General features: G+C 50.6%; 3 protein-coding genes across 3 annotated transcripts; all 3 read right to left on the bottom strand.

Annotated features, from left to right (window-relative positions):
* Positions 1-27,068: 27,068 nt before the first annotated feature.
* Positions 27,069-29,784, bottom strand: LOC136551492 (tubulin-folding cofactor C-like). Its single transcript, XM_066543039.1, has 2 exons — positions 28,558-29,784; positions 27,069-27,428 (listed from the first exon to the last, which is right to left on the bottom strand). The coding sequence occupies exon 1, from the start codon at positions 29,634-29,636 to the stop codon at positions 28,593-28,595; it is 1,044 nt and encodes a 347-aa protein (XP_066399136.1). The 5' UTR covers positions 29,637-29,784; the 3' UTR covers positions 27,069-27,428; positions 28,558-28,592.
* Positions 29,785-32,272: 2,488 nt separating this feature from the next.
* On the bottom strand, positions 32,273-35,197 carry LOC136551493 (tubulin-folding cofactor C-like). The gene is made up of 2 exons (XM_066543040.1): positions 33,927-35,197; positions 32,273-32,797 (listed from the first exon to the last, which is right to left on the bottom strand). The coding sequence occupies exon 1, from the start codon at positions 35,003-35,005 to the stop codon at positions 33,962-33,964; it is 1,044 nt and encodes a 347-aa protein (XP_066399137.1). The 5' UTR covers positions 35,006-35,197; the 3' UTR covers positions 32,273-32,797; positions 33,927-33,961.
* A 2,023-nt stretch (positions 35,198-37,220) lies between these two features.
* Positions 37,221-47,496, bottom strand: LOC136548498 (uncharacterized). The gene is made up of 2 exons (XM_066540001.1): positions 47,374-47,496; positions 37,221-38,198 (listed from the first exon to the last, which is right to left on the bottom strand). The coding sequence occupies exons 1-2, from the start codon at positions 47,494-47,496 to the stop codon at positions 37,221-37,223; spliced, it is 1,101 nt and encodes a 366-aa protein (XP_066396098.1).
* Positions 47,497-71,383: the final 23,887 nt, after the last annotated feature.

Below are 71,383 nucleotides of genomic sequence, written 5' to 3' on the forward strand. Positions count from 1 at the left end.
AAGTTTGCAAGCTTTAAGATGAAGGAGGATGAGAGTGTGCCAGAGATGTTTCATAGGCTTCAAGTGCTTATCAATGATCTCAAAGCAGTTGGAGAAGAGGTGAAGGACAACGACTTCTCCCACAAGTTCTTGAGATGCTTACCTTCAAGATTTGGCACATTGGTCACTATTCTAGTAAGGAGTGGTTTGGACACCATGACACCAAACCAAGTGTTGGGTGACATCATGACCGATGACACATATAGAGATGAAGATGAGAAGGAAGAAAAGAAGGAGAAGAAAGATGAGAAGAAGGATGAGAAGAAGAAGAGTGTGGCATTCAAGGCCATATCATCCAAGGGCAAAGCTAAGCAAGAAACATCTAGTGAAGAAGATGATTCATGGGATGATGATGATGATGAGAAGATGGCTCTCTTTGTCAAGAGATTTGGCAAGTTCATGGTGAAGAAGGGCTACCATGCTAGAAGAAAGAAGTCTTCATCCAAGAACAAAGAAGAGTCAAGAAGGTGCTTAAGTGTGGAAGCAAAGATCATCTTGTTGCTCAATGTCCATACAATAGCGACAATGATGATGACAAGAAGAAGAACAAGAAGAAGGACAAGAAGGAAAAGAAAGAGAAGGACAAGATGACCTTCAAGAAGAAGGGTGGTTCATATGTGGTCACTTGGGATAGTGATGCTTCCTCAAGTGATGATGATGATAGTGATGATGATAAGACCACCAAGAAGAAGGTTCTTGCAAGCATTGCTATAAATGAGAAGCCTTCTCTCTTTGAATCTTCATCATGCTTCATGGCTAAGGCCACTAAGGTACAAACTTGTGATGATGAAAGTGATGAAGAACATGATGATGATAATGAAAATGAAAATGAAAATGATAGTGATAGTGATGACGATGAACCTACTAAGGATGAATTATTTGACATGCTAGAAGATGCTAGAGAACACTTTGATATTAAGAGAAGGGAATGCAAAAGCTTGCGTAAGGAACTAAAAGCCCTTAAGCAAGCCTTTGATGAGCTCAATGCATCTCATGAGAGGCTAGAGGAAGCCAATGAGAAGCTTGGCAAAGCTCACAAAAAGCTTGAAAAGGGTCATTCCTCTTTGCTTGATGAGCAAAATAAAAAGAAGCATGTTGAAACTTGCAATATAGGTTTAACTTGTGATATAATTAATGAATCATTATCTATGCCTATCATTGTTCCTCCCACTAACCCTTCTTGTAGTACTTCTACCTCTACCTCATCTAGTAGTGATGGTTTCACTTGTGATGCCTCACTAATGGTTGAGAATGAGAATCTCAAGAAGGAGGTCAACAAGCTCACTCACACTTTGGCTAAGGCCTATGGTGGTGAGGACCGCTTGCTTATGTGCTTGGGTAGCCAAAGAGCTTCTGTCTACAAAGAGGGATTGGGCTATACCCCCAAGAAAGGCAAGGCGGCCTTTGCTCCTCACAAGACTAGTTTTGTGAAGAACAATGGTTGGTTTTACACTAGTTGGAAGCAAGTTGGTCATAAAGAGCAAGAGTGCAAAAATAAGAGCAAAAATGCTAATGTATCCTCCCTTAAGCTTGATTCATGCTATATGCTTACTAAGGGTATAAATGGTGTGAAAGCTAAGTTCATTGGTAAACCATGGATAGGCTCAAAGAAGAAAGTAATTTGGGTACCAAAGAGCTTAGTGACTAACCTTCAAGGACCCAAGCAAGTTTGGGTACCTAAAAAGAATTGATCTTATTTTGTAGGTTAATTACAAAGCCAAAGGAAGGCATTGGGTTCTTGATAGTGGGTGCACTCAACACATGACCGGTGATGCAAGAATGTTCAACTCAATCAATACCAATGGCAATGATGGTTATGATAGTATCACATTTGATGACAATGGCAAAGGCAAGGTCAAAGGGCTTGGTAAGATTGCAATATCCAATGATATGAGAATATCCAATGTATTGCTAGTAGAGAGCTTGAACTTCAATTTGCTATCCGTGGCTCAATTGTGTGATCTTGGATTCAAATGCATATTTGAGGTAGATGATGTAGAGATCCTAAGTGTAGATGGCTCTAACTTGATCTTCAATGGCTTTAGATATGAGAATCTATACTTGGTTGATTTCAATGCTAGTGAAGCTAAATTATCGACATGCTTGTTCACTAAGTCTAGCATGGGTTGGTTATGGCATAGAAGGCTTGGTCATGTTGGAATAAAACAATTGAATAGATTGGTTAAGCATGACTTAGTTAAAGGCTTGAAAGATGTTGTGTTTGAGAAGGATAAACTTTGTAGCTCTTGTCAAGCCGGTAAACAAGTTGGAAACACCCATCCTAAGAAAAGCATGGTGAGCACTAGTAAGGAATTTGAGTTATTGCATATGGACTTGTTTGGGCCAACACAATACACTAGCATCGGTGGTAACAAATATAGCTTTGTGATAGTGGATGACTACACTAGATACACATGGGTATTCTTTCTAGTGGACAAAAGTGATGTATTTGCAACATTCAAATTATTTGTCAAGGGCATTCACAATGAGTTTGAAACAACCATCAAGAGAGTTAGAAGTGACAATGGTAGTGAGTTCAAGAACACTAGAATTGATGAGTTGTGTGATGAATTTGGAATTAGACATCAATTCTCGGTCAAGTACACTCCACAATCAAATGGCCTTGTTGAGAGAAAGAATAGAACACTCATTGATATGGCAAGGTCTATGCTTAGTGAGTACAATGTGAGTCAATCTTTTTGGGTCAAAGCTATCAACACGGCTTGCTATTGTAGCAACCATCTCTGTTGTCACCCATTGAAAGAGAAGACACCATATGAGCTCTTGAATGGTAGAAAGCCCAACATTGCATATTTTTGGGTCTTTGGTTGCAAATGCTATATCTTGAAGAAAGGCACTAGATTGGGCAAGTTTGACAAGAAATATGATGAAGGATTCCTACTTGGTTATTCCACTACAAGCAAAGCATATAGAGTTTGGAATTTGGTTAGTGGTACTCTTGAGGAAGTTCATGATGTTGAATTTGAGGTAACCAATAGTTCACAAGTAGAGAATGAGAACTTGGAAGATGTTAGAGGCATTCAACTTTCAAATGCCATGAAGAACATGGATGTTGGTGAATTGAGGCCTAGGCAAGTGAATGATGATAAAGATGATCAAGTGCAAGTGCCCTCCAACTCAAATGTGCAAGATGATACAAATCAAGCTAGTGCAAGTGGCTCTCATGATAATGAACAAGATCAAGTGGCTAGTACATCATCTCAACCTAATGATCAAGCAAGTGCAAGCAATCAAGTTCTAATACTCCAACCCACAAATGTTGCAAGGGATCATCCATTGGACACTATCATTGGTGATATTTCTAAAGGTGTACAAACAAGATCAAGATTGATATCATTTTGTGAGCATTTCTCATTTGTGTCATCCATTGAACCAAAGAAGATAGATGAAGCTTTGAAGGATGTTGATTGGGTGAATGCTATGCATGAAGAATTGAATAACTTCACAAGAAATCAAGTATGAGAATTAGTAGAGAAACCAAAGGGACACAATGTGATTGGAACCAAATGGGTCTTTAGAAACAAGCAAGATCAAGATGGGATAGTAGTAAGGAACAAAGCAAGATTGGTAGCAAAAGGCTATACACAAGTTGAAGGTCTTGACTTTGGAGAAACATATGCCCCGGTTGCTAGATTGGAAGCAATTAGAATCTTACTAGCCTATGCTTATGCCCACAACATCAAGCTCTATCAAATGGATGTTAAGAGTGCATTTCTCAATGGTTACATCAATGAAGAAGTATATGTTGAGTAACCTCCCGGTTTTGAAGATGATAAGAAGCCCGACCATGTGTACAAGTTAAAGAAGGCATTATATGGATTGAAACAAGCACCTAGAGCATAGTATGAGAGATTGAGGGACTTCCTCCTCTCTAAAGGGTTCATGATGGGCAAGGTTGACACCACTCTTTTCATCAAGAAGATTGGAAAAGATCTATTTGTATTGCAAATCTATGTTGATGACATCATATTTGGATCAACCAATCAAGACTTTTGTGATGAGTTTGGAAAGATGATGGCTAATGAGTTTGAAATGTCCATGATTAGAGAGTTAAGTTACTTCCTTGGTCTTCAAATCAAGCAATTAAAGAGTGGTACATTTGTTAGTCAAGGCAAGTATATCAAGGACATGATCAAGAAGTTTGGCATAAGTAATAGCAAAGTCATTAGCACACCAATGGGAACAAATGGCAACGTGGATAGTGATGCAAGTGGAAATATGGTGGATCAAAAATTATATCGGTCTATGATTGGAAGCCTACTCTATGTGACCGCATCAAGGCCGAATGTCATGTTTAGTGTATGCATGTGTGCAAGATTTCAATCCTCACCAAGAGAAAGTCATTTGAAGGCTACAAAGAGAATATTGAGGTACTTGAAGCATACATCAAATGTTGGTTTGTGGTATCCCAAAGGAGCAAAGTTTGAGTTAGTTGGTTACTCCGACTTAGATTATGCGAGATGTAAGGTTGAAAGGAAGAGCACCTCAGGCACAAGTCAATTGTTGGGAAGATCACTGGTTTTATGGTCATCAAAGAAGCAAAATAGTGTTGCATTATCAACCGCCGAAACCGAATACATATCCGCCGATAGTTGTTGTGCACAAATACTTTGGATGAAGGCCACTTTAAGTGATTTTGGAATCAAGTTCAAGAAAGTGCCATTGCTATGTGACAATGAGTGCAATCAAGTTGACCAACAATCCGGTTCAACATGCAAGAACAAAGCACATAGATGTCCGCCACCATTTTATAAGAGATCACCAACAAAAAGGGGACATTTGCATTGAGAGTGTAGGCACCGAAGATCAACTTGCCGATATATTCACCAAGCCATTGGATGAGAAAAGGTTTTGCAAGCTAAGGAATGAGTTAAACATATTGGATTTCTCATATATGTGTTGATGCACTCCCCACTTATATGACATGCCTCTCCTTCAAGCAATCTAAGGTAAAAGTTGATTGGCATGGCATACATCCTTGCTAAGGACATGTTTAGTGCATCTAGTAATCTCTCCATTGTATTAGGCTCATTCATGAAAATCAAATAAATTTGATGATTGTATGGTACCACTTTTGCTTCCATGCTTATTTTGATCTAGTGGTAGCATATGACATGTTTGTGGGCTTGTAAACCTAGTGTTTAATCTAGAAAATGAGCTCTAAGTGTTTAACTCAACATGGTACAAGATAACCCTTATTTGGAGGTGTGAAGAAGCTTGTCCTTGGATCAAACCGAGTTAAATATCTTTGGCAAATGATCTAGATTGGACCAAATTTGAAAAAATGATCCTCACCCCATTGATTGACATTGATAATCCTAACCTATCTACATTTTGAACCTTTGTGGTCATTGATGACAAAGGGGGAGAAAAACAAAGATATTAGTGTAAAAACAAAGATATTAGTGTTATGGGGAGAAAAACAAAGATAGTAAAAATATTAGAGTTATGGGGAGAAAAATAAAGATAGTAAAAAGACTTTGACATAGGGGGAGAGATATGACCAAGGAAAGGGATCAATTAAAACTTTTAAGCACACAAGTTGGGGGAGCAAGCTTATGAACTTGTATGGTGCATTTGAATGTGCATTTCATATGTTTGCTTGCATGGCACAAGTTTTAAAATTTCAATATCCATGCTTGTGTGGTGTATGCTAGTTGTTGATTGAATGATGAAATGAAAAATTAGCATGCATAGGTTATATAGTGATTTCATTTTCAAAGTGTTGTTTCCAAGTGGTATCAAGCTAACCATGATGCTAAGGATGGTATAATGGTGCACTCCAATTGGTATCACTCTTCAAAGGTCCATCTTTTATACCTTAGCATCATTTGGTAGACATTGTCTCCTATATTTCCTATCCAAGCATATGTGCAAGCTACAATCCAAACTCTTAGCACATATGTAGGGGGAGCAATTGCTACCATTTGGGGTTCATGAAACTTGTCCACATCCTTTTACACATGGTAAATATGCTTGGGCAAGCAACATGGATTCAATTAAATTTCAATTCATATCTTTGTGAAAGGGTTGTCATCAATTACCAAAAAGGGGATATTGAAAGCTCTAGTTTGGTTTTGGTGAATTGATAAAACCCTAAGTGCTAACCTAGTTTATCAAGTGATCATGAGATAGGTAGCACACTCCAAGTGCTAAAGCAAATGAAGATCATAGCATGACGATGATGATACCATGATGATGATCAAGTGCTTGGACTTGGAAAGAAGAAAGAGAAAAATAAAAAGCTCAAGGCAAAGGTATAAACCATAGGAGCTATTTTGTTTTGGTGATCAAGACACTTAGAGAGTGTGATCACATTTAGGATTGATAACCGTACTATTAAGAGGGGTGAAACTCGTAACGGAATGCGGTTATCAAAGTGCCACTAGATGCTCTAACTCATTGCATATGCATTTAGGATCTAGTGGAATGCTAACACCCTTGAAAATGTTTGTGAAAATATGCTAACGCATATGCACAAGGTGATACACTTGGTGGTTGGCATATTTGAGCAAGGGTGAAGAAGTTAGAAGTGAAAAGGAGTTAGTCTCGCTGGTCACAAGGTGACCGGACGCTGGTCTCTGAGGAACCGACGCATCCGGTCAGTTGTAACAGCGAAGACGCTGGCGTCGGTCAAACGACCGGACGCTGGATCGCTCAATGACCGAACACTAGCAGGGTGTGTCCGGTCCTATTGTCGGGCAGCGCAAAGAAAAGTCACTGAGTGACCGGACGCTCGCAGGGTCCGATCAAGCATGACCGGACGCATCCGGTCGAAGAAAATCGTTTTTGGAACCTTACTGGAAATGACCTGACGCTGGAGGCTGAGCGTCCGGTCAGTTTGTGCGCTGTGTCCGGTCAACAGATGACCATTGAAATCTGACAAACAGTATTTGAAGCAGGGGACACGTGGCATGAATCATGTGATCAGACGCTGAGGGCCAGCATCCGGTCGATCGGACCGGAGCGTCCGGTCACCCCGCGTTGTGCCCAGTGAAGGGGTACAACGGCTCTATTTCATGGGGGCTTCTATTTAAGCCCATGGCCGGTTAAAGCTCATACCTTTGGTCATTTGCATTGACATAGCAACCTTGTGAGCTTAGCCAAAGCCCTCCCACTCATCTCCATCAGTGATTCATCATCTTTGTGAGATTGGGAGAGAATCCAAGTGCATTGCTTGAGTGATTGCATCTAGAGGACACTTAGTGTTCGTGTTTCGCTGTGGGATTCACTTGTTACTCTTGGTGGTTGCCGCCACCTAGACAGCTTAGAGCAGCGAGGATCGTCGAGCAGAGAGCGGTGATTGTCTCTGACTCCGATCGTGGTGATTGTGAGGGGTTCTTGACCTTTCCCCGGCGAAGCACCAAAAGGTACTCTAGTGGATTGCTCATGGCTTGTGTGATCCTCATCTTGTGTTGGTTGTGTAGCACCCTATTGAGGGTTTGGCATGTGAAGCCAATTAGCGCGTGAACCTCCAAGTGAGTGAATCGCCACAACGAGGACTAGCTTGCCGGCAAGCAAGTGAACCTCGGTAAAAAATCATTGTGTTCATCATTGATTCCAAGGTGAATGGTTTTCATTGTTATTCATCCTTGTGATTGATTGGTTCCTCCATCTACACGACGGTATAACCTTCTTGATCACTCTCTTTACATTACCGCAAACTAGTTGTCAAGCTCTTTAGTGTAGCTAGTTGTGAGAGCTTGCTTGCTAGGTTGGTGTGGCTCTTTAGTTAGCCTTTGAGAGCACACTAACATACTATAGTGTCATAGCTATTGTGTGAATAGATACTATCTAAACTAGAATTGTAGTAGGTGGCTTGCATTTTGAGTAGGCTAGCGTAACACTTGCTTTGCCTCATAATTGTCTAACCATTTTGTTAAGTGTTGTTGTAGAAATTTTTATTATTCTATTCACCCCCCTCTAGCCATTAGGACCTTTTAGGTGCCTCCTCGTCGCGCCACCGCGCCTAGCGCGATAGCCTTGTCACGCCATCGACACCGGTGTGACAGGCTTGTCATGCTAGTCAGCCTTGCACGGCAGTCCTAGAAATAACATGCCATTCTAGCCTCCTCAGCCGTGCTACACTCTCTCGTCCTGCATCCACACAGGTCATAGGCCACACACATGTACACACTCTCTCTCCTTTCAAAATCTTTGAGGTAGTAGTAAACTTTTTCTTTGCAAAGAGATGAGATAAGTAGAGTGCATCAAGCATACTGTAGGAGTAGTGCATAGCCAGCAGCAACAGCCAACAAACACCGTGGCACGCTCTCTCTCTCTCTACGTCATTGTTCATGTTTTTTTTGAAACATGTGCACCAAATTATGTGACCCACTCTGACAAGAACAAGTGGTACATAGTGCTTTGCAAAGTTAAACATTGTTCAGATAGCATTACACACCATAAGGAGTCAGACCATAATGAGTTCGAAGCATTACACACGATAAGGAGTTCAAAGCATTGTTCGTACAACTCAAGGACATCATTATCATCATCACTTACATAAGTGTTACATCTAGCATATACAACCACTACTACTAACACTAGTTGTCCATCTACCATGAAGAAGTACTACCAAATGGCAACCCATGGCCATTTGCAAAATATGTACGGATCTTGCTGCCTTTGCACAAAAGAAGCAGCGCTATCGTACCAGTCTTCCATCTACCATATACAAGACCTACATAATGCCAAACCTATTGGCATTTGCAAAATATGTACTGCACCTTGTAGGCATCAGTAGAGAGGAAACACTACTCATCATCCTCATCATCGTCATGGTCATGGTCTTCGTCATCGTCCTCCTCCATGGGTGCGGGGATATGGCCGTCATTCGGTGCATCATCGGGGACTACAAGAACCAAACAATGTCTCATTGCCAACAATTGTAAGAAGATGCACAAGTCAAAACAAATTTCAAAATCAATTACTCACATAAGCGATGGATATGCCTGTGGAAAAAGGCCATCTCCCTCGCATCCTTGGCCTCCTTAAAGTCGTAGGCCTCCTTGTTTTGTCGCCAAAAGCTCATCAACTTGGCCACGTTGTTGTAAAAAGTCAGCTATCGATCGATCACTCGAGGGATGTCCTCTAAAATCTTGTTACGGGTTTTCCATGATGGCATCTCTACCCCGTACCTCGTCCTCACCTCTATCTGCTTCTCCCGCATCCAACGCTTCCTATCTTTTTCGAGAGGCAAATGTATCTTCAGCCTCTCTACTAACTCTCCATGACCAGGGAAGTCCTCACAATCGCATGTCCTCCCCACCTAAGCAAACACAAAGCAATGAGCAAACAAACCGGTGGCCTATGTTCATGTAGTAACTTCACCGGTTCAGTCAACTCACCCATAACTCAGATGGCCCTCCATAAGCATTGCCATAGTAGTATCCGTATCCTAGCTCAGACGGAACAACTCCTTCACGAGCCTTGATGCCACACTTGCACTTATGCTCCGGCATCTTTGTGCATGGCCATGGCTTAATGCCTGCTTCAAACTCTGCAAATTCATAGTCAGAAGGCCAGTGCGATTTGGGTCCATAGTTGTACTCCTCAAAGTCACAAGATGGGAACCCTCTCTGCAAAAAACAAATGTTCCAAGTGTAACATTGTATGTGCAAAACGCATACAAGCTTAGAGATAGATTGCTTTCATGACAACTTACATAATCTGACGATCCACAGTGATAGAAGGTGGTGAATGCTCCACATTGGTTGGGAGTAGTTAGTGTCGGTGTTTCGGACCGGGGGGTCCTCAACCAACCAGTGAATTTGTTCTGCGTGCTCCCAATCCTGGATGGTGATGCAAAGAGACACAAGGTTTATACTGGTTCAGGCAATCGATGCCCTATGTCTAGTCTGAGAGATCGATCTTGTATTCCTTGCACCAAAGTGCTTGTAGTAGGGGGTTACAAGCTAGGTGAGAGAGGGAGCTAGTCCTAGGTCTCGGCAAGGCATCGTGTGGGCCGCTTGAGACGTTGCTCTTAGGCGGCTGGGATGTGTGCGTGTGTTACAATGTGTTACCGGGTCTCTCCCCCACAAAATGGCCCAAGTCCTTGCCTTTTATAGCCTGAAGGGAGGACAAGGATGGTACATGAGCTAACTATACGGTGTCGTGTGAATAGAAGCGGCGTGTCCGGGCCCTGTAGCCTGTTCCTGTGGCGGCAGTGGTCGTCGGAGTGGTCCGTCCTTGGAGCACTAGGGCGGCGTGGTCGTCCCATCCGATCCTATGCATCGCGGGAGCCCCGGGACTGCCTCGGAGTGGGTGCGGCGGTGAACGTGCAAGCCACTATGGACGAACTATGTGTGAGGCCGAGACTTGGTCGGTGCCGAGGCTGCACCGTAGTGGAGGGGTCTTGGCAGGCACGAACCCCAAGATAGCCGAGACCTTGGTGTACAGTGCCAAGACCTCGAGTGGGTGGCTGATCGTGGGCACAGTGTTAGGACATAGTGGCCGGTAATCCCCGCCGTGCCCTATCCCAGTCGGTATGGCGCTGATGCGACCTCGGGTCCCGTCGGCCATTCTATGGCGTTGAGCCATCGTTCGGCTAAGATTGCGGGAGTGGTTGAAGCATTAATGAGACATGACGCGCTGTCTGGAGGGTCAGTCGAGGCAGGGGGCGACGGGCTGCGGATGAGCCGGGCTTGAGCGACACGGAGAATGAGACCTCACGCGAGATGGAGAATGAGGCCTCGCGCGAGACGGAGATCGGACTCCTTACCGAGGCATGCCACGAGAGGCCTCGCACGATACGGAGAATGCGCCCCCTGCCGAGGCCTTCCATGGAGAGCCTCGCACGAGGCGGAGTTCATGTCAGGATGCCAAGACCTCCTGCACGAGGCTCGAGGCGAGGAGGAGGGCCCAGTGGGCTCAGTTGTGGCGAGTGAGGGGCCCACGGCTTACCTTCTAGCTTTATTTTTTGATGGGACTTTAGCGACCCTTTTGATTGTTCGCTCGGGGTACCCCGTTCTAAGGTACCCGACAGTAGCCCCCGAGCCTCCGGGGGAGTGCGTGCACTCTCCCTGAGGGTTTACCTAGGCTTAGTTCATACCCGCTCCCATAGGAATTGGGTTTTGTATCTTGGGGTTCCGGTGGGTGCACGCGAGCAGCACCCGCCGGGTGTAGCCCCCGAGGCCCTGGAGGAGTGGAGTTACTCCTCCAGGGGCTTTTTTTATTTTCGTGTTGAACGAGTAGTTCTTATAGCATTTGCCGAGCCCCTAAGCGCAAGTTCGGGTTGCGGGGGTCTCGACGAGGCTGTAGGAAAAAGCCCTCTAGCCTCCGCACGGAGCGAGAGGTTCGTTAGGGGGCCCCCTGACTTTGGGTATGACCCTCACGCTTCCTTTCGCTCGGAAGGAGGGGTGGAATGTGCCGGGCTACCCTCGATGGGCATGAGCGTGGACACTTCTGGTGAGCTGTTATCGGGTAGTCCGAGTGGAGGCCCGAGCCCCGTTCGCTAGGGGATGGCTAGCGGTCCAGAGACGTACTCCAAGAGTACCAGAGGGTTTCTCTAGTGGGTGCCGAGGCCGTTCGCTGGGCCTCGGTGGCTCGGTGCCTCCCTATGGATGGGATCCCATTCGGATACTTCCCTGCCGATCTCGGACATGACTTAGGACGCCCTGAGCGACTTGTTTGCTCGGGCCTGGGCCATTCGTAGGCTCGCTCTGAAGTCGTCCTTGACTCTGTTGCCCTAGGGCGGCTATCGAAACCTCTTGGAGGCCCAGCCTTCGAACCCCTGGACCGTAACGGGCTCGGTGCCCTTTATCGTGTTTTGTAATGAAACCTCTAGCGTGGGCTTGGACCGTTTGTCTTGGTCTTCGGGTGCAAGAGGAGCCCCCGAGCCTCCGCCTAGAGCAAGAGGGTGGTCGGGGGTCCCCTGACTTTTTCATCCAACCCTCACATGTCCTTTTCGCTCGGACAGGAGGGTTTGTTTGCCAAGCCTATTTTGGTCTCAGCAAGGTTACAGGAAGAGCCCCTAGCCTCTGCGCGGAGCGAGAGGGCCATCAGGAGTTCCCCTGACTTTTTATACGCCCCTCGCGCGTGGGGGTTTGTTTGCCGAGGCCCCTTTTGGGCGCGAGCCCGAGAGTTGGGGTCTCGGCGTATTTGCAGGAAGAGCCCCCTAGCCTCTGCACAGGGTGAGAGGGCCTGTCAGGAGCTCCCCTATCTTTTTGTACAACCCTCACGCTTCCTTTTCGCTCGGAAGGAGGGTTTGTTTTGCCGAGCCCCTTTGAGTGCGAGCTGGGGTCGCTGGGTCTCGGCAAGGTTGCAGGAAGAGCCCCCTAGCCTCTGCATAAAAAGAGAAGGCCGTCGGGGGTTCCCTGACTTTTTGTGTGACCCTCACGCTTCCTTTTCGCTCGGAAGGAGGGGTGGAATGTGCCTCGCTACCCTCGGTGGGCATAAGCGGTGGCACCTCCAGTGAGCTATTATCGGGTAGTCCGAGTGGAGGCCCGAACCCCGTTCACTAGGGGACGGCTAGTGGTCTAGAGACACACTCCAAGAGTACCAGAGGATGTCTCTAGTGGGTGTCGAGGCCGTTCGCTAGGCCTTGGTGGCTCGGTGCCTCCCTACGGTGGGATCCCATTCGAAGACTTTCCTCCGGTCTCGGACACAACTTTGGGCGTCCCAAGCGTTTCGCTTGCTTGGGCCTCAGCCCCATATGGGCTCGCCCACGGTCGTCCCTGACTCTGTTATCCTAGGGTGGCTGTCGAAACCCTTTGGGGCCCAGCCTTCGAACCCCTGGATCGTAATAGGTTTAGAGCCCGGTTCCTTCATACGAAAGGAATAGGCCGCAGGGAATATCTTCCCTATTGGCTCGGCACGAGCGGCACGCCTTTTGAGGCGGTTTCATGGGGAGTCGAAACGACGCCTGCTGCCTGTAGTGGCCGAGCGTGGCGTGGTGGATGGGACGTAATTGTCCTCGCATTTAATGTGGGAGACATGGGCGCGTGGGCCGGCGGAAATCGGCTCGTGGTTAACCACGCCGGATCGAGGGGAAAACCTCCCCGATTTCGTCGCCTGTTCGTTTTGCCTCCTCCCTGCATAAATACCCGAAGAGTCTTGCCCCTCCTCGTCTTACCTTGCCTGCATTAGCACCGCCCCCGTTGAGCCGTCGCTAGAGCAGCGGGTGTCGGGAAGAAGAGGAGAGAAGAGCGAGCCTAGGGAAAAAGCGAGAAAAAAGTGAGAGCGTGGGAGAGAGAAAAAACTCACCGCTGCACCTGATTCCTCCATCGCACCCATGGCCGGCGACATCGTCGTTGTCGAGGCGGACCCCTGGGACCCGTCGGACGTCACCGAGGAGACGCTTCAGTCGCTCGTCGACGGTGGACTCCTTCGCCCGGCGACAGACCCCGCTAGGCCAGAGTGGATTGCTCCGTACGGCGAGCCAGAGCTGAGGCCTCAGCGACTGGCTACGTCGTGAGCTTCGTCTCCTTCCACGAGTGCGGCCTCGGCAGTCCCGGCGGACCGGTTGCGGGCGCTCCCGCACTACTATGGCGTGGAACTCCATAACTTCAATCCCAACTCCATCGCTCAGGAGGCTATCTTTGTTGTCGTCTGCGAGGGGTATTTGGGGATTGCTCCCCATTGGGAGTTGTGGCTCCACCTATTCCGGGCGGGGCACACTACCAAGCCGACGGGTACGTCGGGTAAGAGGAAGGCGACGAGGGCCAGCGGCTGCACTCTCCAAGTGCACCAGGACCGCCAGCACCTCTACATCCCGGCCCAGCTCGCGTCCTCCAACCGATGGTGGTACACGAGCTGGTTCTACCTTCGTAATGATGACGGAGGACTTCCCCCTTACACTAGGCGGATTGTGGGGAGCTGCCCGGAGAGATGGAAGTGGGGCGTCCCGAAGGACTGACCAGCCCAAGCTGGAGCCGCTCCTGGAGGGGGCTAGCGAGGCTGCAGGGGCCATGGCCTCACCGTGGCTGTGGTCGTGGCCGCCTTCCACCGCCGGAGGGTGCTTCCGCTGATGGCTCAGCGGCGAATGGCTGTTTGAGATGAGGCCGGGTGAACCCATGGAGGGCATCCGGATGTCCTCCTCTACCCTCTCCGACGAGGAAAATTCTTCGTCGGGTGGGGGAGACGCTAGAGGCGAAGTTGAAGGGCGACAACTTGACCCCCTTCGCGATGCGACCGTCACAGGGGTTCCTATCGCTGGTAAGTTGTGTGCCTGCTGTAGCCTCTGAACCTCCTCAGTCTCCCCTTACCCCTTGTTCCCTTATGCGCGTTTGTCGTTCCTTCAGGGGATGAGGGACGTGCGCTCCTCTCCGCCGCCCGTTCCCTGAGGACGTGGGGCGGCGGGACGATCAACCACGCTCACGCCGATGCGCAGAAGAGGCGAAAGGATGCCAAGGTGGCGAAGCGCATGAAGCACATCCTCATGCGCGAGGAGCTGGATAAGCGCCGCCGTCAACAATGGAAGGATGGTCTCCTGTTGGAGGAATCCCCGTCGACGTCGTTGTCGACGGAGGCCTCGGACGGGAACGACAAGGGCGAGGGAGGGCGAGGTCCCCTGGACCACCTTTCTAACATCTTGGAGGTGGTGCCCGGGGCGTCGGCAAGCAGTCGGCACCCCCGGGAGGGGGAGGAGAAGCGGACCCAAGGCCGGCGGTTGCCCGCTCCGGGGCCGAGGCCGACATGCCCGAGGCGTGGGCGTTAGGCAAACGCAGTCGTCAGCTCGGTGGGCTCGGCGGCCGTGGTGGAGCAGGTGGCGGTGGAGGCGACGCCACCGCCCCCGCAGAGGACCGAAGGGGCGCCGGGGTCCGCTGAGGATCGACCGGCGCCGATGGATACGGAGGCGACGCCTCTGCCGCCGCCTCCACCGTTGCGGATGAGGTTTGCCATGGCAAAGCGGTTGCCGCCCCGTTCGAAGTAAGTGTATTTTTGGCAGGGCCATAGTGCCTTCCGCTCGCTTTTTTGGTCTCGCGTTGACCCTGTAGGTTAATTTTCCTTAGTCAGAAGTGGCCTGCGGACGACCTTCCCTTGGCACCCCTTAAGGCGCTTAAGGCGAGCCCCGGCTCCTCCGCCCACTAGGTGGTGGAGGCACAAGCCGCCATCCACCGCGGCACGGCGTCGGCGAGGGTCGACCTGAAAGAACCGGTCACCCAAGGAGGGGCTGCCGAGGCGGCCCCTACACCGACGAGAGAGGGAGCGCTCCCGTCCCGTGGGGGCGAGGCTCACGAGTCAGATAGGGGCCAGCGTGCCCTTGGTTGCCAAGGCCCCCAGGGTCTCCGAGGCTGAGGCGACTGGAGGATAGGGCGCCCAAGACCGCCGAGACCGTAGTGGCCACGGCCAGTGTTTCTACATCCTCCGAGGCCACGATGGCGGAGGCTGGAGCCCCCGAGGCCGTCGGGGCCATAATTGCGGAAGGCCGGAGCCCCCGAGATCACCAAGGCCATCGTAATGGCGGCGGGGCCGTCCGTCCAGGAGGCGGAGATGAAGGCGGCGGAGGCCTCGGTGGCGCCCTTGGCCCAGGAGCCGCTGTTGTTGCGAGAGAGCGCCCGAGAGGCGGAGGTCTATCCAATCTCTTCCGATGATACCTCCCAGGCGCGGGAGGTGGTCGACGCCGAGGATGCCGGTGCCGTGGAATAGCCGGCGCTGATCTTGGACGAGGGAAGTTCAGGCCCTCGTGCGGGCGCGACCCAAGCCTTGTGGGTTGGACCACCCACGGGTACTGTGGCAGAGCCGAGACTGACCCTGAGGGGGAGCCTCTGTTCGCCCTCGAGGACGCAGCCGAGGGCGGGCGCTAGGGCACCTTCGAGCAATACCACCAGCTGGCGGAGCGGTCGCTACGGACGGACCCTGTCCGTGGTGGCCGACGAACTGCCTAGAGTCGCCCAGGTTCACGTTTTCCTTTCTCGCGTGACGTCGTTCTTTTCTTGGTTTTGTCGCAATCCACGACCTCTGTTCTGCTTCCTTAGGAGCTCGAGACCCGGTCCCTCGGGAAGTCGGTCTTTCTTCGGTGGGAGAGGGGCATCTAGGACCAGCTTCAGCGGCAGAAGGGCCTTCTTGCCGACGCTAACGAGCTTCTGTCGGCGTGAAGCACGGAGGTGGAGGACCTCCACCTTCGCTGTGCCGATGCGAAGGTCGAGGCAGCCATGGCCCAGACGCAGCTCACCCCTTTGGCGGCGTGGGTCAAGGAGCTAGAGGAGGAGCTTACCCGCGCGGTCAGCGATCGAGATGCCTTCAGGTCCCGAGCCGAAAGAAGCGACGGCCTCGGGCAAGGCCCTCGCCGGGCAGCTGGGGGCAAGAGGAGAGTGCGCACCAGCTAACAAAAGGTGCTCTAAATGAGGCCCTTGCTGCAGTTGAGGCCTCAGCAGATCGAGGCTATGGTTTTGAAGGGGACGGTCGAGGGTGAGTTCCAGTCCCCTTGTTTTGTTTCCTTTTCCTTATGTTCGCTCCCTGACTTCCTTGTATGACGCAGAGCTAGGAAGTGAAGCTTCCAGGGCGGCCGAGGCCTCTCGGGTCGAGGCCCAGCGGTTGAAGGAGAAGGCCGAGGCCTGTCAGGCCGAGACCCGACGCTGGGAGCAGAAGGCCAAGGGTGAGTTCCGTGGGCTTCCGTCCCTAACTTAGGTTGTTCTTTCTCTCGCTCGACCTCATTCCATTTTCCATCAGTGCAGAGTCAGAGGCGGAGATCATTCGGGCCGCCGAGGCTTCCAGCGCGGTGTAGATGGTGCTCAAGACCGAGATCGGGGAGCACGAGGCGCTAAAACGTGCTGCCCTTTCCGCCTGTGAGGCCTTGGAGGTCGAGGGGGTTCAGTCAGGCAGCTCCCTTGGGAGCCGCTTGATTGCGCTGAGCAGCCAGATGCGCGAGCGGCTCCGAGGGGCGCTGCACACGGGTGTCAAGCGGGCGTTGGCCGTCATCTCCTCTCACTACCTTGGCGTCGACCTCCCGGCCATCAGTGATGGATATGTTCTGCCTGATGATGACGAGGAGGCCGATGCGGCGGTCACGAAGCTGATGGAGGCGGCGGAAGGTCCTGGCACGATGCTGGCGATGCTCTTCGAAGAGGAGGTGGTTCCTCCCCTACCATCTGCCGGTGCTGAAGGCCCTGAGCCTTGATCTGGGCCCCGGGGGCTATGTAAAAATAGAATAGGGGTTATTTTTTGTATCGTAACGCTTGTGGCCGTCGAGGCCTTTATTTTTGAAGTATTTGTGTTTCTTAGTTGTTTTTCTTATGTTTCTGAGCCTCTGCCCTCTGTTGCTCCTGATCGGATTTCGTTTGCAAAACACCCCCTTGGGGCCTAAGCCGTCCCTTGAGCGAGAGGTAGTGAGGGAGTGCCATAGCCCGGGGGCGTAGGCCGTCTCACGACTCTACCGGCCTCTTGCTTAGGAAACAGACCTTGGTACGAGGAGTTTTTATAGCTGATTCGTCAGAGCCTGCTAGGGACTTGGCGTAGGAATTTTTGCGAAAAACAACTGAAGAATGATGCGTGGGACCTAGGGGACACCTAGGGGGGTCCCCTATCTAGCCCTCGAGGGAGGCTTGGTTCTGCCAAGGCAGAACCGAGTCTCCCTTGCTATGTTACTGTATTGCCGAGGCCTACGATGGGCTCGGGGGGTTTCTCGAAAAAATTAGACCAACTAAAGAACGCTTTTTAATTGTATTTCGAGAAACGACATATACAATGCTTGGAAATTTAGGGATAAAAGCGACGTAGCTGTTCTATGTTCCAAGCGTTGGTGAAGACTTCGCCCTTCTCATTGGCTAGCTTGTAGGTCCTGGGCTTCAGCACTTGGGCGATGATGTACGGTCCTTCCCATGGCGGGGTCAGCTTGTGGCGACCCTTGTTGCTCTGTGCTAGCCTCAACACCAGGTCGCCTACCTTCAAGTCTCGGCCTCGGACGCGTTGGGCCTGATAGCGCCGTAGGCTCTGCTGGTATTTGGCCGAGTGTAGTAGCGCGACGTCTTGGGCTTCCTCCAGTTGATCAAGGGCGTCCTCTCGGGTGGTGCGGTTACTTTGTTCGTTATAGGCTTGCAGCCTTGGAGAACCATATTCCAAGTCGGTGGGGAGGATGGCCTCGGCCCCATAGACTAGGAAGAAAGGCGTGAATCCCGTGGCTCGGCTTGGAGTGTTCCTCAGGCTCCAGATGACCGACGGGAGTTCGGTGAGCCATTTCTTGCCAAACTTTTTCAACCGGTTGTGAATCCTTGGCTTGAGGCCTTGTAGGATCATGCCGTTGGCACGCTCTACTTGGCCGTTGGTCCTTGGGTGTCCTACGGCCGACCAGGCCACACGGATGTGGTGGTCGTCGTAAAACGTCAGGAACTTTTTGCCGGTGAACTGTGTCCTGTTGTCGGTGATGATGGTGTTGGGGACCCCAAACCTGTGGATAATGTCAGTGAAGAACAACACCGCCTGCTTGGATTTTATTCGATTGATCGGACAAGCCTCAATCCATTTGGAGAACTTATCGATTGATACCAGTAGATGGGTGTAGCCCCCGGGGGCCTTTTGTAGAGGCCCGACCATGTCGAGCCCCCACACGGCGAACGGCCATGTGATGGGGATGGTTTGCAGGGCCAGGGCCGGGAGATGTGTCTGCCGAGCATAGTACTAGCATTCTTCGCAGGAGAGTACTAGCTTGGTAGCGTCGGCGACCACCGTCGGCCAGTAGAACCCTTGGCGGAAAGCGTTCCCTACGAGCGCCTGAGGCGCCGCATGGTGCCCAAAGGCGCCTACGTGTAAGTCCCAAAGCAGGGCTTGGCCCGCCTCGGCACTGATACACCATTGGAGGACACCTGAGGGACTTCGCCTGTACAATTCGTCATTGTAGAGGGCGTAGGTCTTGGCTTGGCGTGCAAGCCATCGCGCTTCGGTTCTAGTCGTCAGGAAGCTCCCCCCGATCAAGCCAATCGAGGAACGGGATTCGCCAATCCACGTCCTGATCAGTCTGCGGAGGCTAGGCGTTGACTTCCATGACCTCAGGGCTCGGTCGAGGGGGCCTCGGCAGTAGAGGGGGCGTCGAGCTTTGCCGTGGGTTCCACAGGTGGGCCCTCCTCTGTTGCCGAGGTGTAGCCAATGGAAGGTTTGTGGAGGTCTCTGGTGAAGATGTTCGGGGGGACCAGGGCCCGTGCCGAGGCCATCTTTGCCAGCTCGTCGGCGGCCTCGTTGTACTTCCGCGCTGACGTGATTTAGTTCGAGACCGTTGAACTTGTCTTCTAGGCGTCGTACCAACTTGCAGTAAGCCTCCATTTTGGGGTCGAGGTAGTTTGACTCCATCACTTGATCTATGACGAGCCGCGAGTCGCCTCGGACGTCGAGGCGCCGTGCCCCAAGTTCGATGGTGACTTGTAGGCCGTTGATGAGGGCCTCGTATTCGGCCACGTTGTTGGAGGCGGCGAAGTGGAGCCGTACCATGTAGCGCATGTGTACTCCGAGGGACGAAATGAAGAGCAGACCCGCGCCTGCCCCAGTCTTCATCAGGGATCCGTCGAAGTACAGGGTCCAGCACTCCGTCTGAATTTGAGCAGGTGGCAGTTGGGTATCTGTCCATTCAGCCACGAAATCGGCTAAGACCTAAGACTTGATCGCCTTTCGAGGCGCAAAGGTCAGGGTTTCCCCCATAAGCTCGAATAGCCCACTTGGCTATCCTGCCCGAGGCCTCCCGGCTATGAACTATCTCGCCTAGGGGGAAAGATGATACCACAGTCACTAGGTGTGACTCGAAGTAGTGACGCAGTTTGTGCCGGGCCAGGACCACGACGTAGACCAGCTTCTAGATGTGGGGGTAGCGTGCTTTGGTCTCGAAGAGCACCTCGCTGATGAAATAAACAGGTCGTTGGGTGGGCAGAGTATGTCCCTCCTCTTGCCTCTCTACCACTACGGCAGCGCTGACCACTTGGGTCGTTGCGGCAACGTAGAGTAAGAGGGCCTCGTCCATGGCTGGGGGTATCAGGACGGGAGGATTCGTGAGCAGTGCTTTGAGTCTGTCGAGGGCTTCTTCGGCCTCGGGAGTCCAAGAAAAACGCTCGGATTTTCTCAAGAGTCGGTACAGAGGCAATTCTTTTTCGCCGAGGCGCGAGATGAAGCGGCTCAGGGCCGCAAGGCATCCCATGACCCTCTGTACTCCCTTGAGGTCTCTGATTAGTCCCATGCCGGTTATGGCTGAGACCTTCTCTGGGTTGGCTTCAATGCCGCGTTCCAAGACTATGAATCCCAAGAGCATGCCTCGGGGGACCCCGAACACACACTTCTCGGGATTGAGCTTGATGCCCTTCTCTCTAAGGCATTTGAAGGTTATCCTCAAGTCATCGACGAGACCCTCAGCCTTTCTGGTCTTGACCACGATGTCGTCTACGTAGGCTTCGACGGTCTGCCCAATGTTGTCGCCAAAGACCTAGGTCATGCACCGCTGGTACGTGGCACCTGCGTTTCTGAGGCCGAAGGGCATCATCACGTAGCAGTACATGCCGAATGGTGCGACGAAAGAAGTCGCGAGCTGGTCGGACTCTTTCATCTTGATTTGGTGGTAACCAGAATATGCATCAAGGAAGGACAGGGTCTCGCACCCTGCAGTGGAATCAATGATTTGATCGATTCAGGGCAATGGAAAGGGGACTTTTGGACAGGCTTTGTTCAAACCGGTGTAGTCTACGCATATCCTCCATTTCCCGTTTTTCTTCTTGACTAACACGGGGTTAGCCAACCACTCTGGGTGGGACACTTCTTTGATGAATCCTGGCCGCCAAGAGTTTCTGTACCTCCTCTCCAATGGCCCTGCGCTTTTCCTCGTCAAAGCGGCGCAGGCGTTGCCTCACCGGTCTAGATCCGGCCCGGATGTCCAGGGCGTGCTCGGCGACCTCCCTCGGTATGCCGGCATGTCCGAGGGACTCCATGCAAATATGTCGGCGTTCGCACGGAGAAAGTCGACGAGCACGGCTTCCTATTTGATGTCGAGGGTGGCGCTGATCCTTAGTGCTCGATCGTCGGGGTAGGCAGGGTCGACAGGGATGAGTTTGATGGCCTCGTCGGGCTCGAACGCCCCACGTGCGACGCTTGGAGTCAGGCGCCTCGCCACTGAGTTGGTCGAGGTGGGCGATGAGGGTCTCGGCCTCCGCAAGAGCCTCGGCGTACTCGATGCACTCAACGTCGCAGTCGTATGCATGTTCGTATGTGGACTCAATCGTGATGATACCGCTGGGGCCTGGCATCTTGAGCTTGAGGTAGGTATAGTTGGGGACTGCCATGAACTTGGCATAGCATGGCTGCCCCAGAATGGCATGGTAGGCTCCCCCGAACCTGACTACCTCAAAGGTAAGGACTTCCTTGAGGTAGTTGGAGGGGGTGCCGAAGCAGACGGAAAGGTCGATGCGCCCGAGGGGTCGCGTGTGCTTCCCTAGCACGACGCCGTGGAAAGGTGCGATGTCGCCTCGGAGCCGCGACCGGTCGATCTCCAAGAGCTCCAGGGTGTTGGCGTAGAGGATGTTGAGGCCGCTGCCTCCGTCCATCAACACCTTAGAGAGTCAGGTGTTGCCGATGATCGGGTCGACAACCAGTGGGTACTGCCCTGGGATTCGGAACATGGTCAGGGTGGTCATCTTGATCGAAGGTGATCGCCTCTCAAGACCAGTCGAGGTACTGGGGGTGGCCACCTTGATCGAGAAGACTTCTCGGCATTCCCTCTTGCGCTGCCGTGCCGTAAGGCATGCTGAGGGCCCACCGAAGATCATGAAGGCGTTGCGTACCTTGGGGAACCCATCGTCCTTGTCTTCGTCCCGGCCGCCGACGCCCTTCTGCTTAGCGTCAGTCGTCGGGGAGCCCAAGCCTGGCATAGTAACGCCACAGCATGGTGCAATCCTCGAGAGCGTGCTTGACTGGGCCCTGGTGGTAAGGGCAGGGTTTCTTGAGCATGTTGTCGAAGGGCCTAGGGCCTTTGAAGCCTCAGGGGTTCTTGCGTTCTGCGGCCGTGACCAGATCAGCCTCCAGGACCTCCTGCTTCCCCAGGCGCCCCTTTTTCTTTCTCTTGGGGAGGTGGGAGGCTGAGGCCTCGGGGGCCTCGTCCCTCCGCTTACCCTTGGTGTCGATGTCAGGGAAGATGGCTCCAACAGCCTCTTCACCCGAGGCAAAGCTGGTGGCGATGTCGAGGAGCGCGGCAACAGAGCGCGGCACGTTCCGACCTAACTCTCGAACCAAGTCCTAACAAGAGGTGCCGGAGAGGAAAGCCTGGACGATCTCCGAGTCGCCGACGCTGGGCAACTCGGTGCACTGTTTGGAGAAGCACCAGATGAAGTCTCGGAGAGACTCGTCCGGCTTCTGGCGACAGCTCTTAAGATCCCAGGAGTTCCTAGGGCGCACGTTTGTGCCCTAGAAGTTCCCGACGAAGATCCTAACCAAGTCACGCCAGTCGTGGATTTGCGAGGGAGGAAGGTGCTCGAGCCAGGCTCGCGCTGAGTCTGATAAGAGCAAGGGGAGGTTGCGGATGATGAGCAGGTCATCGTCCACGCCACCTAGCTAGGCAAGCTAGGCGGTAATCGGCAAGCCAGAGTTCAGGGTTGGTCTCGCCGTTATACTTCGAGAGATTGGCTGGTCGCCGAAACCGGGCGGGGAAAAGAGCAGCGCGGATGGCCCTGCTGAAGACCCGGGGGCCTGGCGGTTCAGGGGAAGGACTGCGGTCCTCCCCGCTGTCGTAGCGACCACCTCGGTGTGGGTGGTAGCCCCGAGCAGGCCCCTCGTTGTCGTGGCGTCGTCGCTTGCTGACCACCTCATGGTCTCTTCTGTACCTCGTGTCGATTGCCGAGGCGGTCCAGAAGCACGGGGACCTTGTGGGCTATCGGCGCTCGGTCGGGCTCGGGACGAGCCTGGGCTTCCCTGTCCTGCCGAGGCGGTGCCGTGGGCAGGTTCGAGGCGCCCCCGTGTCGTCGGGAGGTGGAACTCTCGGCCTGCTAAACCACGGCGGTCTCTAGGAGATCCCGGAGCTCGCCGCGGACCCGCCGCCCCTCTGTGGTAGAAGGCTCAGGCATTGCGCGGACCAGCATTGCCGCAGCCGCAATGTTCTGGCTAGCGCGATTGAAGACTGGGGGTTGCTCACTCCCTTCGTCGTCATGGATGCGGTGATGCACATCAGTGGGCCCTCCGTCGGGCTCCCCCGCCTTCAGCCGCGACCTCGCTGTTCCTGTTCGAGAGTCTCGAAGCTGCTACAGAAGGAGTTGGTCTTGTTCGACCTTGGCCTGGAGCTCACGGAGCTATTCTAGGTCTAGGCACTGGGGTCGCGCAAGAGCGACGTTCTCATTTCGTGCGGCCGGCAGGACGGCGCATGGAAGTGTGGCGGTGCCCGCACCTGGGCGAAGCGGGGAACGGCTACCTGCCCCCTCGTCCTCTTCGCCCACCCTCGGCATCCCGAGCCCGACGTGAAAACACTCACGAGTGGGGTCGTAGGTGCCTTCATCGTCGGAGTCGGAGTAGCCGAAGCAGTAGTCGCTTGTAGCCAAGAACTGGCGTAAAGCCCCAGGGTCGTGGAGTCCGGAGAAATCCACTTCGGGCCATGCCTCGTCCTCATCCGAGGAGTCAGCGTGGGTGCTCAGGTCGAAAGCGAAGCGCTGGCGGCGTTCCGAGGGATCCTTGTGAGCGGCAGTGTAAGCGTAGGCGTAAGAGGCGGCGGCATTTCTCAACCCAAAGGGGTATGGGGATGGTGCCGTCGCTAGATTCTGCTCCGCTGGGGTCGGTTCTTCAGGGAGTGGTGGAGCGGAGCTTGACGACTGGACATCGCCGCGTGCCACCGGCGATTTTCCTTTAGTCCAAGCTTAGGCTAGACAGGTCCCCAGCCAGGGACCCTGTGCCAACAGCTGGTCGTAGGATATCAGCGGGGAGTGGCGTGCCGCCCTAGATTCGCGTAGCGTCGGGGTGGTCTTGCTCGCGTCATGCCTGGCTGAGCGCGGCGAGAGCGGCCGCCCGAGCGCCGCTTGCGCCTAGGCTGCCGGTGCGTAACTTCATCGTCGGACGGTGGGGCTCGAGGAGTGAGGAGTACCATGTCGTACTCATGCCCTAGAGACATGAACTCTAGGCTCCCGAACTAAACCACGGTGCCGAGACACAATGGTCGTGCGGGGTCTGCCATCCGGAACCTACTGGGATGACGAAACTAACACGCAGAGGCCCCTACCTGGCGCGCCAACTGTCGGTGTTTCGAACCGAGGGGTCCTCAACCAACCAGTGAATTTGTTCTGCGTGTTCCCAATCCCAGATGGTGATACAAAGAGACACAAGGTTTATACTGGTTCAGGCAATCGATGCCCTACGTCCAGTCTGAGAGATCGATCGTGTATTCCTTGCACCGAAGTGCTCGTAGTAGGGGGTTACAAGCTAGGTGAGAGAGGAAGCTAGTCCCAGGTCTCGGCAAGGCGTCGTGTGGGCCGCTTGAGACGTTGTTCTCAGGCGGCTGGGATGTGTGCGTGTGTTACAATGTGTTACCGGGTCTCTCTCCCACAAAATGGCCCAAGTCCTCTCCTTTTATAGCCTGAAGGGAGGACAAGGACAGTACATGAGCTAACTATACGGTGTCGTGTGAATAGAGGCGGCGTGTCCGGGCCCTGTAGCCTATTCCTATGGCGGCCTGGTCGTCGGAGTGGTCCGTCCTTGGAGCATTAGGGCGGCGTGGTCGTCCCATCCGATCCTGTGCATCGCGGGAGCCCCGGGACTGCCTCGGAGTGGGTGCAGCGGTGAACGTGCAAGCCACTGTGGATGGACTGTGTGCGAGGCCGAGACTTGGTCGGTGCCGAGGATGCACCGCAGTGGAGGGGTCTCGGCAGGCACGAACCCCAAGATAGCCGAGACTTTGGTGTACAGTGTCGAGGCCTCGAGTGGGCGGCTGATCGTGGGCACAGCGTTAGGACACAGTGGTCGGTAATCCCCGCCGTGCCCTGTCCCAGCCGGTATGGCGCTGATGCGACCTCAGGTCCCGTCGGCCATTCTATGGCGTTGAGCCGTCGTCCGGCTGAGATTATGGGAGTGGTTGAAGCATTAATGAGACATGACGTGCTGTCTGGAGGGTCGGTCGAGGCGGGGGCGACGGGCTGCGGATGAGCCGGGCTTGAGCGACACGGAGAATGAGGCCTCGCGCGAGACGGAGATCGGACTCCTTGCCGAGGCATGCCGCGAGAGGCCTCACGCGATACGGAGAATGCGCCCCCTGCCGAGGCCTTCCGTGGAGAGCCTCGCGCGAGGCAGAGTTCATGTCAGGATGCCGAGACCTCCTGCACGAGGCTCGAGGCGAGGAGGAGGGCCCAGTGGGCTCGGTTGTGGCGAGTGAGGGGCCCACGGCTTACCTTCTAGCTTTATTTTTTGATGGGACTTTAGCGACCCTTTTAATTGTTCGCTCGGGGTACCCCGTTCTAAGGTACCCGACAAGACGTGATTAGCCAAAGCAACTTTTATTCAACCAAACGAAAGCCAGTATTGCACACAACAGTGTAAACCAGAGCAGTATATAAACATCAACTAAACACAAAAAAACAGAGGTGAGGGAGTCATACCTCATGCACGAGACCATTGAAACCTAAAATCCAAATGTAAACTTGATCAAAGGCAAATAGAGGATGGAAGGAAGAGAAGAGAGAGAAGACAACAACATAAGCTTACCTCGAGCTCTCCCAGAATGAAGGGAGAGAGAAGAGAGGGAGGAAAAAGGAGGTGGGCCGTGGCCTTATTGATGTAGACAAGGTCCGATCTTCCGAAAGGTATGATAGCGTCGATTGGTGGAGACTCGACGTTTACGATCTAGGCTTCGAACCAAGACTGATTCGGACCCCTACAACCGTTACACCATAGCTCCGTTGGTTATCAACCACGCGAACACGATTGACCTCACCGAGAAGGCTTTTCCTGCAAGCGAATCGAGAACACAAGCAAGAACAGGATGAACGTAATCTGAAATTGCAAATAAATATGAGGCTTGCGATAACAAAAAAGAGATCAAGTCTTTATTCGAAAGGACTAATCGCCACAGACGAATAAGATCAAGAACAGGGGCCCTGGTTCACAGCAAGCAGCCTTGGTGGCACAGTTGCAGCAAAACGATATCTGTTTCACGAGGAAATCAAGAACTAAACAAAACCCAAACCCTAAGGAGAGCGACGGCTGCTAATTATAGTGTCTTGGGCGTCACCCCCCTGGACGCGCCCCCTAATGGGCCCAAACACGATACACGATTCGAACGGACCAAAATATGATGTTGCAGCACCCTGACAGATTCTAGACGCTGACTTGTTTCGACGATTCTCGTTGATTCTGAAGGTCTTTTGACGTGACCACTTGGATTGGCTTCCTTACCAAATTAGCTTTCCAACCATATGCTGGATCGTCGAAAACGGAGTCCGGATGCGTCCTGGGTGACCAGTTTAAGGCAGACTAGTCCTGGAACCCGAGATGGGCTCCAACTTCAGTTGGACTGGGACTCTACCATGAAAAAGATGAATTGAACGTCCATGCTGGACCTCCTCGTCTCCTTGGCTTGTATGCGACGAAGTAGTGATGTCCTCATCACTTATATGGGCCTGTCGAGCCAGCCCTCCTAGCGTGACAGCCCAGTCGCGCAGGAGGCGCTGGCACGACAGCCCGGGACCCACGCTACGCCACGCCAGCTCCGGTCAACCATCTACGCCAGCGTGGCTTCCCTTGTCGCGCCAGTGCATGTGGCGCGACAATGTGTTCACGCGCGTGGGTGTGTGTGTGTTGGGGGTACTCTAACATCATTAACAAACAAAAGAATAAACAGAGGGATTCTAACTGTACATTTGTTTCTTAATGCACATTACACGACATTTGACCCAACGAAAAATAAGTATGTTAAATACATCAGCAACACCCTGAATTCAGATATGTTAATTTCCCAAAAAAAATATCCTAAAGACCGATTAAAAAAAACTTTGATCATATACATTGCAAATTTTATATTATTCGTGCTGCTGAACTGTATAATAAGATTGGAGCTAACCTTGAAATCACCTTCAATGGTACCAGTACCATCAGAGATTTCAGCAAAAGAATCATGTATATCATGGAGTATCTCATTGACTATTTGCTCATTTTTAGTAGGCATTTTTTCTGGTGCTGCGTTACTCATCAGCTTTCCTCCTTTGCTGCTTTCAAATGGTGAAGAGGAAGCTCCAACCAGAGATTTGACAACTGGACTTGTCTTTTCAGAATCCATGTTAGAATTCTCCCCAGTTTCAGAAACATTAGACTGTCCTGAAGAACATGTAACTGAAGGAGATGCTACCTTTGCAACTGTAGTTGCAACAGAACACCTGTTCTCCTTTGCTTCAAAGAGCTTTGGCCGTGTTCAAATAAAGCAGATCCCATCAGTTCAATACCAGCTTCACCGCACAGGTGTTGAATCCTCTCCCTTAAAGTTTCAGGTCTTCTATGACCTGGATGAGGATCAAAAGCTTAATTCAAAAGATAGTTCACTATTGAAGATGTCAACAAGAGGCATAAAGATCAATGGACAAAGTGTTAAATTTTAGCTTGATCCTTATATTTTAATAGATGAATTAATGAACCCCAAGGTTGATTGCAAAAAAAATGACCAAGAAAGAATAGGCACTAAATATACATTTTTCCATGTTTGGACAAACCATACCTTTTTCCATATGGCCTTCAAATCACCGCCAATGTTATCTGATTCGCTTTCATTAGTTATTTTGCATGTTTGGATCATTGACAGCTCAAGCTTGCATGCAGACCTAATGAGGTCGTCCTCTAATGATTTAGCATCTTTTACTTTCCATGACACAAAATGGTAAAGATGACCACACCAAGCTTTGTCAAAGGCAACCAGCTGAGTTCTGAATTTCTTCAGATCAGCAACGATGGATGAAGATTCCTCATAACTAGAACATCCAGGAGCGGCATCATCTACAACTGGCTGCCTCGATATGCATGCACCATCTAGCTCAGTGCCTAATTAAGCATGACTAATTAAACAAACAAATATGCATGCTCTTAGCATACGGGTGCAGCGAAGCGCGCCAATCTTTCTAGTTGAATATATAGTCCACAAATGAGAAGCTGAACAATAGAAGTCTCAGGGATCGCAGTCGCAGCCACAAACGCATGCACACCGCACAAGATAACACCAATGGAGTCATGGAGAAGACAACGATTTATGAAGAGTCAGAAGTTTACATGCATACAAAATGATTTTCATGTGACGTGGCTTACATCCAGAATGCTCTACCTTATGGTGTCTAGTTTGAAATTATTTGAATCTTTTATGTTGTCCTTTTGGTATTTATTTGTTAGTAAATTCTTTCATTATCTACTATAATTAGTCTACGTTGACAAACCGAACTATATAGAATTTCAATTGACTTTGACAACATGTAACCACCTCATACTTGATCATATTTAGTATAAAAACAAGTGTCACTCCATATTGTCCACACTAATATTATCATAGATAGAATTAAGTGACAATAACATGATCAAATGACACTAACACGATGAACTAACAATTGTGTTCATACTAAATAAACTAATGAATCCATAGAAGCAAACCAAATGAGAGCTGACAGCAATCCTGCCAAAGCAGGTCAGCTATCATCCTCCTGTTCATGAACCTCCGAAATGTTGACAGTCTGCAACCATTCTTCCTTTGGAACCAAACACCAATTTGGTGACTGCATTGCCTTGAGCCACTTGAAGTCATCCACATTAGCCCAATTACCGGTCTCCTCCTCAAGTCCAGAGTCCTTTAAATCTTCTTCAATTCCTTCATAATTCAAAGCATATGGTGCAAATCTCACACCACTGCAATCCTCAATGATAGGCCTACTCCTCACCCGCAAGTAGAAATCTGTCACCCTCGCCTCATGAATCCTGATCTGGTGTGCTGCCATCACAAATATGCAGCCTTGGACGTCCTCTATAAGCACAGAACCAAGAATAGCTCCAACGAACACACGGCAATCTCTCATCTTGTGGATGTACAGAGCCCGGCATTTGCCCTTGAGATAGACCTCGCAGGAAACCAAATCCGCGAGCGTGAAATCCCCATCCTTGTCGTTGGAGACTCGCAGATCCTTCACAAAGGTGGCGCCGTTCTTGCCCCGGAACCCGAACCCTGGTAGGATCACGTCCAGACTAGGCTTCGGCTGCTCCGGAGGAGGTGGCTGCGGAGGCGATGCGGTGACATGATCCTGAGGCGGGTTTTTAAGATTCCTGTTCTTGTTCCTGAAGGAGAAGGATTTCTTGGGACGGAGCTCAGAGGCGGCGACCCTGTGTGCCGTGCGGAGGTCGCCGGCGGTGGCGAGGGCGGCGCGCAGCTCGTAGGGGGGCAGCGCGTGGGACGCCTCGGCGATGAGGCGATCGATGTCATCGATGGCGGCCGCAGCAGCCGCCAGAGATGCGGTTGCGTCGTCTTCGGAAGAGGAGCGGCAGGCGGTGAGTGCTGACTCCGCGGCGAGCTTGGCGCCGGCGAAGCGGGAAAGGAAGGCCTCGACGGGCGAGGCGTCAGAGGAATCGGAGGGTGGGGCGCCGGCAGAGGAGGAGCGCTTGGAGAGGCGTTCGATCATGGCGAGGTGCTTGCGGTGGCCCCCACCGGCGGCGGCCTTTAGCTGATCAGGCTCCGGTTCCATTCCGGCGGGCGGCGGCGGCTCCGCTGGATCGCGCGGAGGAGTGAAGCTGGATCGCGCGGAGGAGTGAAGGCGTCGAGCCGTCGACGGAACGGACTATGGAAGCGAACACCAGTCCTCTCCACAGTCCACTCCACCACTCGAGCGATCGGACCAGCCCAGAAGAGGCCCAATGAGATTGCCAATAGAATTAAATGCAGTTTACAATGTGTTACCGGGTCTCTCTCCCACAAAACGGCCCAAGTCCTCTCCTTTTATAGCCTGAAGGGAGGACAAGGACAGTACATGAGCTAACTATACGGTGTCGTGTGAATAGAGGCGGCGTGTCCGGGCCCTGTAGCCTGTTCCTATGGCGGCTGGTCGTCGGAGTGGTCCGTCCTTGGAGCACTGGGCGGCGTGGTCGTCCCATCCGATCCTGTGCATCGCGGGAGCCCCGGACTGCCTCGGAGTGGGTGCAGCGGTGAACGTGCAAGCCACTGTGGACGGACTGTGTGCGAGGCCGAGACTTGGTCGGTGCCGAGGATGCACCGCAGTGGAGGGGTCTCGGCAGGCACGAACCCCAAGATAGCCGAGACTTGGTGTACAGTGTCGAGGCCTCGAGTGGGCGGCTGATCGTGGGCACAGCGTTAGGACACAGTGGTCGGTAATCCCCGCCGTGCCCTGTCCCAGCCGGTATGGCGCTGATGCGACCTCAGGTCCGTCGGCCATTCTATGGCGTTGAGCCGTCGTCCGGCTGAGATTATGGGAGTGGTTGAAGCATTAATGAGACATGACGTGCTGTCTGGAGGGTCGGTCGAGGCGGGGGCGACGGGCTGCGGATGAGCCGGGCTTGAGCGACACGGAGAATGAGGCCTCGCGCGAGACGGAGATCGGACTCCTTGCCGAGGCATGCCGCGAGAGGCCTCACGCGATACGGAGAATGCGCCCCCTGCCGAGGCCTTCCGTGGAGAGCCTCGCGCGAGGCAGAGTTCATGTCAGGATGCCGAGACCTCCTGCACGAGGCTCGAGGCGAGGAGGAGGGCCCAGTGGGCTCGGTTGTGGCGAGTGAGGGGCCCACGGCTTACCTTCTAGCTTTATTTTTTGATGGGACTTTAGCGACCCTTTTAATTGTTCGCTCGGGGTACCCCGTTCTAAGGTACCCGACAAGACGTGATTAGCCAAAGCAACTTTTATTCAACCAAACGAAAGCCAGTATTGCACACAACAGTGTAAACCAGAGCAGTATATAAACATCAACTAAACACAAAAAAACAGAGGTGAGGGAGTCATACCTCATGCACGAGACCATTGAAACCTAAAATCCAAATGTAAACTTGATCAAAGGCAAATAGAGGATGGAAGGAAGAGAAGAGAGAGAAGACAACAACATAAGCTTACCTCGAGCTCTCCCAGAATGAAGGGAGAGAGAAGAGAGGGAGGAAAAAGGAGGTGGGCCGTGGCCTTATTGATGTAGACAAGGTCCGATCTTCCGAAAGGTATGATAGCGTCGATTGGTGGAGACTCGACGTTTACGATCTAGGCTTCGAACCAAGACTGATTCGGACCCCTGCAACCGTTACACCATAGCTCCGTTGGTTATCAACCACGCGAACACGATTGACCTCACCGAGAAGGCTTTCCTGCAAGCGAATCGAGAACACAAGCAAGAACAGGATGAACGTAATCTGAAATTGCAAATAAATATGAGGCTTGCGATAACAAAAAAGAGATCAAGTCTTTATTCGAAAGGACTAATCGCCACAGACGAATAAGATCAAGAACAGGGGCCCTGGTTCACAACAAGCAGCCTTGGCGGCACAGTTGCAGCAAAACGATATCTGTTTCACGAGGAAATCAAGAACTAAACAAAACCCAAACCCTAAGGAGAGCGACGGCTGCTAATTATAGTGTCTTGGGCGTCACCCCCCTGGACGCGCCCCCTAATGGGCCCAAACACGATACACGATTCAACGGACCAAAATATGATGTTGCAGCACCCTGACAGATTCTAGACGCTGACTTGTTTCGACGATTCTCGTTGATTCTGAAGGTCTTTTGACGTGACCACTTGGATTGGCTTCCTTACCAAATTAGCTTTCCAACCATATGTGGATCGTCGAAAACGGAGTCCGGATGCGTCCTGGGTGACCAGTTTAAGGCAGACTAGTCCTGGAACCCGAGATGGGCTCCAACTTCAGTTGGACTGGGACTCTACCATGAAAAAGATGAATTGAACATCCATGCTGGACCTCCTCGTCTCCTTGGCTTGTATGCGACGAAGTAGTGATGTCCTCATCACTTATATGGGCCTGTCGAGCCAGCCCTCCTAGCGTGACAGCCCAGTCGCGCAGGAGGCGCTGGCGCGACAGCCCGGGACCCACGCTACGCCACGCCAGCTCCGGTCAACCATCTACGCCAGCGTGGCTTCCCTTGTCGCGCCAGTGCATGTGGCGCGACAATGTGTTCACGCGCGTGGGTGTGTGTGTGTTGGGGGTACTCTAACATCATTAACAAACAAAAGAATAAACAGAGGGATTCTAACTGTACATTTGTTTCTTAATGCACATTACACGACATTTGACCCAACGAAAAATAAGTATGTTAAATACACCAGCAACACCCTGAATTCAGATATGTTAATTTCCCAAAAAAAATATCCTAAAGACCGATTAAAAAAAACTTTGATCATATACATTGCAAATTTTATATTATTTGTGCTGCTGAACTGTATAATAAGATTGGAGCTAACCTTGAAATCACCTTCAATGGTACCAGTACCATCAGAGATTTCAGCAAAAGAATCATGTATATCATGGAGTATCTCATTGACTATTTGCTCATTTTTAGTAGGCATTTTTTCTGGTGCTGCGTTACTCATCAGCTTTCCTCCTTTGCTGCTTTCAAATGGTGAAGAGGAAGCTCCAACCAGAGATTTGACAACTGGACTTGTCTTTTCAGAATCCATGTTAGAATTCTCCCCAGTTTCAGAAACATTAGACTGTCCTGAAGAACATGTAACTGAAGGAGATGCTACCTTTGCAACTGTAGTTGCAACAGAACACCTGTTCTCCTTTGCTTCAAAGAGCTTTGGCCGTGTTCAAATAAAGCAGATCCCATCAGTTCAATACCAGCTTCACCGCACAGGTGTTGAATCCTCTCCCTTAAAGTTTCAGGTCTTCTATGACCTGGATGAGGATCAAAAGCTTAATTCAAAAGATAGTTCACTATTGAAGATGTCAACAAGAGGCATAAAGATCAATGGACAAAGTGTTAAATTTTAGCTTGATCCTTATATTTTAATTGATGAATTAATGAACCCCAAGGTTGATTGCAAAAAAAATGACCAAGAAAGAATAGGCACTAAATATACATTTTTCCATGTTTGGACAAACCATACCTTTTTCCATATGGCCTTCAAATCACCGCCAATGTTATCTGATTCGCTTTCATTAGTTATTTTGCATGTTTGGATCATTGACAGCTCAAGCTTGCATGCAGACCTAATGAGGTCGTCCTCTAATGATTTAGCATCTTTTACTTTCCATGACACAAAATGGTAAAGATGACCACACCAAGCTTTGTCAAAGGCAACCAGCTGAGTTCTGAATTTCTTCAGATCAGCAACGATGGATGAAGATTCCTCATAACTAGAACATCCAGGAGCGGCATCATCTACAACTGGCTGCCTCGATATGCATGCACCATCTAGCTCAGTGCCTAATTAAGCATGACTAATTAAACAAACAAATATGCATGCTCTTAGCATACGGGTGCAGCGAAGCGCGCCAATCTTTCTAGTTGAATATATAGTCCACAAATGAGAAGCTGAACAATAGAAGTCTCAGGGATCGCAGTCGCAGCCACAAACGCATGCACACCGCACAAGATAACACCAATGGAGTCATGGAGAAGACAACGATTTATGAAGAGTCAGAAGTTTACATGCATACAAAATGATTTTCATGTGACGTGGCTTACATCCAGAATGCTCTACCTTATGGTGTCTAGTTTGAAATTATTTGAATCTTTTATGTTGTCCTTTTGGTATTTATTTGTTAGTAAATTCTTTCATTATCTACTATAATTAGTCTACGTTGACAAACCGAACTATATAGAATTTCAATTGACTTTGACAACATGTAACCACCTCATACTTGATCATATTTAGTATAAAAACAAGTGTCACTCCATATTGTCCACACTAATATTATCATAGATAGAATTAAGTGACAATAACATGATCAAATGACACTAACACGATGAACTAACAATTGTGTTCATACTAAATAAACTAATGAATCCATAGAAGCAAACCAAATGAGAGCTGACAGCAATCCTGCCAAAGCAGGTCAGCTATCATCCTCCTGTTCATGAACCTCCGAAATGTTGACAGTCTGCAACCATTCTTCCTTTGGAACCAAACACCAATTTGGTGACTGCATTGCCTTGAGCCACTTGAAGTCATCCACATTAGCCCAATTACCGGTCTCCTCCTCAAGTCCAGAGTCCTTTAAATCTTCTTCAATTCCTTCATAATTCAAAGCATATGGTGCAAATCTCACACCACTGCAATCCTCAATGATAGGCCTACTCCTCACCCGCAAGTAGAAATCTGTCACCCTCGCCTCATGAATCCTGATCTGGTGTGCTGCCATCACAAATATGCAGCCTTGGACGTCCTCTATAAGCACAGAACCAAGAATAGCTCCAACGAACACACGGCAATCTCTCATCTTGTGGATGTACAGAGCCCGGCATTTGCCCTTGAGATAGACCTCGCAGGAAACCAAATCCGCGAGCGTGAAATCCCCATCCTTGTCGTTGGAGACTCGCAGATCCTTCACAAAGGTGGCGCCGTTCTTGCCCCGGAACCCGAACCCTGGTAGGATCACGTCCAGACTAGGCTTCGGCTGCTCCGGAGGAGGTGGCTGCGGAGGCGATGCGGTGACATGATCCTGAGGCGGGTTTTTAAGATTCCTGTTCTTGTTCCTGAAGGAGAAGGATTTCTTGGGACGGAGCTCAGAGGCGGCGACCCTGTGTGCCGTGCGGAGGTCGCCGGCGGTGGCGAGGGCGGCGCGCAGCTCGTAGGGGGGCAGCGCGTGGGACGCCTCGGCGATGAGGCGATCGATGTCATCGATGGCGGCCGCAGCAGCCGCCAGAGATGCGGTTGCGTCGTCTTTGGAAGAGGAGCGGCAGGCGGTGAGTGCTGACTCCGCGGCGAGCTTGGCGCCGGCGAAGCGGGAAAGGAAGGCCTCGACGGGCGAGGCGTCAGAGGAATCGGAGGGTGGGGCGCCGGCAGAGGAGGAGCGCTTGGAGAGGCGTTCGATCATGGCGAGGTGCTTGCGGTGGCCCCCACCGGCGGCGGCCTTTAGCTGATCAGGCTCCGGTTCCATTCCGGCGGGCGGCGGCGGCTCCGCTGGATCGCGCGGAGGAGTGAAGCTGGATCGCGCGGAGGAGTGAAGGCGTCGAGCCGTCGACGGAACGGACTATGGAAGCGAACACCAGTCCTCTCCACAGTCCACTCCACCACTCGAGCGATCGGACCAGCCCAGAAGAGGCCCAATGAGATTGCCAATAGAATTAAATGCAGTCTAGGTCCACAAATTTGTTTAGGGGTGTCAGATAGGTCCATAAATTTAGAAAATACATTTGTGGTATAGTAATCTTGAGTTTTGGTTCACTCTAGGTCAATGTTGCCAAATAAGCAGGTTTATGCTGATGTGGCGTGTCCAGGGTGGACCCAGCTGTGTCACGTGAGCGACACATGATACCCAGCCAGCCCGCCTGTCTCTTTGCCAATACGCAGAAAGCCGCCGCCGCATCCTCCTTCCCTCTCTCTCAGTCACTGTCTCTCTCTTGGACTCCCCTGCTCCCTTCATTCTCTCTGCCCTTGCCTGCACCCTTGACTCTGTCGATCTCCTCCATGGCGCAACAGTGGATCGGCTCGGTCCCGAATTGGCGCAACCTTGACCTCCCTCTCATCATATGCTCGGATTGTAGCCGGCGGAGGGTGGTGCGGCGGGTTTCAACGCAGGAGCACAGCCGAGGGCAAGTTTTTTTACTGTTGCCCCTTCCATAAGGTAAGTTAGGGTTTGGAAAGTTTGGTTCTTGGTTGCCTGTGAGCTGCATCTCGATCTTGATTTCATTTTGGCTGCAGAGGAATTCGGGTTGTCCTTTTTTTCTACTGGGAAGATGAGTATGAGGAGCATCTGAAGGTGCTAGCTAGGGAAGTACTGTTGGCTCCATTGTTGGCAAGTGATGGAGAGCACAGCACTGGGGTTCCCAAAGTGGAGGCAATAGCTTCTGAGATGAAGGATATTGGGCTGGTAGCACCTAGGGAAGAACCAATGGTGAAGGAGTCAGGAGTGTTAGCAGTAGCACCTAGGGAAGAACTGCTTGTGACATTGAAAGCTCTGTGTTTTGTGTGTGTTTGTATGCTAGTAGTTCAGGTGCTGATCTTGTTAGTGTTGTTAATGAAGTGAATGGTACCATGTAGTGTTAGTACTGTTAGTGTAGTCAATGACATCATGTAAATTGTTAGTCTGTACTTTTGTTAACCATAATGATGCAATGGAATGACAGTTAGTATCATGCCATTGATCTTGAAATATTTGACACAAATTGTGAACCCAGTAATCTTTGAGGTTGACAGAAATATTTGACAGGCAATGTGACAGAAATATTTTAACAGAAATTGTGGACACAGGAAATATTTGACACCAACTGAGCTTGACATTGCATTGAAAAAGTTCACAAGCAGCATTCATGGCAACCAAGTCACCAACAGTAGCACTTTCATCTTACAGAACCAAAAGCATATCGTCTGTGTGTAACTGGTATCACCACCGGTCAATCAAAAACATCTATCACCACCTGTGTGTACTGGTGCCACCACCACTAAGTTACTCTAGTAATCTGACTTCCACTAAGTTACTCTAGTAATCTGACTTCCACTAAGTTACTCTAGTACCAAAATGATATCAGCATCCAAGTGTTACATCACATTGTTTTGGGTGCTACATCACATATTTACAGACAACGGCTGGATCAGGCCACACACAAGTTTTTTTTCTGTTGGAGTAGTCTTCTTCCCTGGCTTCTTTGCAACCTGAGGTTTCTCCTTGGGATTTGTAGGCTCCTTGCGCTTTCCTACTGCGGCTCTTCCTTTCTTGGTAGCAGTAGATGGTGCTACAGGTCTTGTAGCAGGCAGGCTTGACATGATGAAGGTTGAGTCAGGCAGAGGTTGAGGTTGGACGTTTGATGTTGCAACCTGTGTGTACTAGTACAATTCTATAGTCAGGTTGTGAAATGCAAAGGAAAATAATAACAGTCATGATGTTCTGTACATACCTCTTGGTCCAGATGTGAAATCATTGTCTCTATTACCTCTACACTTCCTTCTGTAATCTGAGACCATGGTGGCTGACTCCCATCTACAAAATGGTACACAGTCTGCAACAGAATAATGTCAGTGAAATGAGACAAATTTGTTCCATGGTAGTGAAATGAGACAAATTTATAGCACTACAAGTACCTGAGCCCTTGCATAATCATACATGTCTTCTTCATGCATATTACTTGGCATTGCTTCCCCTTAATCTGACTGTCTTATTTCTTCATCTTCAGCATTGGTCTCTGGCTGTTTTTGGGCATCAGTCCTGCTTTCCTAAGCTGGCAGCCCTTCTTATTGTGGCCTTTGTCTCCACAGTAGCTGCATGTCATAGGCACTCCATGTTTTGATAGTTTACTTCCTGTAGCAGTTTCTATTTCTTTTGGTAGTTTCCTTCTATTCTTTGAAGGCCTACCCACCTTTTTCTCATACTTGGGAGGTAGAACCTTGGGTGCAGATACCTTCTCCCAGGTGGTCTTATCACTACATGGCATGATCTTAGGACCATATGCTACAAGGAACCTTGCAGAACTGTAACAGTCATGGACCATTGATTCTGTAGGAATTCTTTCATGCCTAAGACATGAGATGGCATGGGAGCAAGGTATTCCAATGAGATCCCATCTCCTGCACTCACATTTCTTGAGTTCTATATCAACTATGTAACTATGGTCCCTATCTTGAACCTGAAAGATTCCTTTACTAGAAGGGATGGCATAACATGTGTTTGCCCACTCAGAAATCTTATTGACCTTTTTCCTTATTTTGGGACATATTGGACCCTGCCACATATCTCCATGTTCTTTCTCCTTGGAGTAGTGCCTTGCCATCAATTGATTCTTAATTTGCTCTATCATACTCAACATAGGCATTTCTCTAGCATCTAGGATGAATTTGTTGAAAACCTCACAACTGTTATTCAATAGGATGTCACACTTGCTGTAAGTACTAAAAAAAGTTCTAGACCATGTGTTAGGGGGCATTTTCTCAACCCACTTATAAGCCTTCTCATCTAGCACCCTAAGTTTGTCCATGTTTTTTGTCCACTGAACTACAATACTAGATCTTGCACATGCCCAGAGTTGTTTTTTCAAGTTCTCACCTTTGAAGTGTTGTTGGAAGTTGGAGTACATGTGTCTAACACAAAATCTGTGCTCAGACTCTGGAAATACTTCACCCACAGCTTTAATTAGGCTCTGCAAAATTCAAGTACACAGATTGTCATAAGTATACAACAATCACACACAGTTCTCATAAGTTCACAGATTTAACATAACTTGGACTTCAATGAATGGAAGATTCCTCACCTTCTGCTTGTCAGTCATAGGGGTATGTGTTCTCAATCCCTAAATCCTGCTTCAGTGTTGTCAAGAACTATCTCCAAGAATCTAAACATTCCACCTCAACTACACCAAAAGCAATAGGGAAGATGCAATCATTAGGATCAATTCCAACTGCAGTAAGCATTATACCACCATACTTAGTCTTCAAATGGCACCCATCTAAACAAATAAGAAGTCTGCATCCTCCAAGAAATCCCCTTTTGCAAGCACCTAGAGACACATACAGTGACTTGAATATGTTGCCATCTAGGTTAAGGTAGAAGGTGCTGTAAGGATTGGTCTTCCTCAACTCATGTGCATAATCCCAAATCATGTTATATTGTTCCTCTTCATCTCCCAGCACCTTTTTCATAGCCAACCTTCTAGCTCTAGCAAGCTTGGTCCTTGATGGAGTAAGATTCCACTCCTTCTGCACTGTCCTAGAAAAGTTGGACAGTGACATTTTTTGGTCTGCTCTGAATGTCTCAATGTATTTCTTAGCAAGCCAAGTAGATGTGCAACTCTTCAAGACCCATTTCTTCTGGCAACTGTGTTTCCAGTATAAGTCTTGATCATCATGCCATTAGCCCTCTTATCATATGATGCATAAAGGAACCAAGGACATCCTTCTAAATAGTTAGCTTGAAGCCTTTTCTGTTCTATCGGGTACCTTAGAACGGGGTACCCCGAGTGAACAATCAAAAGGGTCGCTAACGTCCCATCAAAAAATAAAGCTAGAAGATAAGCCGTGGGCCCCTCACTCGCCACAACCGAGCCCACTGGGCCCTCCTCCTCCTCGCCTCGAGCCTCATGCAGGAGGTCTCGGCATCCTAACATGAACTCTGCCTCGCACGAGGCTCTCTACGGAAGGCCTCGGCAGGGGGCGCATTCTCCGTATCGCGCGAGGCCTCTCGCAGCATGCCTCGGCAAGGAGTCCGATCTCCGTCTCACGCGAGGCCTCATTCTCCGTCTTGCTCAAGCCCGGCTCATCCACGGCCCGTCGCCCCCCGCCTCGACCGACCCTCTAGACAGCGCGTCATGTCTCATTAATGCTTCAACCACTCCCACAATCTCAGCTGGACGATGGCTCAACGCCACAGAATGGCCGACGGGACCCGAGGTTGCATCAGCGCCATACCAACTGGGACAGGGCACGGTGGGGATTACCGGCCACTGTGTCCTAACGTTGTGTCCATGATCAGTGCCATACCAGCTAGGACAGGGCACGGCGGGGATTACCGGCCACTGTGTCCTAACGATGTGCCCACGATCAGCCGCCCACTCGAGGCCTCGGCACTGTACACCAAGGTCTCGGCTATCTTGGGGTTCGTGCCTGCCGAGACCCCTCCACTACGGTGCAGCCTCGGCACCGACCAAGTCTTGGCCTCGCACACAGTCCATCCATAGTGGCTTGCATGTTCACCGCCGCACCCACTCCGAGGCAGTCCCGGGGCTCCCGCGATGCACAGGATCGGATCGGACGACCACGCGCGCCCTAGTGCTCCAAGGACGGACCACTCCGACGACCATGCCGCCACAGGAATAGGCTACAGGGCCCAGACATGCCACCTCTGTTCACACGACACCATATAGTTAGCTCATGTACCGTCCTTGTCCTCCCTTCAGGCTATAAAAGGAGAGGACTTGGGCCATTTTGTGGGAGAGAGACCCGGTAACACATTGTAACACACGCACACATCCCAGCCGCCTGAGAGCAACATCTCAAGTGGCCCACACGATGCCTTGCCGAGACCTGGGACTAGCTCCCTCTCTCACCTAGCTTGTAACCCCCTACCGCGAGCACTTCGGTGCAAGGAATACAAGATCGATCTCTCAGACTGGACATAGGACATCAATTGCCTGAACCAGTATAAACCTTGTGTCCCTTTGCATCACCATCTAGGATTGGAAACATGTAGAACAAATTCACTGGTTGGTTGAGGACCCCCCGGTCCGAAACACCGACAGTTGGCGCGCCAGGTAGGGGCCTCTGCGTGTTAGTTTCATCATCCCAGCAGGTTCCGGATGGCAGACCCGCACGACCATTGCGTCTCGGCACCGTGGTTTGGTTCAGGAGCCTAGAGTTCATGTCTCTAGGGCATGAGTATGACATGGTACTCCTCACTCCTCGAGCCCCACCGTCCGACGATGAAGTTACGCACCGGCAGCCCAGGCGCAGGCGGCGCCCGGGCGGCCGCTCTCGCTGCGCACGACGCGAGCAAGACCACCCCGACGCTACGCGAATCTAGGGTGGCACGCCACTCCCCGCCGATATCCTACGACCAGCTATTGGCACAGGGTCCCTGGCTAGGGACCTGTCTAGCCTGAGCTTGGACAAAGGAAAATCGCCGGTGGCACGTGGCGATGTCCAGTCGTCAAGCTCCGCTCCACCACTCCCTGAAGAACCGACCTCGGCGGAGCAGAATCTGGCGACAGCACCATCCCCATACCCCTTTGGGTTGAGAAATGCCGCTGCCTCTTACGCCTATGCTTACACTGCCGCTCACGAGGATCCCTCAGAACGCCGCCAGCGCTTCACTCTCGACCTGAGCACCCACGCCGACTCCTTGGATGAGGACGAGGCATGGCCCGGAGTGGATTTCTCTGGACTCCATGACCCTGGGGCTTTGCGCCAGTTCTTGGCTGCAAGCGACTACTGCTTCGGCTACACCGACTCCGACGATGAAGGCACCTACGACCCCACTCGCGAGTGTTTTCACGTTGGGCTCGGGATGCCGAGGGTGGGCGAAGAGGACGAGGGGGTAGGTAGCCGTTCCCCACTTCGCCCAGGTGCGAGCGCCGCCACACCTCCATGCGTCGTCCTACCAGCCGCATGAAATGAGAACATCGCTCTTGCGTGACCCCAGCGCCCAGACCTAGAACAGCTCCGTGAGCTCCAGGCCAAGGTCGAACAAGACCAACTCCTTCTATAGTAGCTTCGAGACTCTCTCGAACAGGAACAGCGAGGTCGTGGCGAAGGCGAGGGAGCCCAACGGAGGGCCTGAGATGTGCATCACTGCATCCATGACGATGAAGGGAGTGAGCAACCCCCTGTCTTCAATCACGCTAGCCAGAACATCACGGCTGCGACAATGCTGGTCCGCGCAATGCCCGAGCCTTCTACCACAGAGGGGCGGTGGGTCCGTGGCGAGCTCCGGGATCTCCTAGAGACCACCATGGTTCAGCAGGCCGAGACTTCCGCCTCCTAATGACACGGGGGCGCCTCAAACCTACCCACGGCACCGCCTCGGCAGGACAGGGAAGCCCTGGCTTGTCTCAAGCCCGACCGAGCACCGATAGCCCACAGGGTCCCCGTGCTTCTGGACCGCCTCGGCAATCGACGCGAGGTACAGGGAGACCATGAGGTGGTCAGCAGACAACGACGCCACAACAATGAGGGGCCCGCTCGGGGCTACCACCCACACCGAGGCGGTCGCTATGACAGCGGGGAGGACCACAGTCCTTCCCCTGAACTGCCAGGCCCCCGAGTCTTCAGCAGGGCCATCTGCGCTGCTCTTTTCCCCGCCCGATTCCGGCAACCAGCCAATCTCGCAAAGTATAATGGCGAGACCAACCCTAAACTCTGGCTTGCCAATTACCGCTTGGCCTACCAGCTAGGTGGCATGGACGATGACCTGCTTATCATCCACAACCTCTCCTTGCTCTTGTCAGACTCAGCGTGAGCCTGGCTTGAGCACCTTCCTCCCTCACAAATCCACGACTGGCGCGACTTGGTTAGGATCTTCGTCGGGAACTTCCAGGGCACATACGTGCGCCCTAGGAACTCCTAGGATCTTAAGAGCTATCGCCAGAAGCTGGACAAGTCTCTCCAAGACTTCATTCGACGCTTCTCCAAACAATGCACTGAGTTGCCCAGCGTCGGCGACTCAGAGATCGTCCAGGCTTTCCTCTCCAGCACCACTTGTCGGGACTTGGTTCAAGAGTTAGGTCAGAATGTGCTGCGCTCTGCTACCACGCTCCTTGATATCGCCACCAGCTTTGCCTCGGGTGAAGAGGCTATTGGAGCCATCTTCCCCGACACCAACACCAAGGGTAAGCGGAGGGACGAGGCCCCCGAGGCCTCAGCCTCCCACCTCCCCAAGAGAAAGAAAAAGGGGCGCCTAGGGAAGCAGGAGGTCCTAGAGGCTGATCTAGTCGCGGCCACAGAACGCAAGAACCCCCGAGGCTTCAAAGGCCCTAGGCCCTTCGACGACATGCTCAAGAAACCCTGCCCTTACCACCAGGGCCTGGTCAAGCACGCTCTCGAGGATTGCACCATGCTACAGCGCTACTACGCCAGGCTCAGGCTCCCCTGATGATGACACCAAGCAGAAGGGCGATGTCGGCCGGGACGAAGACAAGGACGATGGGTTCCCCAAGGTACGCAACGCCTTCATGATCTTTGGTGGGCCCTCAGCATGCCTTACGGCATGGCAGCGCAAGAGGGAACACCGAGAAGTCTTCTCGGTCAAGGTGGCCACCCCCCAGTACCTCGACTGGTCTCAAGAGGCGATCACCTTCGATCGAGATGACCACCCTGACCATGTTCCGAATCCCGGGGAGTACCCACTGGTTGTCGACCCAATCATCGGCAACACCCGACTCTCCAAGGTGTTGATGGACGGAGGCAGCAGCCTCAACATCCTCTACGCCAACACCCTAGAGCTCTTGGAGATCGACCGGTCGTGGCTCCGAGGTGACATCACACCTTTCCACGGCATCATGCTAGGGAAGCGCACGCGACCCCTCGGGTGCATCAACCTTCCCGTCTGCTTCGGCACCCCCTCCAACTATCGCAAGGAAGTCCTTACCTTTGAGGTAGTCGGGTTCGGGGGAGCCTACCACGCCATTCTGGGGCGGCCATGCTACGCCAAGTTCATGGCAGTCCCCAACTATACCTACCTCAAGCTCAAGATGCCAGGCCCCAGCGGTATCATCATGATTGAGTCCACGTACGAACATGCATACGACTACAATGTCGAGTGCATCGAGTACGCCAAGGCTCTTGCGGAGGCTGAGACCCTCATCGCCCACCTCGACCAACTCAGTGGCGAGGCGCCTGACTCCAAGCGTCGCACGGGGGCATTCAAGCCTGGCGAGGCCATCAAACTCATCCCGATTGACCCTGCCTGCCCCGACGACCGAGCACTAAGGATCAGCGCCACCCTCGACATCAAATAGGAAGCCGTGCTCGTCGACTTTCTTCATGCAAATGCTGACATATTCACATGGAGTCCCTCGAACATGCCGGGCATACCGAGGGAGGTCGCCGAGCATGCCCTGGACATCCGGGCTGGATCTAGATCGGTGAGGCAACGCCTGCGCCGCTTCGACGAGGAAAAGCACAGGGCCATCGGAGAGGAGGTACAGAAACTCTTGGCGGCCGGGTTCATCAAAGAAGTGTCCCACCCAGAGTGGTTGGCTAACCCGTGTTAGTCAAGAAGAAAAACAGGAAATGGAGGATGTGCCTAGACTACATCGGTTTGAACAAAGCCTATCCGAAAGTCCCCTTTCCATTGCCCCGAATCGATCAAATCATTGATTCCACTGCAGGGTGCGAGACCCTGTCCTTCCTTGATGCGTATTCTGGTTACCACCAAATCAAGATGAAAGAGTCCGACCAGCTCGTGACTTCTTTCGTCACACCATTCGGCATGTACTGCTATGTGACGATGCCCTTCGGCCTCAGAAACGCAGGTGCCACGTACCAGCGGTGCATGACCTAGGTCTTTGGCGACAACATTGGGCGGACCATCGAAGCCTACGTAGACGACATCGTGGTCAAGACCAGAAGGCCGAGGGTCTCATCGATGACTTGAGGATAACCTTCAAATGCCTTAGAGAGAAGGGCATCAAGCTCAATCCCGAGAAGTGTGTGTTCGGGGTCCCCCGAGGCATGCTCTTGGGATTCATAGTCTCGGAACGCGGCATTGAAGCCAACCTAGAGAAGGTCTTGGCCATAACCGGCATGGGACCAATCAGAGACCTCAAGGGAGTATAGAGGGTCATGGGATGCCTTGCGGCCCTGAGCCGCTTCATCTCGCACCTCGGTGAAAAAGGATTGCCTCTGTACCGACTCTTGAGAAAATCCAAGCATTTTTCTTAGACTCCCAAGGCCGAAGAAGCCCTCGACAGACTCAAAGCACTACTCACGAATCCTCCCATCCTGATACCCCAGCCATGGACAAGGCCCTCTTACTCTATGTCACCATAACGACCCAAGTGGTCAGCGCTGTCGTAGTGGTAGAGAGGCAAGAGGAGGGACATACTCTGCCCACCCAATGACCTGTTTATTTCATCAGCGAGGTGCTCTTCGAGACCAAAGCACACTACCCCCACATCCAGAAGCTGATCTACACCGTGGTCCGAGCCTGGCACAAACTGCGTCACTACTTCGAGTCACACCCAGTGACTGTGGTATCATCTTTCCCCCTAGGCAAGATAGTTCATAACCGGGAGGCCTTGGGTAGGATAGCCAAGTGGGCTGTCGAGATTATGGGGGAAACCCTGACCTTTGCACCTCGAAAGGCGATCAAGTCTCAGGTCTTGGCCGATTTTGTGGCTAAATGGACAGATACCCAACTGCCACCTGCTCAAATTCAAATGGAGTGCTGGACCCTGTACTTCGATGGATCCCTGATGAAGACCGGGATAGGCGCGTGTCTGCTCTTCATTTTGCCCCTCGGAGTACACATGCGCTACATGGTACGGCTCCACTTCGCCGCCTCCAACAACATGGCCGAATACGAGGCCCTCATCAACGGCCTACAAGTCGCCATCAAACTTGGGGCATGGCGCCTCGACATCCGAGGCGACTCGTGGCTCGTCATAGATCAAGTGATAAAGGAGTCAAACTGCCTCGACCCCAAAATGGAGGCTTACTGCAAGTTGGTACGATGCCTAGAAGACAAGTTCGACGGTCTCGAACTAAATCACATCGCGCGGAAGTACAACGAGGCCGCCGACGAGCTGGCAAAGATGGCCTCGGCACGAGCCCCGGTCCCCCAAACGTCTTCGCCAGAGACCTCCACAAACCTTCCATTGGCTACACCTCGGCAACAGAGGAGGGCCCACCTATGGAACCCACGGTAAAGCTCGAAGCCCCCTCTGCTGCCGAGGCCCCCTCGACCGAGTCCGAGGTCATGGAAGTCAACGCCGAGCCTCCACAGACTGATTAGGACGCAGATTGGCAAATCCTGTTCCTCGATTGGCTTGATCGGGGGGAGCTTCCTGACGACAGAACCGAAGCGCGATAGCTTGTGCGCCGAGCCAAGACCTACGCCCTCTACAATGATGAATTGAACAGGCGAAGTCCCTCAGGTGTCCTCCAACGGTGTATCAGTGCCGAGGCGGGCCAAGCCCTACTTTGGGACTTACATGCAGGCACCTACGGGCACCCTGCGGTGCCTCGGATGCTCGTAGGGAACGCTTTCTGCCAAGGGTTCTACTGGCCGACAGCGGTCGCCGACGCTACCAAGCTAGTATGCTCCTGCGAAGGATGCTAGTACTATGCTCGATACACACATCTCCCGGCCCTGGCCCTGCAAACCATCCCCATCACGTGGCCGTTCGCCGTGTGGGGGCTCGACATGGTCGAGCCTCTGCAAAAGGCCCTCGGGGGCTACACCCATCTACTGGTATCAATCGATAAGTTCTCCAAATGGATCGAGGCTTGTCCGATAAATCGAATCAAATCAGAGCAGGCGGTGCTGTTCTTCACTGACATTATCCACAGGTTTGGGGTCCCCAACACCATCATCACCGACAATGGGACATAGTTCACCGGCAAAAAGTTCCTGACGTTTTGCGACGACCACCACATCCGTGTGGCCTGGTCGGCCATAGGACACCCAAGGACCAACGGCCAAGTAGAGCGTGCCAACGGCATGATCCTACAAGGCCTCAAGCCAAGGATTCACAACCGGTTGAAAAAGTTTGGCAAGAAATGGCTCGCCGAACTCCCATCGGTCATCTGGAGCCTGAGGAACACTCCAAGCCGAGCCATGGGATTCACGCCTTTCTTCCTAGTCTATGGGGCCGAGGCCATCCTCCCCACTGACTTGGAATATGGTTCCCCGAGGTTGCAAGCCTATAACGAACAAAGTAACCACACCACCCGAGAGGACGCCTTTGATCAACTGGAGGAAGCCTGAGACGTCGAGCTACAACACTCGGCCAAATACCAGCAGAGCCTGCGGCGCTATCAGGCCCGACGCGTCCGAGGCCGAGACTTGAAGGTAGGCGACCTGGTGTTGAGGCTAGCACAGAGCAACAAGGGTCGCCACAAGCTAACCCCGCCATGGGAAGGACCGTACATCATCGCCCAAGTGCTGAAGCCTGGGACCTACAAGCTAGCCAATGAGAAGGGCGAAGTCTTCACCAACGCTTGGAACATAGAATAGCTACGTCGCTTTTATCCCTAAATTTCCAAGCATTGTATATGTCGTTTCTCGAAATACAATTAAAAAGCGTTCTTTAGTTGGTCTAATTTTTTGAGAAACCCCCCGAGCCCATCGTAGGCCTCGGCAATATAGTAACACGGCAAGGGAGACTCGGTTCTGCCTCGGCAGAACCAAGCCTCCCTCGGGGGCTAGATAGGGGACCCCCCTAGGTGTCCCCTAGGTCCCACGCATCATTCTTCAGTTGTTTTTGGCAAAAATTCCTATGCCAAGTCCCTAGCAGGCTCTAACGAATCAGCTGTAAAAACTCCTCAGACCAAGGTCTGTTTCCTAAGCAAGAGGCCGGTAGAGTCACGAGACGGCCTACGCCCCCGAGCTACGACACTCCCTCACTACCTCTCGCTCAAGGGACGGCTTAGGCCCCAAGGGGGTGTTTTTGCAAATGAAATCCGATCAGGAGCAACAGAGGGCAGAGGCTCGGAAACATAAGAAAAACAACTAAGAAACACAAATACTTCAAAAATAAAGGCCTCGATGGCCACAAGCGTTATGATACAAAAAATAACCCCTATTCTATTTTTACATAGCCCCTGGGGTCCAGATCAAGGCTCAGGGCCTTCAGCACCAGCAGATGGTAGGGGAGGAACCACCTCCTCTTCGAAGAGAGTCGCCAGCGCCGTGCCAGGACCTTCCGCCGCCTCCATCAACTTTGTGACCGCCACGTCGGCCTCCTCCTCATCATCAGGTAGAACATAGCCATCACTGATGGCCATGAGGTCGACGCCAAGGTAGTGAGAGGAGATGAGGCCAACGCTCGCTTGACACCCGTGTGCAGCGCCCCTTAGAGCCGCTCGCGCATCTGGTTGCTCAGCGCAATCAAGCGGCTCCCAAGGGAGCTGCCTGACTGAACCCCCTCGACCTCCAAGGCCTCGCAGGCAGAAAGGGCAGCACGTTTCAGCGCCTCGTGCTCCTCGATCTCGGTCTTGAGCACCGTCTGCACCACGCTGGAAGCCTCGGTGGCCCGAATGATCTCTGCCTCTGACTCTGCACCGTGGAAAATGGAATGAGGTTGAGCGAGAGAAAGAACAACCTAAGTTAGGGATGGAAGCCCACGAAACTCACCCTTGGCCTTCTGCTCCCAGCGTCGGGTCTTGGCCTGATAGGCCTCGGCCTTCTTCAACCGCTGGGCCTCGACCCGAGAGGCCTCGACTGCCCTAAAAGCTTTACTTCCCATCTCTGTGTCATACAAGGAAGTCAGGGAGCGAACATAAGGAAAAGGAAACAAAACAAGGGGACTGGAACTCACCCTCGACCATCCCCTTCAAAACCATAGCCTCGATCTATGAGGCCTCAACCATAGCAAGGGCCTCGTTCAGAGCGCCTTTTGTTAGCTGGTGCGCACTCTCCTCTGCCCCCAGCTACCCGGTGAGGGCCTTGCCCGAGGCCATCGCTTCTTCGGCCTAGGACCTGAAGGCATCCTGATCGCTGACCGCGCGGGTAAGCTCCTCCTCCAGCTCCTTGACCCACGCCGCCAAAGGGGCGAGCTGCGTCTGGGCCATGGCCGCCTCGACCTTCACATTGGCATAGTGAAGGCGGAGGTCCTCCACCTCCGCGCTTCGCGCCGACAGAAGCTCGTTAGCGTCGGCAAGAAGGCCCTTCTACCATTGAAGCTGGTCCTAGATGCCCCTCTCCCGCCGGAGAAAGACCGACTTCACGAGGGACCGGGTCTCGAGCTCCTGAGGAAGCAGAATAGAGGTCGTCGATTGTGACAAAACCAAGAAAAGAATGACATCACGCGAGAAAGGAAAACGTGAACCTAGGCGACTCCGGGTAGTTCGTCGGCCACCATGGATAGGGTCGTCCATAGTGACTGCTCCACCAGCTGGCGGTATTGCTCGAAGGTGCCCCAGCGCCCGCCCTCGGCTGCGTCCTCGAGGGCAAATAGAGGCTCCCCCTCAGGGTCGTCCCGGCTCTGCCACAGTACCCACGGGTGGTCCCACCCGCAACGCTCGAGTTGCGCCCACACGAGGGCCGAACTTCCCTTGTCCAAGATCGGTGCCGGCTGTTCCATGGCACCGGCATCCTCGGCGTCGACCACCTCCCGCGTCCGGGAGGTATTGTCGGAAGAGATCGGATAGACCTCCGCCTCCCGGGCGCTCTCTTGCAACAACGGCGGCCCCTGGGCCAAGGGCGCCACCAAGGCCTCCATCGCCTTCATCTCCGCCTCCTAGACGGATGGCCCTGCCACCATTACGATAGCCTTGGTGATCTTGGGGGCTCCGGCCTCCGCAATTATGGCCCCGATGGCCTCAGGGGCTCCAGCCTCCACCATCGTGGCCTCGGAGGATGCAGAAACACTGGCCGCGGCCACTGCGGTCTCGGCGGTCTTGGGCGCCCTGTCCTCCATCACCTCAGCCTCAGAGACCCCGGGGGCCTCGACAACCAAGGGCACGCTGGCCCCATCCGACTTGTGAGCCTCGCCCCCATGGGACGGGAGCGCTCCCTCTCTCATCGGTGTAGGGGCCGCCTCGGCAGCCCCTCCTTGGGCGGCTAGTTCTTTCAGGTCGACCCTCGCCGATGCCACGCCGTGGTGGATGGCAGCTTGTGCCTCCGTCACCCAGTGGGCAGAGGAGCCGGGGCTTGCCTCAAGCGCCTTAAGGGGCGCCAAGGGAATGTCATCTGCAGGCCGCTTCCGACTAAGGAAAATTAACCTATAGGGTCAGCGTGAGACCAAAAAAGTGAGCGGAAGGCACTATGGCCCTGCCAAAAATACACTTACTTTGAACGGGGCGACAACCGCTTCGCCACGGCAAACCTCATCCACAACGGCGGAGGCGGCGGCAGAGGCGTCGCCTCCGTATCCATCGGCGTCGGTCGGTCCTTAGCGGACCCTGGTGCCCCTTCGGTCCTCTACGGGGGTGGTGGCGTCGCCTCCACCGCCACCTGCTCCACCACGGCCGCCGAGCCTAATGGGCTGATGGCGCGTTTGCCTAACGCCCACGCCTCAGGTGTGTCGGCCTCGACCCCGGAGCAGGCAACCGCCGGCCCCAGGTCTGCTTCTCCTCCCCCTCCCGGAGGTGCCGGGCTGCTTGCCGACGCCCCGGGCGCCACCTCCACGACGTCAGGAAGGTGGTCCAGGGGACCTCGCCCTCCCTCGCCCTTGTTGTTCCTGTCTGAGGCCTCCGTCGACAACGATGTCGACGGGGATTCCTCCAATGGGAGACCATCCTTCTGTTGTTGACGGCAGCGCTTATCTAGCTCCCCACGTGCGAGGATGTGCTTCATGCGCTTCACCGCCTTGGCGTCCTTTCGCCTCTTCTATGCATCGGCGTGAGCGTGGTTGATCGCCCGCCACCCCATGTCCTCGGGAATGGGCGGCGGAGAGGAGTGCACGTCCCTCATCCCTTGAAGGAACGACAAACGCGCATAAGGGAACAAGTGGTAAGGGGAGACTAAGGGGGTTCAGAGGCTACAACAGGCACATGACTTACCAGCGATAGGAACCCCCGTGACGGTCGCATCGCGAAAGGGGTCAAGTTGCCGCCCTTCAACTTCACCTCTACCATCTCCCCCACCCAACGAAGAATTTCCTCATCGGAGAGGGCAGAGGAGGACATCCAGATGCCCTCCATGGGTTCACCCAGCCTCATCTCAAACAGCCGCCACTGCCGAGCCATCAGCGGCAGCACCCTCCGGCGGTGGAAGGCGGCCACGACCACAGCCACGGTGAGGCCATGGCCCCGCAGCCTCGCCAGCCCCTCTAGGAGCGGCTCTAGCTTGGGCTGGTCATCCTTTGGGATGCCCCACTTCCATCTCTCCGGGCAGCTCCTCACAATCCACCCAGTGTAAGGGGGAAGTCCTCCGTCATCGTTACGAAGGTAGAACCAGCTCGTGTACCACCGTCGGTTGGAGGACGTGAGCTAGGCCAGGATGTAGAGGTGCTGGCGGTCCTGGCGCACCTGGAGAGTGCAGCCGCCAGCCCTCGTCGCCTTCCTCTTACCCGACGTACCCGTCGGCTTGGTAGTGTGCCCCGCCCGAAATAGGTGGAGCCACAACTCCTAATGGGGAGCAATCCCCCAATACCCCACACAGACGGCAACAAAGATAGCCGCCTGAGCGATGGAGTTGGGATTGAAGTTATGGAGCCCCACGCCATAGTAGTGCGGGAGCGCCTGCATGAACCGGTCCGCTGGGACGCCGAGGCCGTGCTCGTGGAAGGAGACAAAGCTCACGACATAGCCGTCGCGAGGCCTCGGCTCTGGCTCGCCGTACGGAGCAATCCACTCTGGCCTGGTGGGGTCTGTCACCGGGCGAAGGAGTCCATCATCGATGAGCGACTGAAGCGTCTCCTCGGTGATGTCCGACGGGTCCTAGGGGTCCGCCTCGACAATGATGATGTCACCGGCCATGGGTGCGATGGAGGAATCAGGGTGCGGCGGTGAGTTTTTTCTCTCTCCCACGCTCTCGCTTTTTTCTCGCTTTTTCCCTAGGCTCGCTCTTCTCTCCTCTTCTTCCCGGCACCCGCTGCTCTAGCGACGGCTCGACAGGGGTAGTGCTAATGTAGGCAAGGTAAGACGAGGAGGGGCGAGACTCTTCAGGTATTTATGTAGGGAGGAGGCGAAATGAACGGGCGACGAAATCGGGGAGGTTTTCCCCCCGATCCGGCGCGGTTAACCATGAGCCGATTCCGCCGACCCACGCGCCCACGTCTCCCGCATTAAATGCGAGGATAGTTACGTCCCATCCACCACGCCATGCTCGGCCACTACGGCAGCAGGTGTCGTTTCGACTCCCCATGAAACCACCTCAAAAGGCGCGCCGCCCATGCTGAGCCAATAGGGAAGATATTCCCTACGGCCTATTCCTTTCGTATGAAGGAACCGGGCTCTAAACCTATTACGATCCAGGGGTTCAAAGGCTGGGCCCCAAAGGGTTTCAACAGCCGCCCTAGGATAACAGAGTCAGGGACGACCATGGGCGAGCCCATACAGGGCCGAGGCCTAAGCAAGCGAAACGCTTGGGACGCCCAAAGTTGTGTCCGAGACTAGAGGAAAGTCTCCGAATGAGATCCCACCGTAGGGAGGCACCGAGCCACCAAGGCCCAGCGAACGGCCTTGGCACCCACTAGAGACATCCTCTGGTACTCTTGGAGTGTGTCTCTAGACCACTAGCCATCCCCTAGCGAATGGGGTTCGGGCCGCCACTCGGACTACCCGATAACAGCTCACTGGAGGTGCCACCGCTCGTGCCCACCGAGGGTAGCGAGGCACATTCCACCCCTCCTTCCGAGCGAAAAGGAAGCACGAGGGTCACACAAAAAGTTAGGGGAACCCCCGACGGCCTTCTCTTTTTATGCAGAGGCTAGGGGCTCTTCCTGCAACCTTGCCGAGACCCAGCGACCCTAGCTCACACTCAAAGGGGCTTGGCAAAACAAACCCTCCTTCCGAGCAAAAAGGAAGCGTGAGGGTCGTACAAAAAGACAGGGGAGCTCCTGATGGCCCTCTCACCCTATGCAGAGGCTAGGGGGCTCTTCCTGCAAATACGCCGACACCCCAACTCTCGGGCTCGCGCCCAAAAGGGGCCTCAGCAAACAAACCCCCACGCGCGAGGGGCGTATAAAAAGTCAGGGGAACTCTCAATGGACCTCTTGCTCCACGCAGAGGCTAGGGGCTCTTCCTACAACCTTGCCGAGACCAGAATAGGCTCGGCAAACAAACCCTCTGTCCGAGCGAAAAGGACATGTGAGGGTTGGATGAAAAAGTCAGGGGACCCCCGACCGCCCTCTTGCTCTAGGCGGAGGCTCAGGGGCTCCTCTTGCACCCGAAGACCAAGACAAAAGGTCCAATCCCACGCTAGAGGTTTCATTACAAAACACGATAAAGGGCACCGAGCCCGTTACGGTCCAGGGGTTCGAAGGCTGGGCCTCCAAGAGGTTTCAACAGCCGCCCCAGGGCAACAGAGTCAGGGACGACTTCAAGGCGAGCCTACGAATGGCCCAGGCCCAAGCAAACAGTCGCTCGGGGCGTCCTAAGTCATGTCCAAGACTGGCAGGGAAGTATCCGAATGGGATCCCACCGTAGGGAGGCACCGAGCCACCGAGGCCCAGCGAATGGCCTTGGCACCCACTAGAGAAACCCTCTGGTACTCTTGGAGTGCGTCTCTGGACTGCTAGCCATCCCCTAGCGAATGGGGCTCGGGCCTCCACTCGGACTACCCGATAACAGCTCACCGGAAGTGTCCATGCTCGTGCCCATCGAGGGTAGCCTGGCACATTCCACCCCTCCTTTCGAGCAAAAGGAAGCGTGAGGGTCATACCCAATGTTAGGGGGCCCCTGACGAACCTCTCGCTCCGTGCGGAGGCTAGAGGGCTTTTTCCTATAGCCTCACCGAGACCCCCGCAACCTGAACTTGCGCTTAGGGGCTCAGCAAATGCTATAAGAACTACTCGTTCAACACAAAAATAAAAAAGCCCCTGGAGGAGTAACTCCACTCCTCCAGGGCCTCGGGGGCTACACCCGGTGGGTGCGCTCACGCGCACCCACCGAAACCCCAAGATACAAAACCCAATTCCTACGGGAGCAGGTACGAACCAAGCCTAGGTAAACCCTCAGGGAGAGTGCACGCACTCCCCCGGAGGCTCGGGGGCTACTGTTGGGTACCTTAGAACGGGGTACCCCGAGCGAACAATCAAAAGGGTCGCTAAAGTCCCATAAAAAATAAAGCTAGAAGATAAGCCGTGGGCCCCTCACTTGCCACAACCGAGCCCACTGAGCCCTCCTCCTCCTCGCCTCGAGCCTTGTGCAGGAGGTCTCGGCATCCTGACATGAACTCCGCCTCGCGCGAGGCTCTCCATGGAAGGCCTCGGCAGGGGGCGCATTCTCCGTATCACGCGAGGCCTCTCGTGGCATGCCTCGGCAAGGAGTCTGATCTCCGTCTCGTGCGAGGTCTCATTCTCCATCTCACATGAGGCCTCATTCTCCATGTCGCTCAAGCCTGGCTCATCTGCGGCCCGTCGCCCCCCCTGCCTCGACCAACCCTCCAGACAGCACGTCATGTCTCATTAATGCTTCAACCAATCCCGCAATCTCAGCCGAACGACGGCTCAATGCCACAGAATGGCTGACGGGACCCGAGGTCGCATCAGCGCCATACCGGCTGGGACAGGGCACGGCGGGGATTACCGGCCACTGTGTCCTAACGCTGTGTCCACGATCAGCGCCATACCGGCTAGGACAGGGCATGGCGGGGATTATCGGCCATTGTGTCCTAACGCTGTGCCCATGATCAGCCACCCACTCGAGGTCTTGGCACTGTACACCAAGGTCTCGGCTATCTTGGGGTTCGTGCCTGCCGAGACCCCTCCACTATGGTGCAACCTCAGCACCGACCAAGTCTCGGCCTCGCACACAGTCCGTCCATATTGGCTTGCACGTTCACCGCCGCACCCACTCCGAGGCAGTCCCGGGGCTCCCGCGATGCACAGGATTGGATGGGATGACCACGCCGCCCCAGTGCTCTAAGGACGGACCACTCCGACGACCACGCCGCCACAGGAACAGGCTACAGGGCCCGGACATGCCGCCTCTGTTCACACAACACCATATAGTTAGCTCATGTACCGTCCTTGTCCTCCCTTCAGGCTATAAAAGGAGAAGACTTGGGCCGTTTTGTGGGAGAGAGACCCGGTAACACATTGTAACACACGCACACATCCCAGCCACCTGAGAGCAACGTCTCAAGCGGCCCACACGATGCCTTGCCGAGACCTGGGACTAGCTCCCTCTCTCACCTAGCTTGTAACCCCCTACCACGAGTACTTCGGTGCAAGGAATACAAGATCGATCTCTCAGACTGGACGTAGGGCATCGATTGCCTGAACCAGTATAAACCTTGTGTCTCTTTGCATCACCATCTGGGATTGGGAACACGCAGAACAAATTCACTAGTTGGTTGAGGACCCCCTGGTTCGAAACACTGACATGTTCATTACTAGGCATCTTGATATCCACTTTGTTCCTAAGACTGTATTCAGTTATAGCCTTCCTTAGCATCTCAATAGTGTCAAACATCATACCCACCTTAAACATTGGGTGGGCCATGTCCTCTGGTTTGAATGACTTGAATTTGAATGCTGGTTCACATTCACCATCAGACTGAGGTAATTCTAGCCTATCATCATCAGTTGACTCCTCATTTTCATCATCATCATGAGCAACTACTGAAGTTCCAGTACTGGTCCTTCCTGCTGACCTCTTGGTTCCCCTAGCTATCTTCCTCCCTTTGGCAACACCTTCATCTGTCACATGTTCATCAACATTGTCAACAAAAAGGTCATCATCATCCTCTAAGTCATAATCACTATCATCAAAATCACTGTCATCACTTGAGCTGTCATGTGCATCTTTAGGGCCTTCATCATCTGCTGCCTCATTGTTTCTCTACCTTGTCTGACCTTTGGATGGGCTGATCACTCTAGGCAAGGATGCAATAGGGTTTGCAACTACATCATCCCAATCTGAGCATGATGTAATGGCCTCATGATCAAAATACAATACAAGTGTCTTCACTTTGTGCACAACTGAAGCCATCACTAAAGTGTCTTCTTCTGAAAGAATCAACCTGATGCCATCTGGGAAATCCTTTCCAGGAAGTAACCAAAACACCTTCAATACTGGATTCCTTGGATAGTGAAGCATGAAACTTAGGTCATGAAAGGTCTGTGGACACAAAGTTTGGGCTTGAACATGATCGATAAAGCTCACTCTCTCATCAATGTATGATCGATTCGTACCATGACCAACAAAGAAACCATTGTGATGTATCTCAACTGTAAACTGATCACTAATTCCACCTACTTGAACAACAACAGAACATATTCAGCTATCCATCCATCTAATTCGACCTACAACAACCAAGTCAGAAACCCTAGCCTAGGCAAAAAAGCTTCTATATGATCCCATCCATGAATCCTTCTCAACAAATCAGCGATAAACACTATGAAACACAACCAAGATTGGACCTTGGAGGCGCTTACTGTAATCAGGGGGTGGCTTCCCTTTCCGCCGCACTCTGGCCTTCATTCTGCACTTCCACCAGGATCGCCGGGGAAGACTGCCCTCGCCGCAGGGAGAACGACCTGTCGTCGCCGCGCAACACTCCAATCGCGATGCCGATTTCACTCCACGGTCACCTCTCCCGCTCGCCTATCTCTTTGCCTCGCGCACGACGAACTCGAGAACAAAACGCTCGGTCAAATGGGGAAAAGGAGGATGCGGCGGGGGCTTTCTGCGTATTGGCAAAGAGATAGGCGGGCTGGCTGGGTATCACGCGTTGCTCACGTGACACAGCTGGGTCCACCCTGGATACGCCACATCAGCATAAACCTGCTTATTTGGCAACATGGACCTAGAGTGAATCAAAACTCAAGATTACTGTGCCACAAATGCATTTTCCAAGTTTATGGACCTATCTGGCACCCCTAAACAAGTTTGTGGACCTAGAGTGCATTTAACTCTTGCCAATATAAGGCCCTGATGAATAGGCGAAGAAAAAAAAAAGTAAAAAAAAATCCAATTTACCTCCCGTCGACTATAATTTTCTAAGATTAAACCAAATTCAAGGATTTTTACAATCTTTTGTTTCCATTCAGCGGTTTTCTTCGACCTGGCGTCACGTCATCAGCGAACGAGTAAATTGAACTAGTTTAGGGGTAATTCTGGCTATAGATATTTTTTTTAAATTACCAAAATATTTTTTTTTTTGAAAAAATACGCAATTGAAATTCTAAACTCTTGTTTAATAAAAAAATTCATAGAAAATCGTTTTAGCTTGAAAAAAATATGAAATTGGTTCAAGCTCAACCTTATGGTGTCTTCTTTGAAATTATTTGAGACTTTTATGATGTCATTTTGGTATTTATTTATTAGTAAATGCCTCGTTATCTATTATTATTAGTCTACGTTGACAACTGAACGACGTAGAATTTCATCTAACTTTGATAACTACACAAGTGTCATATAACTTCCTCGTACTTGATCGTATAAAAACAAGTGTCACTCCATGCTGTCTACACTAGCATGATCATAGATAGAATTAAATAACAATAACGTGATCAAATGGCACTAACACGATCAACAAACAATTAATTGTGCTCGTACTAAATATATTAACCATGAATGACGATAATATGAAACTTAGTGTTAATGTGTTATCCTCAAAGTCACTTGGCCTTCTACGTTGTCCATGTCATCACATAGACAAACTATAATAGGTAACAAGAGAATCTACTAGAAAACAAACACCAAAGGAAGACCATAATAAGAGATAAAGGCCCCGTTCGGCTTAAATCATATACCGCTTATTCGACTTTTTTTTTAACTGGAATAGCATTTTTCTCTCACAACATTTTCAGCAAGAACAGTGTTTTTCAGTCAATTTCAGTCAAGATTCAGCAAGCCGAACGAGACCAAAAAGAATTCTAAGGTAGGCACCATTACATAGAGTATGATTTTAGGAAAAATCTAAAATCTATTTCATATTTTTACTAAGATAAAATAATTTTCTATGAAATTTCTGAGATTAAACTAGTTTTACAATTTTAATTGCATAAACTTTCTAAAAACTATTTGGACATTTTTACTAAAAATATTTACAGTGGATTTACCGACTTTAAACTACAATGTGCTATGATTTATCCTCTGGACAAAATTGACGACTAAACCCCTAGGTGCAAAATAAAAGGTTACAAGTTCAGGTGGACCAAAATCTGGTTTTATACTTGCCCTGTTTGGATCCACCAGCTAATCTTTAGCTAGCTAAATTTAGCTGTGGTGGCTCCAAATAGCCCACAATTAAACTCAGCTAAACTTTAGCTGGAGACCAAAATGTACACAATCCCTTTAGCTGTTTCAACATAGCTAAACCAGCTAAAAGGCCTCAATGATAAAACTATCACTGGCTAAAGTTTAGCTAGAGGATCAAAACGCCCTCGTTAAAATTTAGCTAGCTAAACAATGCAATTAATGAGGGGTAGTATGGTCAAGGCTTTCAATTAGCTAGAGGATCCAAACACCCCCTAGCTAAAGTTTTGCTAGCTAATCTTTAGTTGGCTAAATTTTAGCTCTAGCAATTAGCTAGCAAATTTTTAGTTAAGGTAGATCCAAACATGTACTTAGAGGAGGAACATCATACTTTATGAATTGTTTAAGGGTCAAAAGGACACTTACCTTGCCGAAAATAGCATCAAGAAAATTACCATTTTCTAGTTTTCTGTGTTTGTTGAAGATGTTGCTTTGGACTCTACAAAGTACTACCTCTATCCCAAAATAAAAGTCATTCTCACTTTCCGAAAAATAAAAAATTTTAAACTTCGACCAATTATATATAAAAGAATATTAATATTTATAATACATAATTAGTACGGTTAGATAGATCGTTGAATATATTTTCATAATAAATTTATTTGAAGATATAAATGTTACATGTATTTCGTACAAATCTAGTTAAAATTGAAAAAAATTGACCGGCACGTATTCCGTAACGTCCTTCTTTGGACGCAGGAAGTACCTATACACGAGTACGCTGGAAACGTTGCCGTGCGCGCGTCAGCATGGCTATCAGCTGTTAGCTGTATGCTTATTTACCACTTATATAGAGTCTGACTGGTTACTTACATTAGGTACAAATCTTTTTCATCAACCAGCATAGAAGATGAGAGATTCAATGATTGTAAAACCCAATTTCAAATTCAAATCCAAACCTGGCATGGATGAAGAAGGAAAAACCGGAGATGGCGAGGACTTAAGAGCTGGAGAGCGATCGACACTGTTCTTCATTGGACCTCAAATCCTCCTAGTTGATCCGGTCAAAGGCAGAGGTTCTGGGGAAGGATATAATCTATCGAAGACAGATTTTCTGCCTTTGCTTGATGAACTCTTGCTGTTATTATTAATTAATCCCCAGTTTATGCCGATGAAGAGCTTTTTGGTTCCCATTGGAATTCTGTTGGCTCCTGTAAGCGCTTTTGGTGGTAAATTAGCCACATCTGCAAAAGATCCGCTTCAAAAAAACTCTGCAAAAGATGGTTTTTTCCTGACTTCCACCCATGGGAAAATTTTCTGTCCACTTGAGTTTCAGAACGAACGAGCAGCAGCCAGACCAATATCATTGAGGTGAAAGGAGACCTCAAACTCATCACAAGAAAAGATCCCTAGTTTGTAAATTTCAAAACCCACAGCCTTGCAAGAGACTAAAAAAAGGAACACCCTGTTCGCTGATGCTGAAATTTGGCTTATGCTAATGCTTATGCTGAAATGTTATGAAAGAAAAATATTATTCTATGGCTGAAAAGTAGTTCTGAATAAGCTCAAGCGAATAGGGCGTAAATATTCTATCCTCAAGTTGACATACTCTGAAGGCCTCCACGGAGCCACCAGAATGGAATAGAGGGAGTCGGCAACAAAAGAATCAATCAGACAAGAACAACATCTCCCAAAAGTGACAAGCTGAGAGAAACCTTCAACAGAGGTGGGGGTAGCAGGTAGTGGCGAAGCTAGAGCAAATCCGAAGGGTGCGGCTGCCTTATAGACGTATAGATCTGAGTCATAACCATGGTGAAAATTTAACCCTATTCACTAATATTCAAAATTTTTGTGGGTGTATCTGCATCACAACGCTACATGTAGCTTCGCCACTGGCAGTAGGGATTTCCTTCCCAAATTCATTGAAGATGAAGGAGGAGAAAGTGGCTCCTGCAGCTTTGGCACAAGAGAGCTATCTTCTCGAGGAGCTTCCTTTTCCCCTATAGGCACCATCGAAGGTCGGCAGAGTGAAGTTGGGCGGCAAACATCATCTTCAACAAACCCCAGAGGTGCAAGTCGCCACAGAGAGGACTGGAGTGGCGACAACTTCCGTCAGGCTATCATTTATGTTCATGGGCACTCTTCAGGCAACGTTACTAATTCTTATGAGAAAGATGAAGCTACGAGCTCAAGACAATTACAATTGTACAGCTCACAATGCAGAGCAAGCCAGAAGAAAAACTTGATGTGCGCGGTGCCGTAGTGCACCAAAGTTCCATTGCTCTAGCGATAAACTACAATTCTTGAAAGAAGGCCCTATAGGCAGATGATGCAGAGTATCTTCCGTTCAACGATCGCCTCCAAATAAACTGATCGGAGCATAGAGGTTGGGTAGAATTTGTGGGAGAGCGCCATAAACGAGTTGCCTCAGGAGGGTTTAGTATAGGATCCATGTTCTTCTAAAAATGTTTCAGATTTAGACTATTCTTATAAATATCTCTTAGTTGAACAGAACCCCTTAGTAAGAATTGGTGAAACCATTTGGCTATAGTTCCAAATTCATTCTAAAATAAACTAGAATCATTACAAAACGTCTATTTGGAGGGTTCTTCTTCCTAATTCAAAATAGAGAAAAGTTTGTAGGTGTTCGAGGGAGAATCTATCACTTCGTAGAAGCATCGTTTGGATCTGAATCCTGCAAGAATCGGAATATATTCTTACACCCCAGTCGGTGCCCGGCCCTATGATTGGGAAATGGGGAATTTTTATTTAAGCGATCTTGTCTAGAAGAAAGGACCATTGCCGACACTATTTGCGAGCGCCCTAAGCTTGGGCTGTTATGCATCGTTCAACGTACCGATCGATGTATGCATCGTGTAATTAGCAATCGAAGTTGGCAATGGTTAAATTGATTGGAAGAAAACAAGGGGTGTGGGTCCCGTCCACGTCATCAGGTGGCCAGGCGTGTGCGCGCCATGCAATGCTAGCTATCGCCAGCAGCTTTTGGCAGCGGATCCGGACGCACGCACGCACCGGCCAACTCTCCACTCTGTCTGAACCAGTGGGTTAATGATTTCATTAATCTGATACTGACTGTATCAACCAATGGCACCGCCCATATAATTAATCGACATATTCAGCTCGTCTGATCACTCACCCTCACCATCTTAATTGCCATACCCTGCAGACTTGCAGCAGTTAGCAGCAAATCAAGCATGCATGTCGCGTTGCCGGTGCCGCTTCACCATCCCACCCACTCACCCACCCACCGCCATTGCCATCCTTCACCTCTTTCTCAATCTCACCGATGCAATATATATATGTTCCTGCATATATAGATGGAGCTGCAACGTTATAGCTCTACAACAGACTCCAGATTATGTATTTAGCTCAGCCTCAGGATTAGTCTATAACATTACACAGTCGGTGTTTGCGGGCGTGGCATCATCAAGATTCACAATCCATCGATCCAAAAGCACTGATTTGGAGGAGATGCATGAGAATCTTGATGATGCTGCATCCGCCAACAAGCGCCTACCATACCACACCTCCTTCTCTCTACTTCTAATGTAAGTATATCAGATAGCATTGTGCTCATCTTGGTCATCAATCGAGATCGTCCTCATGGTTATTAAGGTGAAAGATCATGCCATCCACCTATAGTTTTGCAATTTCTTATTGCATTGTCAATGATCCATCTTTATATTTCCTCTCACTTTTATTGTCTCCAACGCCTACAAACTGTTGCCCCTGCTTCTGCATTTTCTTACGCAAACTCTAACCCACGTCCGTCGCGCTGTAGTGCGACGGCGCAACCCCGCGCCCTCTCTCACCCTCTCTTCTTCCCCATCCCTGACGGCCTTAGAAAAAAAGTTTTGGGGGAGACAGGCAGCCGGACGGCGGGGACAAGAGAGACGGCGGCAATTCGGAGGCGACAATGACACCACCGGAGCGGGCGGTGGAGGAGGCGGCCAGGTCTGGTTGTGGCGGGGCGACCATGGCCATGGTGGCAGTGGGCTAGGGGAAGGAGGAGGCTGCCGCAGCCACGGACCCTACCGCACCACGACGGGGTGGTGGGCGGCGGCGGCGTGGTCGCGCTTCAACTTCCACCTTTTCTTATTACTAGTTATTTATCTCTTATGGATGGATGGATGCTAAATCATGACGTTTCAGACAATGCTATCTGCCTGCAGCTAGTTGATTATATTCCTCCGATCGGGAGCATCAAAGTATTCAGAGAATGCTAAATCATTTCAGACAATGTTATCTACCTGCAGCTAGTTGATTATGTTTCAGACAATGCTAAACCATGACGTTTCTGATTCCTCCAATCACTGCTAGCTGCACTTGTGGTCCAACCCTTGTTTATTGTCGAATATATAAATTAACTGTACCAAGGCGCCGCATGTAGCTTCCGGTTGTTTCTGTATCTGGATTGATTCCGACTATTCAGAGAGCAATAATAATAAGTTAATTAATCTTTCGAGTGTATGCTACACGTTATATGAAAAATGGGACCCCTCCATTTTACTAAAATTCACGTTGCAATTGTTTGGGTGCATGTGTGGTTCTTATTATATTTTATTAAGTGCATAAGTTTCTTAAAGTTTGTTCAGTAAAAACTAATGCCATTTTGACTATGATTTTATTATTCTTTGAAATCCTAAATGCATGTACCATCTCATTAGTGCAGGGCAACTTGTATTAGTCAGAAACTATTCTCATTACCAATGTTTCATCAACAGTCCAACATCAACATTGGTGCAAGGGCTTTGTTTCAAGATGAGACATGGTCCTGTGTGAATGAATTCGTTAAAATAATGATAAATTGTGCAGACCAGAGCAGATATGATGCAGATTGAAGATAAAAATTGTACATGATCGTGCAAGGACCATAACCATTTCGCAGATCTGAAGCCAAGGAATGTTTCTTTTAACTTTACTTAGATGATAAGCAAACCGAAGGAGGTGTGAAGGTACTATGAATGCAATTAATAAGTAATTAAGTATAAGTATCACTCCAATATAACAATTCAAAGCTATATATATTGGCATGAATCAATCGTTATTTCAGAACTTATTTCCTTTCCTAAGAAAATGTAAGTTTTTTTTAATATATACTTAAGCGCTGTGGCGTGGTGTGATTTAAAATCATGGCGGACAGAGATGGAGACAAAGCTCCAATGTCCGCAGCAAGCCGAGAACAAGACATCACTAGCTAGATTATCCGGTGGTTTTCAGATAAAGCAACGATGGTTTTAGACTGATGGGCAGAAATCAAGGTATCACACCAATGATCTGGTGATAGAGCCGATTCAGCTGGTGACTAAACATGAGAAGTTAGTATGCCTTGCTAGAGGCCGATGCTTACTATTGATCGAAAATGGTTTCTAGGTGATGACGGTTAGTTATATGAACTTACACGGTCACAATCTTAAGTAAACGAAACTCACAAGGATTAATGCATCATTTGGATTAAGTCTAGGACGTTGCGGTGCATGATCATACTGATTATTTCTTGTTCAAGTGGGAGGCTCTTGAATGACAAAAAATCAGTGATTGGGCGGCACATTGACCGGCCTAGGAGTGCCCCTGCGGCCCTGCCTAGCAAGGGCGGAGGGTAGTTGAGGTCAAACTGGGCCTCTGCCCTCCTTGGTTGATAGAAGTTTAATGGCCGCAGATCTGTAGCAAGCTGAATTGTATATATCAAGAATATGTCACCATAGTTTTATGCTGTAATGAGCAATTTGGCCCCCTTGCTATTTGGCACTGCTACAGCAGGCCTATCACAGCCTGTAACCCCCCTATCGCAGCTAATTTTTGGCCTCGACAGTAATATGTCGATGCTGATAGTCGAGGTCATCACCATCGGTTAACATCCGACTGTGATGGACTATAAACACTGCCACATTGGTCAATGATCGTCTGTGTACTAGTCATGATGACCGTTGCCTTGCACCACAACCCGACTATGTGCAGTGCGGGTTCACCGTCGCTTTGACGTCTGACACGTCTGTGTCGAGATGAACATCACCGTCGCTTGGGCGTATAAACCGTCTGTTCAAAGGTTATGGTCACCATCGCCTTGTAGTACGATCCACCTTAGATGATCCTATAGTCGGTGACGGGTTACTAAACGATTCGGCAGTAATACACTTTTGATCCTAGCTGCATCGTACATATAACAGTGGTGTTGGACGTTTGCTTCACCATCGATTATTGGTATAGTCCAATGGTGACATCTGTTTTTTCACCAATGACAAGTGGTATGCGGTGGCAGCGGTGATGACAAAACAATCATCGGCGCTTAAATGTATATCCAACAGTGACATAATTGCATCCGGTTTTCATAATATATTTACTAATTCAGCTAGGCCTTAATCAAAAGTACTTTTTATAATAACAATTGACTCTAACATAACAACTTTGGCAACTGATGTCCTAACATACGCGGTACAAAGATTGCATAATAAAGGTACTGATCTCTATAGATTTACATAACGAAAATGAGGTATCTGTGATCCTCCTATGTAGCACTCCTGCTTGCAAGGCAAAGTGAATATAATTAGTGCATGTTCAGATTGGTAGCCAATGCACTATGGAAGGCCTCTTCTTCATCTCTGATCCATTGCAGGAAAATTATTGAAAAGCACTCAGACTCCACAACATGCACAAAACAACAAAATTAATAATATTCAATGTACCGTTGCTTTAGTTACTAAGACAAAATTAGGCTATATATAGAATTAAAACAATTCCCTACCTGAACAAATACATGTTGTAACTACGAAATACAATAAATGCACATTTACTGCTCTGCTAATGACTCTATGACAAGGAAACATAAGAAAGATAGTGAGGACCGTTGATATATAGACTCCAAGTAGGTCTAGGATAGCAGATGACTTGGGCAAGGATGGCATGAACTTTTCTGCGATTCATGTTATATGCAATCAATGTTCTGTCCTCCCAACAAGGAAAATCAAATTCCATTCTCGGTGAACTGCAATAACTCTAGTAGTCTGCATCACAAACCTCGAAGCCAAATTCAATATTGCTCTGTCCAAATAGCTCTAGCGTGGTCACTGTATGCTTAAATGTCCATTTATTAGTACCATAATCTTCAAGGATCTAGATTAAAAGCTGTGACATATTGCAAATATCAACAATATATAAACACAAGTGACCCTGAGCTTGATGGATTGAGATTGCATCACCACGTGGCTTATGAATTTTTCTACATGTCTTTCCCTCCATATCAACAACAACTATCTAAGAGAACTCCAGCATGTGCATAAAACCATTAAGAAACACACTTCTTGAATATGTGGATACTACAATATTACCCTGGCCCCATTCAGATTTCTTAAAGATCCATACTATAGTGTTAGATGAGTAGATGATCACACCTATGGACTCACCCTCCTCCTTCACATGTTCAATCACATAGAAGTGCAAGGAGATCTATTAGATCAAAACCCAAATGAGCCTGACCAACAAAACAGATGCTATCAGGTAGTACCAACCACTTCTTTATCGTTGGATTGCAGACAACATAGCGAAAACCAACACACCAGCAAAAGATGAGGCCATTGTATGAATCTAAGACGACACATCCTGAATGGGGAAGGACAAGAAGAACAAGGAGGGGTGTTTACCGGTGACGCTGGTGAAGTGGCATTTGCCTTTCCAGCTACAATAGAAGAATCCGATGACAATCTAGGGTAGCTCCTTATGATACTTAGAGTCCGAGATGAGGCAGTTCTAGGTGCGATAGACACTTGTAGCAACACAAAGAGCGGGCGGTGAGGTGATGGAGGATGTGAACCAAGACATGCTCTGTGAGCATGGCCACTTTGTTCCTCTTGTTGGGGCCTCCTCCATCTTGACAAGGATGATCTAGTGGAGTAGAGCTGGCAATGGAAGCGACAACGCTGTCACCTAAATCGGAGAAGGAGCGTGATGAGGACATCACTACTTCATCGCATACAAGCCAAGGAGAGGAGGAGGTCCAGCATGGGCATCCAATTCATCTTTTTCATGGTGGAAGCCCAGTCCAACTCAAGTTCGAGTCCGGCTCGGGCTCCAGGACCAGTCTGCCTTAAACTGGTCACCCAGGACTGCATCCGGACTCCGTTTTCGACGATCCACATATGGTTGGAAAGCTAATTTGATAAGGAAGCCAATCCAAGTGGTTTCACGTCAAAAGACCTTTCGGAATCAACAGGAATCATCGAAACAAGTCAGCATCCAGAATCTGTCAGGGTGCTGCGACACCGTCTTTTGGTCCGTTGGACCGTGTATCGTGTTTGGGCCCATTAGGGGGCGCGTCCAGGGGGTGACGCCCAAGACTCTATAAATAGCAGCCGTCGCTCTCCTTAGGGTTTGGGTTTTGTTTAGTTCTTGATTTCCTCAGTGAAACAGACATCGTTTTGCTGCAACTGTCGCCGCCAAGGCCGCTTGCTGTGAACCAGGGCCCCAGTTCTTGATCTTGTTCGCCTGTGGCGATTAGTCCTTTCGAATAAAGACTTGAACTCCTTCTTATTTTATAAGCCTCATATTTATTTGCAATTTAGATTGCGTTCATCCTGTTCTTGCTTGTGTTCTCGATTCGCTTGCAGGAAAGCCTTCTCGGCGAGGTCAATCGCGTTCGCGTGGTTGATAACCAACGGAGCAGTGGTGTAATGGTTGCGGGGGTCCGAATCAGTCTTGGTTCGAAGCCTAGATCGTGAACGTCGAGTCTCCACCAATCGACGCTATCATACCTTTCGGAAGATCGGGCCTAGTCTACATCAAGTGGTATCAGAGACCTTGTTGCCCGTTAGGTATAACTTTGTTTTCCCCTTTAGATTGTTACTGTTTTTGCATTACCTATAGTCCACAAAAAGCCAAAAAAATATACATCGTCACATATTCCCTATCCTATAGCCTCATTGTGCCGTGCAATTTCGTCTCTATTTTCGCGTTGTTGAGTTTGTGCCCTAGGTCAAGTTCTTGTTGCTGGTTTTAGATCGTTTTTAGTCCAGTTTGTGTTTTCCCCTTTGTTTTTCATCATAATCCGTGAACATCTCCAAGTCTTGTTGAGTTTCCTTTGTATTCATCAAACCCTAGTCCACGCCATCTTATTTGTTACACTTGTCTTCACTGTTTCCATCAAATCCTTGCTGTCGTGACCAATTTTGCGCATTGTTCCCGTTTTGTCCTCTAATTCGGAGTCCGTTCTTAAAACTGGTCTAGTTTTCGCATACGAACTCGGATTTCGACGTTCCATATATCAAAATCGATCAGAAAAAATTTCGGATCCGTCCATCCCCCATTGTTAGGGGTCGAGAGATTTTTATTTTGGTCAAAAAGTGGTCACAAGATCCTCTTTTCGTGGTCACAAGGTCTTTGTCGATTTCGAGCACGTCTTCTGAAAATTCCACAGGCCACGTCTTTCACTTGTTTAAGCTCATATTTTCTGTGGTTACTTCTTTTGTGCTCCTAAGTGAAGAAAAAATATCAAAAAATAAAAAGAAAAAGTCAAAGAATCCTCAAAAAACAACGACAGCCCAAAAATAGAGAAAAAGAGAGGGCAAAAGTGGAACAATATCTAGAGGAGCACATAGAGAGCGCCATTTGAGCTGTGTTTGCGTGTGCTGATTTCTACCTTGTTCCTAATCATATTCTTGCTGTTCACATCACTTGATACATCTGGTACTTGGAACGTGAGTAGGCCAGCAACTAAGACAAGTACTTGGGATACTTATTCAGCTTTGCTATTCAGTTGCGAATTTTGCTATTCCTTGCTACTATATTGTGCCTGTCCAAGCTCCACTTTCTTCTAACCAAGTACAGGTTCGCCTTGCAACTGTTACACTCAAGCTACAACGGTATCACAGTCACCGACCGATTGCACCGCCTGTTGCTTTGGTAAGAACACTTGTAAGACCGTGGTAAGACGCTTGAGAGTTGAGTGCCTTATTTTTCCTTGTCCACAACCTAAGTAGTTGGTAGGGATAATACTATTTGTGTTGTCTTTTCCTTTCTACTAACCATGTCAGGAAAAGCCAGAGGCAGCGGCCAAGGAAACGAGGACGCACCTACAGATTTCAATGACTGTGTTTCTAAGAATGAGCTTCGTGCCGTTCTTGATGACAAGTTCAATGAGATCCTTCAACAAATCACCAATTTGGCCAAGAGGATTGAAGATGTTGAACAACGACATCCTGAACCACGTCCTGAAGATGATGATGATGATCTCTCTGAGGAGGACGATGGCGACGCGGAGGCTGAAGCCGAAGCTCAACGACGTGCTGAGGATGCACGTAACCGTAATCGGTTGAACTTTAACCGACGCGGTATGGGAGGTAACAACCAAGGTAATAATGATCCTTTCTCTAAAACCAAGTTTAAGATACCTCCTTTTTCTGGTTCTGCTGATCCTGAAGCATATTTAGATTGGGAGATGGCTGTAGATAAAAAATTTAGCTCCCATCAAGTACCTGAAGAATATAGAGTTAGACTTGCTACTAGTGAGTTTACTAGTTTTGCTCTTTTCTGGTGGAATGATATTTGCAATAATGCTAATGCTAATGCTCAAATACCTCAAACCTAGGACTGTACTTAAACGACGAATGAAATCGAGATTTGTTCCTCCATACTATCAGCGTGATCTGCGATTAAAACTGCAACGTTTAAATCAAGGTAGTAAAACTGTTGAGGAATATTATCAGGAGCTTTTAATTGGTCTAGCACGTAGTAACATACAAGAGGATGATATGGATAAGTGTTCTAGATTTTTTGGAGGTTTGCGTCGTGAAATACAGGATGTTCTTGACTATAAAGAATGGACTAGATTTTCCCAATTATATCATTATGCTATTAAAGCTGAAAGGGAAGTACAGGGACGACAACCTAGGCGATCCACGACTCCATCCGTGACTCCATCCATTCCTTCACGTCCAACCGAGGTGAGTAAATTTTCTAATGTGCAGACACCACCAGCGCCTGTAAAGAAGAGTTCTCCTATCACACCTTCTTCCAGTGGATCTGCTACACCTTCCTCTAGCAGCTCTTCTAAAGTTGTGTGCCACCGCTGCAAGGGCATGGGACATATTGCTAAAGAATGCCCCAGCAAACGCGCATATATTGCTACTGATGATGGTGGGTATGCTAGTGCTAGTGATGAAGAGAATGAATTTGCACTTGCAACTGATCTTTATGCAGATAAATTTGCGGATAGTGCTGAAGATCCTGATGAGGTAATTGATAGTGTGGCATGCACTGCAGACTACAAATCAATCCTTGTTCAGCGTGTTTTGAGTACACAAGTTGAGCCAGTAGACAAGCTACAACGCCATAATTTGTTTCAAATGTTCCTCATTGTCAATAATTTCCGTGTTCGTGCTATAATTGATGGAGGGAGCAGCAATAACTTGGTAAGTTCTGAGCTTGTCAAGACTCTTGGTTTATCTACACGTGCTCTTCCACATTCATACCATGTTCAGTGGTTCAACAATAGTGGTAAGGCAAAGGTAACACAATCTGCTCGTGTGCATTTTTCTATCGGGTCATACCATGATTATGCTGATTTTGATGTCGTGCCTATGCAAGCTTGTTCACTTTTGTTAGGCCGCCCTTGGCAATATGATAATAATGTTGTACATCATGGTAGGCAAAATAGATATACTTTTATGTTTAAAGGAAAGACCATTGCTTTACTTCCTTTAACACCTGCTGAAATTGTGCAATATGAAAAGGAACTTGCTGAAAAGAAAAAGAAAGGCCATGATAAAGACTCTAGCAAACCATAAATGAACCATTCAAGTAACATGAAAGAAGTTTTATTTGCTCTTAAATCTGTTCTTGTTGATTCATGATGAACCATGTTATGCTCTAACTTGTACATCGCCTATATGTCCACTTGGTCCTACTCCTAGTGCTATGCCTCTTGTTGGTACTAACCTTTTGCAGGAGAAGGAGGATGAATTCCCAACAGGGAAGCCACCATGGCAGCCGCCTTTGCGAAGGATGGGGCGCCAAGATGAACGTCTTCTTCCGGAACCATCGTTGCTGTCATCCAATGGAGGAGACGATCTACTTCAGTCGAGGACGACTTCAATTCAAGAAAGGGAGGATGATGAGGACATCACTACTTCATCGCATACAAGCCAAGTAGAGGAGGAGGTCCAGCATGGGCATCCAATTCATCTTTTTCATGGTGGAAGCCCAGTCCAACTCAAGTTCGAGTCCGGCTCGGGCTCCAGGACCAGTCTGCCTTAAACTGGTCACCCAGGACGCATCCGGACTCCGTTTTCGATGATCCATATATGGTTGGAAAGCTAATTTGATAAGGAAGCCAATCCAAGTAGTTTCACAGTCAAAAGACCTTCGGAATCAATAGGAATCGTCGAAACAAGTCAGCATCCAGAATCTGCCAGGGTGCTGCGACACCGTCTTTTGGTCCGTTGGACCGTGTATCGTGTTTGGGCCCATTAGGGGGCGCGTCTAGGGGGGTGACGCCCAAGACTCTATAAATAGCAGCCGTCGCTCTCCTTAGGGTTTGGGTTTTGTTTAGTTCTTGATTTCCTCGTGAAACAGACATCGTTTTGCTGCAACTGTCGCCGCCAAGGCCGCTTGCTGTGAACCTAGGGCCCCAGTTCTTGATCTTGTTCGCCTGTGGTGATTAGTCCTTTTGAATAAAGACTTGAACTCCTTATTTCATAAGCCTCATATTTATTTGCAATTTCAGATTGCGTTCATCCTGTTCTTGCTTGTGTTCTCGATCGCTTGTAGGAAAGCCTTCTCGGCGAGGTCAATCGCATTCACGTGGTTGATAACCAATGAAGCGTGGTGTAATAGTGCGGGGGTTTGAATCAGTCTTGGTTTGAGCCTAGATCGTGAACGTCGAGTCTCCACAATCGACGTTATCATACCTTTCAGAAGATTAGGGCCTAGTCTACATCAGGAGCGCCTACAAGGATATAGTTTGTCAGCTCTTCATTAATCAGAATGGCAAGCTTGCCTTAGTAATATAGATGACCTAAAGAAGGGGCTAAAAATCCAAGAAAGATTGGACTAAGGGAAGTGTGAAAGCCACCCTTGCTTTGGGATCTTGTGGTAGTGAGGTAGTGAGCTAGAGCGGGCATGGCGATTGAATAGCAGGCTTGGTCCATTGGTGGGACCTATACATGCATGCCGGTCAGTGCATACCGGCATGGAGCATGAGCTTGTTAGTGGTGAGTGGTGGCTTGCTCACCATTGAGTAGGTGTGGTCACACCGTTCAGTAGTAGGGAGTAGGACCAGTGATGAGGAGCAATAGCACTGAGGAGGACGAAGGAGACAGGGTGGGAGAGGCCTTTGTAAACAAAAAGTAGGAGTAGTGGGAGAGGAAATTTTAGCAAAAATTTCTAATTCCGCAGGAAGTCTCGAAGGTGCCCCAGCGCCCGCCCTCGGCTGCATCCTCGAGGGCAAATAGAGGCTCCCCCTCAGGGTCGTCCTGGCTCTGCCACAGTACCCACGGGTGGTCCCACCCGCAACGCTCGGTTGCGCCCACACGAGGGCCGAACTTCCCTTGTCCAAGATCGGTGCCGGCTATTCCATGGCACCGGCATCCTCGGGTCGACCACCTCCCGCGTCCGGGAGGTATTGTCGGAAGAGATCGGATAGACCTTCGCCTCTCGGGCGCTCTCTTGCAACAATGGCGGCCCCTGGGCCAAGGGCGCCACCAAGGCCTCCATCGCCTTCATCTCTGCCTCCTAGACGGATGGCCCCGCCACCATTACGATAGCCTTGGTGATCTCGGGGGCTCCGGCCTCTGCAATTATGGCCCCGACGGCCTCGGGGGCTCCAGCCTTCGCCATCGTGGCCTCGGAGGAT

The sequence above is a fragment of the Miscanthus floridulus genome, chromosome 4 (genome assembly GCF_019320115.1).
Source record: "Miscanthus floridulus cultivar M001 chromosome 4, ASM1932011v1, whole genome shotgun sequence".
Taxonomy (NCBI): domain Eukaryota; kingdom Viridiplantae; phylum Streptophyta; class Magnoliopsida; order Poales; family Poaceae; genus Miscanthus; species Miscanthus floridulus.

What these genes read in the sequence shown, in the direction of transcription:
- LOC136548498 (XM_066540001.1), bottom strand. Translation starts at nt 47,496, where the DNA reads ATGGCCATCAGTGATGGCTATGTTCTACCTGATGATGAGGAGGAGGCC. An exon ending in CGACTCTCTTCGAAGAGGAG is followed by an intron (nt 38,199 to 47,373) that starts GTGGTTCCTCCC and finishes TGAATTTTGCAG; the next exon opens with AGCCTAATTAAAGCTGTGGG.
- LOC136551492 (XM_066543039.1), bottom strand. Translation starts at nt 29,636, where the DNA reads ATGGAACCGGAGCCTGATCAGCTAAAGGCCGCCGCCGGTGGGGGCCAC.
- LOC136551493 (XM_066543040.1), bottom strand. Translation starts at nt 35,005, where the DNA reads ATGGAACCGGAGCCTGATCAGCTAAAGGCCGCCGCCGGTGGGGGCCAC.